Below are 72,089 nucleotides of genomic sequence, written 5' to 3' on the forward strand. Positions count from 1 at the left end.
GTTTGTTATCCAGGGCCTCATGGAAGATCAACTTTTGTTGAATGAGCTACCCTGGTGAAATATGAAAAAATAAATAAATAAATAACACCCTTATGGTTTCACGTTGGGATTCACTGGAATATAAAAAATAAGTTATGTAAGAAAATGAAAAAAGTTAGAGTTCTAAAAGGCCTATCTGAAATCGCTCTTACTATATGTTTGTTTTTGTCGTTGTTTCTTTTTTCCCAATCTTAGCCTAATATAATGATTTCGATCAAGATTACAGTCTTCAGCCTGAAAGTCTTTCACACAAGCTTAGGAGCAATTATTGATATTGTATATCATTGGTATGTAATGTGAGCGTCTTACCAGACTTCCTGTATGAGGGTAGGTACAGGCAGGGAGCTCGAAGCTCCTGGGTTCAAATTAACTAACATTGCAAGAACATTTAAAGGTGCTGATGCCGAAAGTTTTGAAAAACCTTGGAAATACATGTATGTGTATTTCTTAGTTTGCATTAAAAAGTGAGCGAAGTTTAATATTGCGCATTTGAGATAGAGCTTTAATCTTTTTTGACGTATCTTAAAAACAATGTTCAGATTATGATTGGGTCGCAAACGTTATCGCAAAAGTTGTCACCCATTCTATGCAGGGCCCAATTGCACGAAACATCATGTCACATACGGTATCTTCCATGGAAACCTCGATTTTATTTTTGCTGATGACCATGGTTATCGTAGTTATCAATATCTATTTCCTTTATCTGTATGGTTATTTGTTAAAAAGAAATTGTGGAAATGGGAGAATAAAGACTGAATTGAAACTGAAATCGATAACTGTAAATTTACCACTAAATTTTGTGGTAGGTTTTATGCATTGGAGCCTATATAGAACCTATATGGAGAGGTCGGAAGATGGAGGAGGAAAGGAAAGAGGAGTAGAAAAAAGAAGGAGGATAAAATTGGAGAAATAATGTATGTCTAGAGCCATCTCGGAAACGTTTGTCTATCATCTCCAAGAAAAACCAATGAATCCCATTCCTGATATATTTCATCCTTCGAGCATCATACATGAAATCAAAAGGTTTTGGTACTCTATTCATTGACAACTCCTTAATCCACCTTTCTGTATTCGACTATTCATTCCTTCTACATTCGACTATCAATTCCGAGTGCGAACTGACAGATAATCCGGCTGTTAGTCTGTTGGTCGGGGACGCTCAGATAAGATTCATCGATGTACATTACCCAATCTGCTCATATTTCATGTCACTTCAGCAGGGCGTTATTCAAACATCCTGTTACTCGATCTATTGTTGGATTGATGACTAGTTATTCTACATTTCTGTGAAAACAAATCTTTGATTCACCATTATAATGTTTCATTATATCCCTTTTGACTTTTCCATGTCGAGTCTTCTGCCAAAAGCTATCAAAAGTACTCAGGAATCGTTGTTGGAATAGCATTTTTATCTTGGGTATACGCTCTACATGTATCGCTTATTGCAAGGTTACTAATCTTACAATTAACGATTCGGTAAGTAAGTTTGTCTCATTATTCATGGTAATTAAGTTTTCTCATTATTCATTTATAGGACCTATTAATTTCTAATACAAACTAAACACAATGAGTAAAAAATGGTTGATATCATTGACTTCGATTAATTTGTTAAAAATTACACTTTTCCCGAAATGCTATTTTTTCATGATTGTAAATTTGTCAATAATAGGAATGTACACAAACATGGAAGTATTCTTCTTTACCAGTCATTTTGACGTTACCTTGACAGTGTTTTGATGATTTTTAAGGATCTTGTTGAATTACTTCCCAAAGCGAGCTGTTGCTTACCTAGTCTTTTTTTCATTTGCTCCTCCCCTCCTCTGCTCCTATCCTAAACACAATGAGTAAAAAATGGTTGATATCATTGACTTCGATTAATTTGTTAAAAATTACACTTTTCCCGAAATGCTATTTTTCATGATTGTAAATTTGTCAATAATAGGAATGTACACAAACATGGAAGTATTCTTCTTTACCAGTCATTTTAACGTTACCTTGACAGTGTTTTGATGATTTTTAAGGATCTTGTTGAATTACTTCCCAAAGCGAGCTGTTGCTTACCTAGTCCTTTTTTCATTTGCTCCTCCCCTCCTCTGCTCCTATTCTCTCCCCTATCCCCCCTCTCCCCCTCCCCCTCTCCCCACCCCTCTCTCTTTCTCTCTTTCTATATATCACTCTTTGTTTCACCTTCATACTTCTAGCATTATTAGCAGAACTCGACTTTCTTTGTTCCGAACGAATCAACCGCGGCGTACCAAGATCATGAAGATGGCGCCATTTCATCTGTTCTTTCTTATCACCATTCCTTTGTCGTCAGTAGCAGCGAGTGAAACTGTAAACCTTGATACTATATATAGTTTGATAAATCACACGTCGGGCCTTTTGGGGAAGATGGTGTGTATGAATCCTGTGTCTTCGATGTGTATACAGTATAGACAAAATGGTATTTATCAATTATCCACTTTACATAAATTTATTTGTCACTATAATGTACGTACAGCCCATCGGTGCCATGGGGGGGGGGGGGGGGGTATGTTTCACAACTACATGTATAGTGAAGATGTTTCGCCTTACCTTGCCTTTAATACGCAGCAATGATAATGAAACACAAAGGGAAATATATATCAAGATAAGCAGCGATTTGTAGCTTCCGAGTAGTTTTAATATTTTATGTCTTTTGGACGAATCTAATGGAGAAACTGCATCTGATTCTCTTTCTATTCTTTGCATGTCAACGGGTGCATTTCTAAAGTAAGATATACATGAAGTTTGTCTGTCTGAAACAACTCGGATGCCGGGAGCCTAAGATGATAATTGCTCTTTTGACATTTTCTATACAGCTTGTTTTTCCTTTGTCAGAGATTAATTAGATGATGCGCTCGAGTATTTTCCCCTTTTTGATGGATAAGGATGAAGGAAAATACTGATTATTACAATTGTTATATTTAATTGTTACTTTGATTTCGCAATATTATAACAATCGGGCACAAATCAAATGAACATGATGAAACGATTGTTTGCTTATATTAGGCATGCAATGTATTATACAAACATGCTTTTCAATCCCAGCAGATAAATCAGACATTATTTTGTTCTGACCTATACATAAACATTTCTTTATTTGTCATGGCAAAAACATGACACAATGAAGCAATAATTATCACCACCTCAGACGACCCTAAATCAATAATAGTTTAAACTGAATATTTTTTTTATCAAAATGATCCAAAATGACTGAAATTATATAGTTTGCTTGCTTTCATGTTTTTTGTCATAATATGAAAATTCGAATTTATGATGATTATGGATTACCCTCGGATTAACCTTGTAATCACACAGGTCAGATTAGAAGTAATCCACTGGCCCGTCGATGGATGGAAGTCATTAATGAAGTAGAAGTGGAGGTTCGAAATCGTAATGGTCTAGCTTTATGGAACTACGTCACCAACCTAACAGAATATAATTTTGAGGTTTGATGAAAATTCCCCTTAATATTGAATATATTGAATATACCTATATCTTTTAAAAGAATTATTCACTGAAAGACGAACCAAACTCATGCATTATAACAATTATAAGTTTCTGAATCGACAAAAATCCAGGAAAAATTATCCTAAAGCATGTTTCTTCAACTGGAATGATCACAAGGTTAAACAAATTCATAACTTCCTGTAACTTAAAAATGTTTGCTTCTTTGATTTCGTGCCACTCATTTTTAAAAAGTCTATGTTTTCACTTTGAAATCAAAATCTTCCCATTAGAAATTCAAATTTAAAAATATAGAATGTTTTTTTCCTCATTTCCTATCATTTCTTTTTAAAATTCGTTCCAATCTTCTTCACTCTCATATTAAAAAAAAGGAAAAACGCGGCGTTGAAAGAGCAACTGTTGCATTAACATCCGTGGCTCTGGAGCAGACTAAATCCATTAATGTAGATCAACCTGGATTGGATCCTCAAATAAAACGATTATACAACTTTTATGGGTCTGATCTATTCACCTTCAATAATCCAAGTCAACTCAGGTATGTGGTTCGCGCTCGCAGATTATTGATTTTGATAATAAAAGAAATGTTTTTAGAATGCCAAGATTCTAGGTCTAAATCTCAAAAACACGCGCACAGTCATGTTTAGTTTTTTATGTAAAACGTGCTTGAATATCCAGTTTCATATCAGAATATAAAACAATTCTTCTCGCGCTTCGCGCTCGCACTATCGATGTACTAGGAAGATACCCAATTATTCATCCTCTTCATAATTTGCAAAACATGAATATAGATGGTCCCGTTTTTAGGTCTTAATCTCATTTTTCCCGCTCGCATTAATTGTTTAGTTATATACCTATCCTGTACAAAAGTGCTTAGAATGTCAAATTTTTAGGTCAGAATGGCAAAAATTTTCAGCTCGCGCTCCGCGCTAGCATTATTTGATTGTTAAAATATGTATCATTTTTCTGGGTAACTGCAAACAGTCCTTAGAAGTCCTTAAACAGAATGCTACTTTTCAAGATTTTCAAGCCATCAAGGGTCGTTCTAGCACTGAGGTGTATACAGTTATCATGGGTTTCTTAATGTTTAGGCCTACTTTAGTGACAAAATAAGAAAGAAATGACATAAATATGTTTGGTAACCACATGATAAGGGTCTTTTATGGCACAAATGCAACATATCAAAGCGTGTAGAACTTATGGTGGTTTTGGAGTAGTCCTACGCACGAAGAAAGTTAACGATTGGACCACTGGTGGATCCAGGGGGGGGGGGGGGGGCAAAGCCGGCTCGTGCCCCCCCCCCCTTTGAGAAGCAGAATCAAAATTTGTAATGTAAAAATGCCGTTAAAACAGAAATGTGCCCCCCCCCCCCTTTGGAAGTGAAGACCTGTTTTTTTTTTTTTTTTTTTTTTTTGCTTATCAAATTTTTTTTCGGGGACGAGATGTCCTCAATTTTCCCCCTCTTTTGGAAAATCTTGGATCCGCCCCTGGATTGGACCAAATTTGACGTCTTTATCGTTTTTCCGTATAAGATTAACGGATAGGTCTGTAAGTTTGGGGCTTTTGATCAAACTTGATGACCTCGGCGACGAAACCCGATTAGGTTAGTGTTCGTGGCCATTGCAAATTTCACGGTGTTGAAGCCATGGAAACCATTATCTTGAGTACTTGAGATCAACGGTACATTGTCTATTTTTCCCCGTTTTATTTGATACGTCGTTATAATATCATTTATTTTAACACAGATATTATGGCTTCATACGAGATGAAATGAGAAGAATATATCACAATGGCAAGGTTTGTGCTGGTCGCACCTTTCTCGGTAGGCCTCAGACAAGCCACCGTTGTCTACAAATAGAACCGGATCTAACAGATCTCATGGCGATGTCACGTGATGCCAATGAGTTGCTATGGGCGTGGAAAGGCTGGCGAGATGCAGTTGGTAGACCAATGAGAGACCTTTATCCAATATATGTGAATCTATCCAACGTAGCTGCTGTGAATAAAGGTATGAAACACTTTGAATGTCAGCCCGTAGGATATATACTTTTGTCACTTTTTCATTTTGCATTTTGGCCATGTATGATCGAATTCTGAAGTTCATTGACTATCCCTGTGTAATTGAATAATCAATGTATTTAAAGGAGAATGAAACTCTTGGAGCAAGTTAGCTTTTGTGAAAGCAGAAAAATAAAAAAATAAGATCAACAAAAGTTTGAGTAAAATAGGACTAGCAATAAAAGAGTTATGAGCATTTGAATGTCGAGATCACTAATGCTATGGAGATCCTCCCATTGGCAATGCGACCAAGATCTGTGATGTCACACACGTACAACTCTCCCATTTGGACACTGAAAATATACCCCAAAACATTTCTTTTTGCTCATTCTAATCATATGACAAACGATTCATCAGTGATATAATGTTGTGAAACCTCTGTACTTGTCATCTCATAAAGAGAACACCTCACCTTGTGATAGACTCTATAAAAGTGAGAATATAAGTGAAATAAATACTAAAGTAATGAGGGAGTTGTACGTGTGTGATATCACAGATCTTGGTCGCATTGCCGATGGGAGGATCTACATGGCACTAGTGATCTCAATATTCAAATGCTCATAACTTTCTTATATTCATTCAATCTTCCTCAAACTTTCAACAATGTGTTCCTTTGATTTTTCTCTTTGATATGGATTCAGCTGGTTTCAAGGGTTTCATTCTCCTTTAATATTCATGTCAGTTTTATAGGTTATCCCATAACTTTATCACATTTATGTGCACTGCAAGTTACGCTTAATTATCTGTAGATGTCAAATCATCTGTTGTTTTTTTGCATTTACAGAGGCGATGTAGAAAAGGGATTGTGTTAACCACGGCCCCTCTTTCCCCCCTATTTCCTCCCTCTTACTCGTTTCTGTTCCATTCCTTTTCAAGTTATCAATTCTATCCACCGGGTACATCAATATGGTGGCCCTGAAGGGACATCGCAAATATAGACCACGAAATTCACGGCGTCGTGAATTTCGTCGCCAATTTCGTCGTGAATTCGTTTGCTTGCCTGGGCGGTATGCGGGTTGAAACCAATTCGTCCACTGCATGGTCGATCTACATTCATTTAGTCTAATGCAATTCTGTCCATTAACTTTTCGCCTAACAACCATATGGTCCAATAACCATTTGGTCCGGTCATCACTTCCTCTAATCACCAGTTCGTCTATGACCATTTCGTCTCATAACTAGTTGGTCTAATATCAATTTTATTTTTCCTTAATTTCGCCCAATTAACACTTAGTTCAATTAGACCAAATGGCATATGGAATAAATGGCAATTGGACCAACTTGGTTATTAAACAAAATGGCAGTTAGACCATGTGGATAGTGGACGAACTGATGGTAGACCAAAATGATAGCAGACGAGTTGGCATTAGACCAATTGAAAATAAACAATTGAAACGACAGAACGATGTCCACTGCTATCCATATGCATAGGCGGATCCCCTATTGGCGGAGCAAAAAAAAGGAAAAGGGGAAGAAAGAAATAAAAAAAAGTAGGGAAAAGAAAGGAGAAAAAAAAGAAGAGGAGGAAGACGAGTTAAAAAAATAAGATGAGGGGAAGACATGGAAATAAAAAGAATTTTTCATGTCACTATATAAAATTTTCGCTTGCGCTTCGCGCTCGCATTGCCTGTTAGGTGTTCCAGGGGCGGATCCAGCCTTGCCAATAGGGGGGGGGGCGGAATTATTTTTCAGCCATATTTTCCCCGATCGGCCGCTCGAAGATTATTTTTGGTTTCTGTGAAGGGGTGGTCTTCTTAGCTTTATTCTTATAAATCAACATAAATATATAATATCATAATCCTTATTTATAAAATGTGAGCGCGAAGCGCGAGCTAAATTTTTTTGGCAATCTTATGTATTTTTTCCTATAATTTAAACATTCTGGGCAATGTTTGTTTTCCTAAAAAAGGGGTGTATGCAAATAAATAATTACTACTAACGCGAAGCGCGAGCAGAAATGAACTGGTGAAATAGGTACCTGTAAGACTACATGCAGTTAGTCATGAAGATGTTATATATTTTAAAAATCAAATAATGCGAGCGCGATGCGCGAGCTGATTTTTTTTTACATTTTTACTTAAAAATTGAAATTCTAAGGACTTTTTGTAACTTAAACAGAATAGGTATATAATAAATAATTGATGCGAGCGCGAAGCGCGAGCTGAAAATTTTTGACATTTCTACATAAAGAATGGAAAATTTTAATCAATTTTTGTAATCGTGAACAGGATAGCTATATAACTAAACAATTGATGCGAGTGCGAAGCGCGAGCGGAAAAAAATACCTAAATACGGGACACTCTATTCATGTTTTGTAAATTTGGAATGATGCAAGCACAAAGTGCGAGCAAAAAATTGTTTATATTGTGATCTGAAACTGGATAATGATTTAAATAGAGAACAAGTTGAAAATCTGAATAAACATGCGCGCGCGTGTTTCATATTTAGACCTAGTATCTAGGTATTCTAAATACATCTTTTATCATGAAAATCAAAGCGAGCGCGAAGCGCGAGCTTAAACTAGTTGATATTCCGATCTGAAAAAAAGAGTCAATTTCAGCTCTCTATTTCAAGCACTTTGTAAGATAATTGTAAAGTGGATATGGATCGCACAGAGCGGATTTTTTTCATTATAATTACTTTGAGTTTTGACATAGGACCGGTACATCCTTAGGACATGTAGGACATGTCATCATATGAAAATGATGAATGTCTTCCTATTCCTCTTGCTAAGCGCGAGATGAAACAAAAGGGACAATTCAATTATTAAATTAATATCTTATTCATTAATGCCTAATGAGGGCGTGAAGTCTGATGATATTATGGCCTGAAAACTGGACATTTCATGCACTTTTGTAATTATAAATAGGATGCATCAGTTAATATATTTTAACAATTAATGCGAGCGCAAATTGCGAGCCTAAATCTTTGCATTGTCATGAAAAGGGGATTGTATAATCAATATTGAGACATACGATCAAAATGCGAGCGTGTAGCGCTAGCTGATACGTTTTGACAATCAGACCTCAAAAGGGATATTTTGAAAACTTTAATGGAATACACGAAAATAATAGGTACCTGATAAATCGAAATTTGCGGGAGCGCAGCGCGAGCGGAAAATGTTAATATTCAGACCATAAAAGTGTCATATTTACACAGCACTTTTTAAAAATAAATTTGTAAATCACGCAAAATAATGAAAGTTTGATTTTCGAGATGAAATATGTTTTGTATATTGACTTCCAAACTTTATATTTAAACTCCATATTGAACAAGATATGAAAATCACCTAACAGGCAATGTGAGCGCGAAGCGCGAGCGAAAATTTTATATAGTGACATGAAATATTTTTTTTATTTCCATGTCTTCCCCTCATCTTACTTTATTCACTCGTCTCCTCCTCTACTTTTTTTCTACTCTCTTTTCCCTCCTTTTTTTTCTTTCTTTCCTTTTTTTTGCTCCGCCAATAGGGGGGGGGGGGGGCGGGCCCCTCGGCCCTCCCCCCTGGATCCGCCTATGCATATGGATAGCAGTGGACATCGTTCTGTCGTTTCAATGTTTTTTTTTTAATTGGTCTTATACCAACTCGTCTGCTTTCATTTGGTCTACCATCAGTTCGTCCACTATCCACATGGTCTAACTGCCATTTTGTCTAATAACCAAGTTGGTCCAATTGCCATTTATTCCATATGCCATTTGGTCTAATTGAACTAAGTGTTAATTGGGCGAAATTAAGGAAAATAGAATTGATATTAGACCAACTAGTTGTGAGACGAAATGGTCATAGACGAACCGGTGGTTATAGACGAAGTGATGACTGGACCAAATGGTTATTGGACCATAATGGTTGTTAGGCGAAAAGTTCATGGACAGAATTGCATTAGACTAAATGAATGTAGATCGACCATGCAGTGGAGGAATTAGCAGCAGACGAATTGGTTTCAACCCGCATACCGCCCAGGCAAGCAAAACAAATTCACGACGAATTTGGCCGACGAAATTCACGACGTCGTGAATTTCGTCGTGAATAATTCGCGACGAAATTCACGATGTCGTGAATATTCGCGATTTGGTCTATTTGCGATGTCCCTTCAGGGCCACCATACATCAATGCCCTCAGCATCAACAAACCTTCTCTTAATTGAGATAAGGTATGTTATTACTTTCATTTTCTATCTTACTGAATAAAAAAAAAATACTTGAGAAATTTACATTTATCTTTCATCATTGTGTTTAGGTTTTTCAAACGAAGGGGAATCATGGCTGCATAGATACGAAGACCCTGATTTTGTTGATGATATCGACTCTCTTTGGGAGTCTATAAAGCCGCTGTATTTACAAGTGCACGCTTACGTCAGGCGAAGACTCGTTGATTATTATGGATCAGATGTTGTAGATCCACATGGACCAATTCCTGCCCATCTCCTTGGTGAGACAATATTTCTATGATAGCAATAATAATATTCCTTTCAACGTAAATCAATTTATAAAACCAAGGGTCTTCCGACGAGGCCTAGGATATACAAATTATATTCTGCTTAGACTAATCTTATAAACCTTGCTTCGCAATGATATAAGATACCTGTATAATTTACAGGAAAAATTGTAATTATCACAGGGAACATGTGGGCACAGGAATGGAATAATATCTACGACATCGTGGAACCATATCCGGGTCATGGGGCAATTGATGTCACCATTGAAATGAAAGATCTCGGATGGACAGCAGAAAACATGTTCACTGTTGCTAATCAGTAAGTCGATTATGTTAAAAATTCTAACTGACAGAAGACATGAAGTTGTGAACTATCGTATTGTAATTATATGAGAACTAACTAATTTAAATCTAATTCAGTCCAATTACAGTCAGTTCCAGATAAATCAGTCGATGGCTAAGTTGAATCAACTTATGGAACCGAAACCATAGGAATCTGGTCCGGATTTTTTTTAAATAAAAAATATAATGTTTTCATTATTTGAAATTTCACTTGTACAATTTTAGTGTATAAGTGAAATTTCAAATTACTGCTTATTATGTACATAAAATCTTGTTATCGCATTTACAGTTGTACCATCAATAATATTCAAGATAAAATAATTTTTGTGTGTGTATGTATGCAAATTGAGTACCTGCCCAAATATTTATGAGGCTTCTGTTATTATGTTATATCTCAGTCGTATTAGATCTAAATCATTTTATTTCAAATTGGAAGTTAAAAAAACGGATATGATCCTTTTATATAGGTTCTTTACATCACTTGGGCTTGAATCAATGCCAAGGAGTTTCTGGGCTAAGTCTATGATGGTTAAACCAAGAAATCGTGAAGTATCATGCCATGGAAGCTCTCTTGATTTCTACAAAAATAAAGATGTGAGGTGAGAAATGATGATTATAGAATTGCACAGAATACGCTCATTCACTAATGGTTCAAATAAGTTAGGTTTATATCTTGGAAACGAATTCCTGTTTGTTTAAATTCAGTCACTGGCATACAGATGGGGGGGGGGGCTTTGATAACTTTGCCCCCCCCCCCGGTTAAACGATCAAAAATGAAAACGAAAAAAAAAAACATGAAGAGGGTAGGAAGGGATAGGGTAAATTATGATATCATTTTTTTTCAGTATACAATGGTATATGTCAAATGTATCATGAATGTAGATTTTCATTTTCTTTAAGGCAAACATTTTCGCTCGGTATCTTTGCTCACTCGCGAATTTTTAGATATTTTTGACCATATACGCCATGTTGTGCTCTTCAATTTTGTTGAGTGGGGGGCTCATTATACTACTGAAATCAGTTAAAACCTCTTCATTATTCCCATGTAGAGGTGGTCATCCCCATTATTGATTTCGATTTCTTTGTCGAGCTAGACCGGCGAGGTTCAAAATAGGCTTAATTGATCAATATGGCACATCCCCAGTGGATACTTAGCATATTCAGGGGGGCGTTTCATCAACATTTTTGTCCGACAAGTTGTCAGATCTGACATCTTTCCTTGATTTTGATTTGATGAGAGGCACTGTTACTATGGTAACTGTCGGATAAAACAGGACTTGTCGGATAAAACATCCCACAAGTCCTTTCATGAAACGCTCCCCAGATATATATCTATTCAGTATTATACCGCTTTATTAACACCCTATTAAACATTGCTTTGTGTTTGTACTTTTGTTATTCGCATATCCCTATACCAAGGATCAAGATGTGCACAGAAGTTAACATGCAGGATCTCTTCACTGTCCATCATGAGATGGGACATTGCCAATACTACCTGCAGTACAGGAATCAACATGCCCTCTTCCGTGATGGAGCCAACCCTGGTTTCCACGAGGCAGTAGGGGATACTGTTTCTTTGTCGGTGATTACACCAAGCTATCTGCACCGAATTGGTCTCCTCGAACAGTCTCTATCCAATCACACAGGTATCTTCTTCACCATTGCCTGATCGTCATAACTGTTGATTGATTCATTTTCGATTCCAGGATGTCATTGCCAAAATACTGTGATGGTTTCTTATCGCTTAACTGCTTGTTTAGATGTTGCGAAGCTCCTCACTTGTGTATGCACGACACATTCCCTTAAAAACATTAGTTATGCCTCTCAAAGGGGGGGGGGGGGGGGGGGGGTCACGAGCCGGATGTGCCCCTACCTGGACCTGCCACTGTCTGAGACGATAGCCCTATCATATATTTCAAAATGAAATGATAAGGGGAAGCTGATATTTAAATAAGAATTATTTACTGAAAAGAAAGGTTACTGTTTAAATAGATGTCTTTGTACAACTCATTTTTTTTTTCGTTTCGACGCAGAATCCAGTATCAACTTTCTAATGAAGGTGGCGCTATTCAAACTGGTATTTCTACCGTATGGACTGCTTGTGGATAAATGGCGATGGCAGGCTTTTAAAGGCGAAATACAACCCAATGAATACAACCAAGCCTGGTGGAACCTAAGGTATCGAACGTTCCCGAAATGAAAGTTTCGAAATCTTGAAATACTATGGGTTTTGTTTTGCTTTGTTCGATTATTGGTTTGTTTTGTTTGGTCGCTTTTGTTGTCTGTTTCTTTCTACTTTTTTTTTTTTTTTTTTGGGGGGGGGATTCTATTCCACTCTTTTCACACTTAATGGTCCGGGCTGAAAATATTTATATCTTAATACATAGAATAGAATTCACTGAGCAAAATGCCGAAAATTTCATCAAAGTCGGATAACAAATAATAAAGTTATTAAAGTTTAAATTTTAGCAATATTTTGTGAAAACAGTCATGAATATTCATTAGGTGGGCTGATGATGTCACATCCCCACTTTCCGTTTTCTTATGTTTTTACATAAAATCATTTGTTTTTAATTATTTCATACTAGTGTGAATAATGTCTCCTTTATAATAAAATAACCTGCGGCAATAAATATCTAATGCACTAAATCAGTTGTCAATCCAATTTTTCTAGTTCTTGGAGGAAAAAATTTGAATAAACCTAATTTCATATAATGAAATACAAAAGAACAAGTGGGGATGTGACATCATCAGCCCACCTAATGAATATTCATGACGACTGTTTTCACAAAATATTGCTAAACTTTAAAATTCAATAACTTTGTTATTTGTTATCCGATTTTGATGAAATTTTCGGCATTTTGCTCAGTGAATTCTATTCTATGTATTAAGATATAAATACTTTCAGCCCGGACCATCCCTTTAATTTGCCTGTTTCATATGTGTTAATTATAATTTTGACTCGATTTTTCCTTTGGGTTGTCATTTTTGTGAGTGTGTTTTATCCCCATGGCTATGCTATGAAAGTGACATATCATTTAACCCTTCAAGAAGTGAATTTTCACGTCAAATTGCTAGGAAATACACTTATTATATACCAATTTCGACTTGAGAAATATCGTACACTTGTCATGCATGACTTGTGATGAACCTGTCAGCAAAAAATATTCATTTCTCTTCCCTAATTGCCCGCAAATATTTGACATTACAATAATGTATGCGTATTTTGTAAGTTTATGATACTTTTATACACAGGAAACAATACCAAGGTATTCAGGCACCAATACCACGCAGTCCTGACGACTTTGACCCAGGGGCGAAGTTTCACGTAGCAACGGGTACACCGTACGTCAGGTAGGTTGGTCGCATAGGTTGGTTTTGGTTATCGGCATGAACTTATCCAGTGGCATACAAAAGGGGGGCTTTTGGGCGCTTGCCCCCCCCCCAAAAAAAAAAAAAAAAAAAAAAGTCAAGAGAGGGTAAAGTATTATGTTATTTTCTGGATAGTATGCCAAAATCTATCACAAAATTTGATTTTTTGAAATGAAAATTGAAAATGTATTCTCGCTTGCATCACTCATTCGCAATTTGTTTGAAATAAATTTTGCCCAATACACCCCTAAAAAATTTGGGCTAATTTTGCCACTGTTTTCTGTCTATAGTTGACTTTGTTCAAATCACATTTCAACTTCTAACTATACAATTAAATTGAGTTACTTTCAGTAATTTTATAGAGACTTATTATTTCATAGATCAGAATTATTTCAGATTTCATCTTGTAGCAAAACCAATAATTCGAATTTATATCATGAAAATTACTACCGCAAAGTTTTGATGGGATGCATATTGTCAAGTGGTTAAAGAAAATAAACAATCACGTGACAGCCAGAAGCCTTCCAAGTTTTCCCAACATGAACATGATATTTCTGAAGTTTCGCAAAGTCTCGGTCTAACTATAAATAGGTTCATTCCATTGAAACGTTCTTCCAGTACGTTCGTATTAATGATGAATGTCTATGTAACTTTACTTTATTTAAATGAATAAACAAACTGAAAATGATTCCGCATTCTTAAGAGACACAATATTCTATTATAGGGTTCTGTTTGAGGATTAAAACAATAAACTTAGAAGGAAAATGATAATGGCCCGTATCAAATCATCTATATGTATGCTCTTGTTGATTAATAGGCAGGTATGACAACAATATTAAACAGTAGATCTTCGAGCGAGTTGTTTTTGGACTCAGCATGATCATCAGCATGATCAGGACAATAAATATTTTGGATAGTTGACCATGCATTAAAGCACAGGATTAAACTTATTTTCCCAGAAGCCCGTTAACCATTACCATAATGAGAATCAATATATGCTAAACCTCAGAGGATATACCCAGCGATTTCACCATTGTCAACGACCGAAAGAAGATTGTTCAGGTATTGGTCGGTAAAGCAAGATTGAATATCTTCAAACTCATTAGAAAATTACTGGATATATTTGACAAATTTATATTCGATAAATTTGGCATGTGATTAAACTCAGTGACATTCGATCCTCTATGTCCAGGTAACACGATTATCTTCTATCCCGTGGAATGATTTCTGATATGATTCAAGTGGTCAGATATGGCTATCTATTATGAAATGAATATACAGGAGAGTGAAGCGTATGCACATTATCATACTTTAATATTATGACAGCATTATTGACGTTGAATGTTCACTTGTTTATCAAACAGTTGTTTGGTATGTTTACTGGCTACAATGTTGTGTGTGTTTCTTTCTTACTTTCTTTCTAGATATTTCGTTAGTTTCGTTATTCAGTTCCAATTCCACAAGGCACTGTGCGACGCTAAAAGAGACCAGGGCCCATTACATCTATGCAACATATATAATTCTAAAGAAGCTGGCCGAAAATTTAGGTATAACTTTTCAAAATTGTATGGAAAAATATTAAGAAAAAAACGCACATTCTAACATTAATTTTGTGTGGTCTCCTTTGACATGTTTGCTGTTGTTTTCCATAATTTCTGCTATAAACAATGGGATGATTCTTGGCGTTTGGAATTTACATAAAATCAGTCTGCAGTGAGTTCTCATGATGCTGGAAAGTTAGCTAAATATCACAATTAGAAGCAATAAAAACACATAAAATCTTGTTTTCGAAATTGTGTCCATTCGTTTTCAAACTGTCCTATCCTTGAACTCGGTGGCTTTTTCATATTTTTTGTTATTTCTTAAAATTTTGGATCAAGAATACAATCATGTATTATTTTCATTCGTTCTAATAATGTTAACAAGGCAGCCTTGTTCAAGGTGCCGGGCATACCGTGGCCGGGAATTGAACCCCGGACCTTTCTTGCCATCAGGTAACTGAGACCTCTCGGGCCCTTACTGAACTGATGTTGAACTATCTTTTCATTCTTCTAGGTCTATGCTGAAGATGGGTGCCAGTAAACCTTGGCATGACGCTATGGAGGTCATGACTGGCCAACGCAAAATGGATGCCCAACCTCTCCTAGATTATTTTCAGCCTCTTACCGAGTGGCTGCGGAATGAAAACCAGGGGAAATTTGTTGGATGGACCTGAAAGTCATAGGGCTGGTTTGTTTTAGTTTGCATTCTATAAAATACTGAACTTATGGATTAGGTTTTGGGCTGTTATCATAGTTCTTTCTTCACGTGGCATATCCAGAATGAGAAGCCCTTATTTGAAGGAGACTCGGAAAATACAAATACATCTTTTAATGGGTTTTGGAATGCACAACCACGGAATCTGCTCAACAAAGCATCAATATACGAAGTTCTAAAACACTTGATGATGATGCATTGTAACACTGTGTACAGAAGATAACAATACGTCATATTTATACTCTTTCCTAACGTCTATCAAAGATGGCGCTCTTAATTAATTATTAGCATACTGTCAGATTGCCACCTCAATAACTTCATCCAGGAAGACAACATTGACAAGGTGGATAAAGTGATTAGTCAGATTCAATGACCAGGCAGGTGTTTCATGAAGTTGTTTGTAAACTTGCACATGAAGGGAATTTTAAGTGCCAGCTCAGATACTTATTACCAAAATATTTTCAATTGTAGATTGTTAAAAATATAATTAAGACTTTCACTTAACGATATTTCACAATTTCGACATTGATGTTAATAGTTTGGATGACTGAGGACTATCTACTCCTGAACGATAACAAGATGAAAGCCCTGCATCTGTCCTCCCATCGAAGATAATACCCCTGAACTACGTCCGATTCAAATGCAAATTTCCATATACATCCCTCTAAAACGGTGGCTAACTTGGGTATTTTGTTTGATAAAAACCTTTCAATGCGTCCCCATGTCAACAGTACACTCTTAAAAATGTTGGGCAACATACGGTCCACACAACAATTGGTTAAAACTTTATCCAATTCTGGGTAGTTTTACACCAATAATGTGTGCTTTGGGTGAAAACTACACAGTATTGGTGTAAAACTACCCAGAATTGGATAAAGTTTTAACCAATTGTTGTGTGGACCGTATGTTGCCCAACATTTTTAAGAGTGTATATGTCATTCGCCCTAAGAAAAATTGTTAAAATTCGTAAATATCTCTCTAAGTCATCTACTGAAGTCCACATTCATGCAATTATTAGTTCACTTCTTGACGGTTGCAATAGCCTGCTCCATGGAATTCCAGAAAACGATATTTCAAAGCTGCAGATAATTCAAAACTCGGCAGCCCGTCTAGTTTCCCTCACTAATAACACAACCATGTGGTAAATTGCCTATTCGTCCACTGCCAACTCGTCCTCTCACCTCATGGTCTACCTTCATTTAGTCTAATTCCATTTCGCCCATCAACATTTCGTCTAAAACCCATTTGGTCCAATAACCATATGGTCCAATCATCACTTCGTCTAATCACCATTTCGTTTATTACCATTTCGTCTAATAACCATTTGGTCTAATACCCATTTTCTTTTCATTCATTGTGCACAATTAACACTTTAGTTTAATTAGACCAAATGGTATATGGACTAAATGGCTATTGGACCAACTGGTTATTAGACGGAATGGCATTATACTAAATGAAAGTAGACCATGTGGTGAGTAGACAAACTGATGATAGACCAAATGGTAGTAAACGAGTTGGCAATTGGACGAATTGGCATTAGACGAATTGGAAATAAACCAACCACATAACACCAATTCTTAAACAATTGCACTGGTTCCCCATCAAATTTCGTATACAATTCAACATTATTCTCCTAACATTCAAATTTCTTCATGGATATGCTCCAAAATGTATCTCTGAATTAATCCTGGCATACACTCTCTGTAGGTTCTTTCGTCCTGCAAACCAAAATTTCTTAACTGTCAAAAAGCAATAACTAATTTTTTGGTGAAAGGTCCTTTTCAAGTTCTGCCCCACGTCTTTGGAATATTCTTCCAGCTTACCTTCGTTGTATCCCCTATATCACATTGTTCAGATCAAATTTAAAGACTTATCTCATGAAAAAAACATACTCAACATAGCTCCATGTACAGTGTCCTCGATATTTTTATTTTTTTGTTATAAAATTTATAATTCTCCCTTTTCTGTATATTTCATATGTTCTACATTGTAAAGCGCTTTGATATGGATCTCATGAAATGCGCTATATAAGAGTAATTTATTATTAACATTATTTTTATTCACGCGCTTTAATTTATCTTGTGCAATTTACATATTTAATTAAGAATGTAACAAGTTAGTTCAGAGTTGGCTTGCCATAATTTTCTAAAAGGCACATGAACTTTAAGATTTTCCTTTGCTTATTATGCACAATTCTTATAGGATTAGTGTTCATTCAGGTATTCATAATTTTAGGCCACTTTTAAGATCAGAGTCGCACACTCCATAAACCTTTTTTCTTCTAAATATTAAATGTGCTCTTATATTAATATTGAAAACAAATCTCGGGGATATTTACAAATAAAAGATGCATGTAGCAAAGACAATATACCGATAATTATTATCATAAATAACTATCACTTTATTCTATATACGAGAAAAATAATTATCAAGTAGATTTTTTTTTCTTCATATCTTGATGATATTCGTATATACCAACATGGAGATGAAATTAATCTAAAATCAACTCAAAATAAAACCATTGCATTAAATGAATATATGATATAATTATGTAGGGAATAAATAATATTGGTTAGCATGTGAAACTCTCAAACTGTTCGTAAAAATGAAATTTCGTATAAAACGAATGGGGATTTTTTTTTAACCAACAGTTGGTATATGTACCTATAGTAACCACACTGAAAGATTGATAATAGGTTGGTTAAATCGTGAGACTTTGAATTATGTTTTAAAAGGCAATGCAACAGCTTTCCAAATAGTGGGATTTGTTGGAAAAACTTAAATCAAGACAACTGTGTATCCCCAAAATTGGACATAGGAAGACATAACTAGGTTATAACAATCTAAAACATTTCTATAAAACCATTACTTACAAAATAATTTCACATAAGTGACAAAAATCTCTATAGTGATTCTTATTCGCCATAATTATTTCAATGTTTTTTTTCTCATAATTATCAACCAGATTATTTCATCACATGCGTTATTGTAAACGATTCCAAAATCCATAATCAAATTTGTCTTTTTATCGTTGAGATATTTGGGCGTAACCAACCCATATTCAATTTCACGATTTGGATACAAATACCTAGACTCTTTCATTCTGTGAATAATTTTTTGATATATTTGGTTTTATTACATGTAAATATTTATGAAAATTCTAAAACCTGGCTTTATTATCAGTAAATGATATTATTTCAAAGCGAACATTTTTACACGGATAGAATATTTCACAGCACATCTACCTTTCTAACTAAAATGCTCTTGAGGCATGGATGTCTGTTTTCTACACGTTTCATTGGGTTTCAAATACAATAGAATTGCTAATGAGCCAAGTCATAATTGAATGTATTTCATCTCTGGAAATACCATGCATCAACAAAGTGGTATAAGTACAAACAATGAAACTTGATGACAGAACACATAAGGTACTGCTTTTCTAGCATTGTAATTCCAGAAAATAATAGTTCATTACAATTGGTGCATTAGTAGTGATGATTACATGTTTACTCTAATAGTAATATAAATATTATATGAATTAAATTTAAATCTAAATATAATTCCTTGTACTTTCATGACATCTACGAGTAAAATGTATGGAAAGAGTCGAATATAGTCATGGTAATGAAAGAGGTTTAAAGGTACGCGCGCTCCCCTTACGAAAGGCTGATGAGGTAACACGGGGAATCTTCACTTCATAATTTGACCAAACTTGTGGCTAGGCTCAGAGAACTCGCTAACTGTTAGGTGCGTGGTCACAACCAAGAATCTACTTAATTACATGAAGATTGCAAGTTCATTATCAATTCATATCCCGTGAACATCAAATGTTATTTATGCATTCAAGTATTTGGCTGAACGGTTGCGTACACGTCATGCCCTTGAAACACATCTCTAATCGTTGTCTTTCTGCTAATTGAAATGGAGCCCATCCACCTGTATACGCTCACCTTTCTCTAGTTTAATTGTTGTCAAAGTGCTAATTGCTTGATCGCCTGACCTCAAAGTTTGCTGGTGGGGGAACATGCACAGTCGGAATAGACGAAGATTTTGTTTAGATTTCATATCTAATCAATTGAACAGGTGAAAGTATCATAATAAGATTACAAAATCATGAAAATATTTTCCTAAAAGTGTCTTGGGCAACATTGCACTCTAGAACCACACCCGTTGTTTATTTTCAGGTAGTTTTCATGATCATTATTTTCATATTTTAATTTAGCAATGATCTCATCTATATAAGAATAGATGATGTGCTATTTTGCGAATGACCCTCTTTCTCTCAACCTTTCTGGCAAGACTTTACAAATGTCCAGTTTTTGTGTGAATCACACACCTGTAGTTTTAGTGAAATTTGCTCACTAATCAACTTTTTCGCTAGTATATTATTTATTTGTTCGCTATTCTAAAAGAGAAAAAGGGAAGGATAAAAGATGTTAAACACAATTATCTCAAGAATATGCACCCCTTTATGACAAATAAATGTCCATATACCGTTCGTCCATAGAATTAGGTAGAAATATCAACGAGTCTATATCATTACCCATGCCTGAATTAGTCCAAATTAATGTACTCTGAAAGAGCTTTTTGGGTCATTAAAATCCCCGATAGATTTTCTTTCAAATCACCCAATTATGATTTCACTTTCCAAATTCCTTTTTCTTTCGGTACACATGTTTTTGTTTTTTTTAATTACAACCAGGACCCTTATCCCCTAAAATGAGCGTGAATCATGTTTGAAAATATTGGCATGAGTAACGTATCAAAGAACATAAGTAATGAATGAATCGAAAACAATCATCAATCATGGTCAATGAATGACAAGAAAACATGTCTATTATTGGGTTCCAAAACGTATTGCTATCCCTATCCCTACTCCCTCCCAAATAAAAAGAGGGTTTGTTGAAGAGTATTATCCATGATTCAATTATTTCCTTTGTCGACGGAAGATCCTAAGTTCATTTCCCCATCCGATCAGCTGCCCATCATTTTCTTTTTCCAACCATTCCATCAATGGTCTAAAATATTCCTTGATAGCTGAGGTATCCATGTTGGGAGCACCAGTAAGAACTTCCATTGCATCAGGCCATGGGCGGCTCATACCCATCTCTAACATTGATCTACAAAGAAACACAAACATGAAAGAGGAGTAAAGTGAATGAATACTGTTTATATCTGTCCATGCGTTCTGATTGAATATACTTTTAATACAGTTCTGTGCAGTAAAGTAGTATATCGACAATTTCAGAAATCTAAGTTTTTTGTGATGCGCCATTCTGTGGTTGAATACAGTAGGGCAGTATATCGACAATTTCAGAAATTTAAGTTTTTTGTGTTCGCCATTCTGTGGTTGAATACAGTAGGGCAGTATATCGACAATTTAAGAAATCTAAGTTTTTTGTGATGCGCCGTTCTTAGGAGAAAAAAATTGAGAGCGAGCCAAAAATAAACATTTTAAATTAGTGAATATTACATCTATCAGCCAGATAACAGGAGATTCGGTGAAAATTATGCTTTATAAAAATACAATATGAATGATTAAAACAATAGAGATGTAAACTTGGTGCTACTCCTACCAGTATGCCTGTGACTGGAAATGTAGGGAGGAAGATGTGAATGCGAAAAAATGTGTGCTAAGCGAACATTAAAAAAAAAGACCCGTGTTAGATTAGTGTAACACGACATTAACTTAGTGGTGCTGAAAAACATCCTTTAATGTAAATCTGTTAAATTTTCCCAAATGATGCAGTTCAGGGAAAAGTTTTTGCTCATGTTGAACTGCTGAAGTTAAAATCAACTTGCCGCCTCCCCCCCCCCCCCACAAAAAATAATGAACATTAAAAAATAAGAATGAATATGAATAACGGTAATTTGATGTAACAAAAAAACAATAAATCCAATTCAGCATTAACTCGTTAATGTAATATTTAATAGTAGTGCCTGTTGCTGTTAATGTTACACCATAATGACATTCCACCAGTTCGGTGTTGGACGTTAATTTAAGCACCTGAATTTTTGGAGTGAAAGAAGATAGGAGACAGTAAATGAGGACAAGTATAGGAAAAACTTACTTTAGTTTAGTTCCTGCTTCCTTTGAGTTATAGACATTACATAGATGAAGGGGACCTTGGTTGTTTGCTGCTTTACAAAGAGCCTCGTGAAATTGAAACTGGATGAGGAAACTCACAAAATATCTGAAAAAATATATAATTGATAAAGAATGCTTATTCATCGTGAGGAATAATGAGTCAATAACAATACAAATTCAGAGGTAAATCATAAAACACGAAAATAACGCAAGACTTTCTCAAAATCACCCGAATGAACAAAACAATGTTTGATCACTACTCTCTTCAAAATTATTAGAGCAATAAACATAAACACATGATTGGTAAACCTTCGATTTCGGCTGATTCTTTTAAGTTTAATACATAATTAAATTTAGAGCAACACAAGATATAAATATACCAACCTGATATAAGGCGTTCCCGAAGGTATATGGTATTTGGCACCGGGGTCAAAATCACTGGTAGTCCTCTTTACAGGTGGGACCAGCCCCTGATATTCCTCCCTGTAAAGGAAAAATACAAACATTTGAAATATGGTTTGAATGGTAGTAGAAGTAGTAGTAGTATTGGTAGTAGTAGTAGTAGTAGTGGTAGTAGTAGTAGTAGTAGTAGTAGTAGTAGCAGTAGTATTGGTAGTAGTAGAAGTAGTAGTAGTAGTAGTAGTAGTACTAGTAGTAGTATAGTAGTAGTAGTAGCAGTAGTATTGGTAGTAGTATAATAAGTAGTAGTAGTAGTAGTAATAGTAGTAGTGGTAGTAGTGGTAGTAGTAGTAGTAGTAGTAGTAGTAGTAGTAGTAGTAGTAGTAGTAGTAGTAGTAGTAGTAGTAGTAGTAGTAGTAGTAGCATTAGTAGTCGTCGTCGTCGTCGTAGTAGTAGTAGTCGTTGTCGTCGTAGTGGTAGTCGTCGTCGTAATAGTCGTAGTAGTAGTAGAAGTAGTAGTAGTAGTAGTAGTAGTAGTAGTAGTAGAAGTAGTAGTAGTAGAAGTAGTAGCAGTAGTAACAGTAGTAGTAGAAGTTAAGTAGTAAGTGTAAATGTTGTAGATCATTAATTATCAGTGATGAATATCAAAACCATCAAAATGTTTAGTATCAGGTCATTTGTCCCCTTGTTTGGTTAGTAGTGCCTCTTTCTTACCTAAGTTGCCACCATTTATCATTATATTCTTCTGGTGTTATCTCCCCTCGAAACACCTGCCACCTCCATTTATCAATCAGCAATCCAAACGGCAAGAAGGCTATCTTGTTGAGAGCTACCTCCATCAAATAGTTGATTTCTTGGCCTACAACATACACAATGGCAATAAAAATCATTGTTTTCGTTTATTCTGATCAAAGTGTTACTCAAAGTGTCAGACCACTAATATTTGACAAATATATTTATGTTCATTCCCATCCCACTTGAAGCACATGGGGGGGGGGGGGGGTTACATGATCCACATTACTCGTAATACAAAGCACAATCCATGACCATGTGACTCACACAAAGAACCGATTAGCATTTTTTTAATGAAAATATCAATAAGAGAGAGAATAAATAACGTATAGTATATAAGCTATGGTATATGCAACATATGGAGGCCCATCAAGGTTAGCAAAATCACGTTTCATATATGTGGGTCTATTATTAAATCGCAATTATATTTTCCATAAATTTGTTTATAGTGTTGGGGATAAATCTTGAAGTATTTATTTAAACAAAAACACCCATGCAATTTATTATCAAGTTAAACGAGTCCTTGTTCTCAATAAATAATAACGGGTATAATAACATGTTTTTAATTCCACTTACTTTTATCGATTTTGTTGGAATCTAGTAGACCTATCTGGTTAAGATAGTCAGGGGTAACGACAGAGAGGGCTATAGTATCTCCTACCGCCTCATGAAAGCCAGGGTTAGCACCCCCTCTTAGGATCTCAGGTTGTTTGTTGTATTGAAGGTAGTATTCACAGTGACCCATCTCATGGTGTACGGTGTTTAAATCCTCCATGTTTACTTCGGTGCACATTTTAATCCTATTAACATGATAGAGTTTTAAAACTATGATGATCATGATGACGATTTAGGGTGAAGGTGATTATGATAATGATGACGAGGATGATGCTTCATGATGATGATGATGATGGTGGTGATTGAAATGACGAAAATGATGATGGTGAAAATAATCGGGGTGGTAGTGCATGGTGGTGATGGTGGTGGTGATGATGATGATGATGATGGTAATGATGGTAATGATGGTGATGATGATGATGATGGTAATGATGGTGATGATGATGATGGTGATGATGATGATGATGATGATGATGGTGGTGGTGATGATGATGATGATGATGATGATGATGATGATGATGATGATGATGATGGTGATGATGATGATGATGATGATGGTGGTGGTGATGATGATGATGCTAATGATGATGGTGGTGGTGATGATGATGATGATGATGATGATGATGATGGTGATGATGATGATGATGATGATGGTGGTGGTGATGATGATGATGATGATGATGGTGATGATGATGATGGTGATGATGATGATGGTGGTGGTGATGATGATGATGCTAATGATGATGGTGGTGGTGATGATGATGATGATGATGATGATGATGGTGATGATGATGATGATGATGATGGTGGTGGTGATGATGATGATGATGATGATGGTGATGATGATGATGGTGAAGATGATGATGGTGATGATGGTGGTGATGATGATGATGACGATGATGATGATGGTGATGATGATGATGATGATGATGATGATGATGATGGTGGTGGTGATGATGATGATGATGATGGTGGTGGTGATGATGATGATGGTGAAGATGATGATGGTGATGGTGATGATGATGATGATGATGGTGGTGGTGATGATGATGATGATGCTAATAATGATGATGATGATGATGATGGTGGTGGTGATGATGATGATGGTGAAGATGATGATGGTGATGGTGATGATGATGATGATGATGGTGGTGGTGATGATGATGATGATGATGGTGATGATGATGATGATGATGATGATGATGGTGGTGGTGATGATGATGATGATGATGATGATGGTGGTGGTGATGATGATGATGATGATGATGATGATGATGATGATGATGGTGATGATGATGATGATGATGATGATGGTGGTGATGATGATGATGCTAATGATGATGGTGGTGGTGATGATGATGATGATGATGATGATGATGATGGTGATGATGATGATGATGATGATGGTGGTGGTGATGATGATGATGATGATGATGGTGATGATGATGATGGTGAAGATGATGATGGTGATGATGGTGGTGATGATGATGATGACGATGATGATGATGGTGATGATGATGATGATGATGATGATGATGATGGTGGTGGTGATGATGATGATGATGATGGTGGTGGTGATGATGATGATGGTGAAGATGATGATGGTGATGGTGATGATGATGATGATGATGGTGGTGGTGATGATGATGATGATGCTAATAATGATGGTGATGATGATGATGATGATGATGATGATGATGATGATGATGATGGTAATGATGGTAATGATGGTGATGATGACGGTGATGATGATGGTGATGATGATGATGGTGAAGATGATGATGGTGATGATGATGATGATGATGATGGTGGTGGTGATGATGATGATGATGCTAATGATGATGGTGATGATGATGATGATGATGATGATGATGAAGATGATGATGATTATGATGATGATGATGATAATGATCACACACAAAACAGGGAAAAGTACAAGTATTATTACGATTATTGTGATAGTTAGAATTCACATTGTCAATATATAATTTTTACTATTTTCGATAAGAACGATTATATAATTCAATTTTACCTGACATCTCTGTACTCTGCGAAATCATGAGCTGATCCATGACACACAACCTCCCTATCTTTAGGTTTCTCAAACATAGACTTCGTCCAGAATGTTGGTGGCATCTCATAAAGACCAAGAGACTTGAAAAACCTGAAATTTCATTGAGAATACTTGTGTAATTTGATATTGATCTTGACACGGAGATGGTCCGTTGCCTGAACAAAATCATTAACTTCTATTTTAATAATTTTGTTTAAAGATATTCCTTGAGTGAGGGGTTTTCCAACAAGCACTATGAGGTAGAACAATTTAGGAGATATTCTTACATTTTTTATACATGCAAACAAACATTATTAGTTCCTATCAACGACAGAGTCGTTAATAAAAATTTTCCTTTAGCAAGTTTGGCTAAATACAGGGTAGAGATGGATAGATGATTTACCTGTTTGCAACTTGAAACATTTTTAGAACGGTCCATCCTTCTTCTTTCATTTTATCGGTGACATCTATAGTTCCCTTGTTGGGGAAAGGCTCCACGATGTCGTAAATGTTATTCCATTGCTGTGCCCACATATTACCTACAGAAAAGGAATATTTATTCCATTTCGGTTTTATCAGGAATTTACAGTTGCTTATAACAAAAAAGACAAAAAATGGGAGAAAACAACATTCCAATTATATTACTAAGTAACCATGTCCCAGGAAACCTTGCATGTGAATCTGACAATTAAAATAAACAACCCCAAACATTATCATGACTTGTTTTATATAAAACTTGCATTAATAAATTTTACGAAATAAATGAAGATAATGGAGCAGTGGTGTAACTAAAAAAAAATGCCCCCCCCCCCAAGAAAAAGGTGTAAACAGCGGTGATTTGCACGAAATTTCTTCGAATATACTATACTAAATTAGTATTTTCGCTGCCCTTTTAAAACTCAGCAGTTCACTCCCCCTCTTCCTTTGAAAAAAAGTCTCTTACGTAATCGTATAGGGATGCACCATATACGTACCAAGTAAATGAGCTGGAATGGGGGCGCGCACGTCTACCTTATCATCTCCGTACTTTCCCGCCAACTTTCTCCTTACGTAAGAATGAAGCTGGAGGTACATTGGTTTGACTTCTTGCCAGAGTTCATCGACCTCTTCCTCAAATGTGGGGTCTTCGTACTTTTCGAGGAGGACATCGGTATAGGTATCATAACCTACATAAGAAATAAGGGTCTGTTGTAGTTAATAGTTATACTCATTGAAACCAACAAATAAGATAAATGGATTTTTTTTTTTAATGAGAGTGTTATCAAATACAAACTGAAAAGATAAAACTTTCAATCGCAAACAGTTTAGTTAGACAGTAATTATGCAAAATTTCATCTGCAGATTTATATTTGTTGTGTTTTTAATAAATGAAAAATAGGACAAAACTATGTTTAATTATCATATCGTATTATGACGTATAAGCCAACCAGTTAAAAATAATTTCTTCCAAAACGGGCCTGTTTCCCTCATTCTGTTCATGGCAAATTGTATTGAATCCATTAGTAATTCACTGTAAATTTGAAGGCGGCGAGCTGTCCATTTCCCTGTTTATTTTTGTTTTATTTTGGCTAAAAAATAATTAATCAGCCGCATGGTCGTGCGCAGTTGACCCCCCTCCCCTAAAAAAAAATTGAAAACTTACATTTTTGACTGATATTTGTCACAAAATTCACCAAAAGCATGCACGAAATCCTTCAATTTCTCTTTACAAAATGCAAAATCGACTAAATGACAAGCTCGGTCGCTTCACTCCCTCGCTTTCGAGTTTTTGCATAAAAAATAACGCGCGTCCTGCCCTGCTCCCCTCCCCCCGCCCCCTGCAAAAAAATAATAAAAATCTGCGTACAGCATGATCGACCATGAGGGAAACAGAATTCCGCTGATCATACATTGGCTCATATACCTCCTGAATTTGCCGCTTCGTTCTTCAATTCAACGTAGGTTGGATAGAGCTTCCCGATCTTAGGACCTACTGCATCTCTCCATCCGACCCAAACCCGGAGAAGTTCGTCATAATCCCGATTTTTGGCCAATATGTTTTCTAGATCCGGCTCCAATGCGAGGCATCCCTCAGTCTTTCCTGCTGGCTGGTCGGATGGACATACTTTTCCGACGCTGTATATTGTCTGCATCTTATTCGTAGTCATTTGCAGTAATCTGAATAGTGTAAAATATTGGTGTTTATAGACACCGTTAATGTCTTTTTAACATTCAATATTTGGCAACTGATAATAAACCAAACATTGGTGAAAAATAAACAGGTAATAATTGCAGAACTACACACCGGCTCGGTAACATGGACTAAGATGAAAATATAGAATTATGAAGGTGGTTACCGGTTTAAACAAAATAAACTTAAACAATCCAAATAACGTGACGAATTTGACAAGTTATTACATATCAGGAATTTCACCCTCTTTTATCAATATAAATGTACATATTCACCGCACAAGTACTAGTACTACCATGACTAACAAAGGTATCAAAAACTTAAACTTAAGTTTGGCTTTGAGCTCGGCGGTCACCTTACAAAAAGTGAATGCTCATACCTTCTTTTACGTCCATCTCGAAGCTCGCTGCCCCTCAGAGCGAATTTGAGCATTCTTTTGCTCCTGCCATCAAGTTTATCTTGAATGATTCTTCTTGCTTCATCTTTCATCTCCAAACCATAGTTTCCAGACAGCATTGAAACATTGGACAAAAACTGATACAAAGAAAAGATACAATATTTTGCTACTAACATTTTCCAACTGAAATCAGCATTGTAGCCTCGGACTGTGTCTGCAGTATTATTCATTTCATTATTGTATAATACATTTTTGGGTATGGTCTCTGGTTCAGATGCTCGACATTAGGGAGCCTTAGATTTCTCATATATGATTGGGAGATAATCAGCCAGGGCCCTGCACGATTTGTTTACAGGGGATGCTGATGTAAATTTGACAAGCAAAACAAAATGGGTTTCTCTAAAACATGAAGGTCATTATGGTCCCGAGAAATTTGACAAGCAGTTTTTTCTTTAAGTTTCGCTACAAAATGTATGTGCTTTTTGGTTATACATGTATTGATCAATTTTGCCACACCTACCAGAATTCCAGGGGGTGCTGCCTTTGGAAAATAACACACACAACATCCCCATGAAAATATTGGAGGTGCTTCAGCATCCTCAGCACCCCCGCTTCCCAGGGCCTTGTGATCAGCCTCACTGCGCATGAATAGGAGGGGAGCAGAGCGATAAGGGAGAGACGATTCTGGGTCATGCTGGGACAAAAGGTTGTCAAAATTCATGTTTCATAATTGACCCAGGAGCGAACTTTTTCTCCTACGACTTTTTCGTCTCCTTTTATATCCAGACCACAGATATCACGTTCAATCGGGTTGCAAGTCTTGTATCCTAAAAGGGTCTCGCCTCAATTTTAAACAAACAAAAGAGATAATTGGTAATACATGGTGTAATGATGTATTATTTGATTCCTATACAGTCCTCCCTCATTCACCAGCCTCAACAAGACGGCACAAGGAGTACGCGTTTTAAGGAAAGTAAGATAATTGCATATTTTATTTATTTGTTATTTGACTTGAGTTTAGAATGTAAAATTGGGATATAAAAAATAACAGTAAGCGCCTACATGAACTGCGTGGTTTTCCACAAAACAAGTTTATTTCGATTTATGAGGAAATGCATTGGTATCAATGAAATGCCATTAATAATTCATGAAAGAAATAAATTGAGAGTCTCACCTTGACCATAAATTCATGGAATTAAAAACAGACGCTGTCTGTATAGGAATAATCCCCATTTTACACATGCAGATATTTATAGGTGACTCATTTTAGACACTATCTTGCAAATAACATCATCCATGTAATTGCATCGTGAAATTTAGATTATCTGGAAAATAACAAAATGCTGATGATGTTGCATTCAAGGATATGAAACCCATATCATAATGAATGATGGATAGAGGATTCTCCAAAAACAACATGAACAAAATGACATGTACACCCGTTTGAAACTTGATTTTAAAGTATTATTAGGATTATAGGCCCCACCGTGGAAATTAAAATTCTATATATATAGAAAGTAATTTGTGTTTTAACGGAAGAATACCAAGATTATACCACCCTTTCCTTAAATCAAATTAATCAAGCGAATATTTTATACAACTACGTTGTAGGATTATGATGAAAAGGGGTATAACGAATCATCCATAGTTTAGTGACTACGTTTATAATGCATTTCTTTAAGTGATCTTTGTATTTCTCGCAATAAAAACGAAATGAAATGAGATATCCTATATTTTCTCTTTCGATATATTTGTCCTTTGTTTATACCTCAACAATCGTATTCCTGGAGAGATAAAAAATCGGAATAAACATGTCAAATTCAGATATACGGGCGAAACAAGGTCAGCGTTATGAGTGACAAAAGAAGGAGAAACGGGGAGAAATCATATATTTTAGAAAGGTATCTATAGGCCTATACACGATGATAGTTGATACGAATTGTGTATACATACATAACGATCGCTGCAGACGCAAATTTGATTTGATTTGTGATAAATTGCATTTATTCATTGCGTGGATTACACCCACCTCATTTTATGTGAGGTAAGCAACGAATAAAACCTTCAATATATTCATATCGTAAAATATCATAGACTGAAGGAGGGACAGAACGTAGGAAGTGTTTACGCTTCTTTTCGCCATCTCTAATCAGAATTGCATTGTATGGCGGGGGATTTTGAACATTCTTTTTTCGATGTTTTGGGGGTATTCAAAGAAAACGTCGTCTCCCAGCAGATTAATCTCATGCAGGGAAGTGGATTGGTTTCTGGATTATCATTCAAGTTAGTCATCTTCTTTTTGTTCGTTGAGGAGAACGTCAAAGATCCAGTTGCTCTTTCCACCTCACAAAAAACACGAGGGTGGACAGATGCCTAGAGCATAGTTTATCCACAACCTATTTGGTCATACTTATTAGAACATCATGATGTCATAAATCTTAATAATAGATAATACCTCATATTTCATCTTAAATGACGATACTGTCGCAATGCCTTCTTTAATCATAGCCCTAACCGTCGATTTAAGATATGATTTAATATATTATACATGTAATATCACATTGAATGCACACATATTTCAATATTATAGTTAATAACAATCTGAAAGCAGCTTGAAAGGTTTCCGGAATATAGATATATGCACATTATTTTGACTGTACGTATTGTAGTATTCAATGACATTTATGCCAGAGAAGTTACAGCAGCTTCATGGAAGCTATTATGCGATAAGGGTCGACTTGACGATGAAAAATGGAATTAAGATTTAAGGTTCTGCGGAAAGGCTTTTGAGGGGAGCTGACAGCATAATGTTTCGGGAAGAAATACCTAAAGACCCACTTTTATTAGTCTTTCAATGTTCTTTAATTTTTCATTCACATTTATGTGTATGTTTTGTTTATATTGTAGATTATTTATATGTATATAATGCGCTTTGTACCTTTCCAAGAAAAGGCGCTGTAGAAATGTTATTATTAATATTATTATTATGTCGGTAAAATATTAACTTTTAAATAACACGTTATCCTTCTAACAATGATGGTAGATAATAAAATATGTATTCTCTTTCTATTGCGGGGCCAAATTCTAATTTCATTTTAGGTAAGCAGTGCGTGCAAATTTAACGAAGAATTTACCACTAAAAAATTCACCTAAAAAGATTGATCAATCTCAATTCATCGAATCTAACAAAAAAGGACACTGTGCATATAGTTTTCAGGTATTCATGTCTATTATATCCAATAATTTAGTCGAATTAATGCATTTTAATACACATGAAGAGAATAAATGATTCGTAAATAGCACCTTTTTTAACGTTAATGTTTTTTTGTTTTACTTTATTTAGCGATGTGTGGTAATATCGATGACTTATTTTGGATGCTGCTAAGGTTCATCTCTATTCTACAATTTCCTGGTAAAACTCACTTCAGTGTTGTATTTGGTAATATTCGTGACATAATTCCATGAAGCGAGAGCAGCAAAGTGTGATGTCTCCGCCATGGTGAAATTTAGGACATCCAACCATTCATTGATAACGGCTGGATCATCCACAGTACCTGAAACATTGAAATGGATACAATAGTTGTTTTTCTATCTTTTTAAATGTTCGGTAATTAATTTTATTCAAGTGCACAAAATAAATAGTTGTTGGTAGACTCAATACCTCCTTTCTTTCATGAATTCCGTTTGAAATTTAGAACATCAACGTCATTCTCCAATTCAATTTTCAAAAATAGGGAATCGGACCATTTTTTTACCATTCCATAGTTGTTCAGCCATTAATTTACACCAATTCATTGAAATGTGAACGAGAAAGGTAACAGGAGTCTGTTTGTTTAAATCAATAACCTTTCTTGTTTCCATGACGGCTGCCAAAGATTAATATTTCAACTTTTCTCTGGCATTGTATAAGAAGCAAGACAGACCAACGATATTGGTGTGATAAATGTGTAGCACAAGACATGATAATTCGAAGTATCCACCTGTACATGTAGTTTGGTACAGCGTATATAAATAGGACTAATGATTATCTATTTGCATTTCATCACTGTTTGATATTTGGAGATAAACAAAAAGTTCATAAATTGTTTATGTTTATTTCTATATTTATATTTCCACACACAGGTTAACTTAGATCATTTGACTTGTTTAAAAGCTAATCATCCGTAAATGTAAATACAAAAACACTTTGAATTCTCGTTAGTCGTTATAACCACTACCACTATGGAAAATAAAATATGGCTGTCGCGGTATACTTTTTTTTTCTCACGTCATTATTTTCTAAAAATATTTAATACTAATACTATGTGTTTTCCAAACCGACACTTACCATACATGACATAATCGACACAATTTGGACATAGCAGACAAAGTTCTGAATTCTCGTCCAAACATGCCATACGTCCAATAAGTCCTCTCGTTTTTTCGACGAACTGGTCAAGTTTGTGAAGATCAAGTTGAAGATAGCACGTCACATTGGTGATAAAGAGTACTGAAGCGAGAACAGCGTATATGGTCCATCGGATGGACGCCATTTTGTACACGTTCCTGTAACACAAACATGAATTGAAAACAGAAAATTATGTAATGAGGTATAATGACTGAAATCAAAATTTTGCATTATTTCTGGATTAAGGAATATCCTGTACCTTTACTCCCCATCTCACTCAATCACTTTCTCCCTCTCCTCCTCCACCGCCCCTCCTTCTCTCTCTCTCTCTCTCTCTCAATACTCACCTATATAGGCGGATCCAAGGAGCTCAGGGGTCGCCGCCCCCCCCCCTATTGGCGGCGCAACAAAAATAAGGGGAAGGAAAAACAGGGGGAAAGGGAAAAGAGAGGAGAAAAGAGAAGAGAAAAAGGGAGGAAAACGAGTAAATAACAAAAGGTAAGGGGAAGACTTGAAAAAAAAAACTTTTCATGTCGTTAAATACATTTTTTCGCTAGCGCTTCGCGCTCGCATTGTCCCACATCATATGTTAAGTGCGATCCATATCCATTTCATAGTTTTTTCCTACATAATGCTCGAAATAGCCCTTAAAATTATCTTTTTTCATATCGGAATATAAACAAATAGCTTGCGCTTCGCGCTTGCATTATTGATTTAGGAAGGTACACTTCATTTTCATAATGAAAAATTGTGTTTAGAATGACCAGATTATAGGTCTAACTCTAAAAAAAAAAATAAAGAAAGGAAAGAAAGAAAGAAAAACAGATCGCACACGCATGAGTATTGAGACACGTGGGTGATCGTCAACGGCTAGTACTCAAGTTACCGTGCGCGAGGTTTACCGTGATTTCGACATCGACAGCGCATCGATAGAACTTGATGAGCTTAAGTTTACGATACGAACGAGCATAATATTGGAAAGAGCCATGGAACATGCAGCTAAAAAGAAAAAAATAGTAAGCAAACACAAATTTATTACCAGGTACCAGCATCTGCTCAGATTCGATATAAAAAAAGCAAACAAAAACTTAGAATTTACTCATGATATGATAAATGAAAAAAAATCACTCCAATTCGTTCTTACATCATACAGTAACCAAGAACATCTTTACTCGTCCGGCGCGCTTTCAAAAATCATGATGCAATTTGTCACGCACGAATATAATTGTTTTTCGTATAGGGGTATGTGGCAAGTGCAATGCAAAGAAAATGGTTGGTAAATATAAAATAATTTTACCATATTTCCATTTCCTCTAATTGTCTTTTTCAAAGCACTGAAATAATGGTGTCCGGCAATAGGATACACTGCCATACGCATCTTGTTCATGATCACAAACATTGCTCACAATGTTCAGTTTTCGCGGTCGCATTATTTAATCAGGGCATATACAAAAATATATTGTTTGCAAGAATAAAGCTACGAAGTAACTGTTACGACTACCCCTTTAAAGTAACCAACAAATTTCAGCTTTAAGATGCCGACTTGGGAAAATATGGATGAAAATATGTTTGCAGACCCCCTATTGGCGGAAGCTGGATCTGCCCCTGCATCTGTTTCCCCTCTCTGTTTGTTAGTAGTATTATTAGTGTAAGAAGAAATACAAGTGAAATATAGTCTATGCGCATGTCACCGACAAAAACTTGTAGCCTTTCAAACTGAAAATAAAGCATAAACTTTATTTTGATTTAGAAGAGTGCTAAATTATGGTGTCTACGACGTATTTCCGGGTGAACTTTGTTCTTTCAACAGTGTTCAAGTGTTAAGATGTTTAATGTGTTTACCCTACCTCGATGTTTTTGTACTCATAGGCGATGTCAAGTTCAGTTTACATCTAATAAAATGTTAATTACGCTCGTGTGGTGAAAGTTAATTAGCGTCTGCATTTTGAAAACACAGTGCGTATTCGTCTTGACAAATTGGAGTTAACGTGAAGATGAGAAATTATCGTATTATATTGATGATGGAGTTGTGTCGTGAAGACCCGAGCTCATATGAAATACAACAACGGTATATACGGACGATATCAACATGTTAAAGTACCTTGACTTTTTATAGAATTACTGAGAAAATTAATTAATTTCAATGGTCTGTGCACGCAAATGTAATGGAATACTTTTGATGAGAGATGAATTGCCTAAATGCCCTCAACAAAAATAAATGAAAGAATTAAAAATATAAATAAATATATAAATAAATAAAGGCTTTAGATCTCAAAAAGGAGCCGATTTCTCATCTCTATGACACTTCGACGATTCAAAATAAATCAAAGAGAAAAGTTGAAACGAAAATATATATATCTAATAATGGATATTGTTTAGTATCGATGACTCTCTTAGATTTGATTTAAAAAATGAGAACCCCTCGGTAGACCAGCAGCACCATGATTGATGCTGCTGAGTAGGGCCATCCTCCCTTTTTCATTTGTCAATTTCACATGTATTGTTTTATATGTACTGTTAGTTAATTATTAAAACATATTTATTCAGGTACAAACGATCAGCATAAAACTGTTTTTCATCAATGACCTGATGAAAACATAAAGAACAACATAAATCATCATATCATACATGAAATTATTTTGCTTGTAACGGAAACAAAAATCAATTCAATTAAACAATGCTCATTTAATCATGAGTCTAAAATATTCATATCTATAAAAGAGTTTGAGTGTTTGTGTGGAGTCAATACTTTGTAAAACGGAAGAAATTTAAGAAGTAAGGTATTGAAACTGACACGACCCTGAGGATCACACCCTGATACGTTAAGGCAAAAAGGTCTTTCAAATCAGTTTCTTATTGATTAATCTTTGTTGAAGACGTGAAAGAGAACGGTGCCACAAATAATGTAAGTAGGACGTTCTTTCCTCGATGATATAAACATGTGATAGCTTGTAAAAAAGTATGACACTAATGAACTTTTATTTTTAACTTGGCCTATTATTCATCATTTTCTTTTTTTTTTGCTTCAAAGGTCTTATAATCATCGATGTTACATGTATGCTACATGAACATAATATTTTTTTTTTTTTTTTTTTTGGTTGGGGTGGGTAGTTATCTGACAATACTGTCAACTTTCCTTAAACCATTTGACACCATAAAAAAAGAATAATGTTCACATTTTCCAAATGTATATTCTAACCCAATGGTTTTACCGTATATGGAACGCTACTCACGCTATGAGGCCTATTATACGAATTCTACTTTATAGTCGCGGGCTACACAGATTAAATTACTGGAAATCGAACCAACGGCCTCCTGATTTAAAGGCAAGATTTAGAACATCTCTACTCATATTATGTACAACCACATTTCTTGAAGAGACCAACATAATGGTCGCACTTAATTTAGTACTATGTCATTATCACATTCACTGCAGGTGGGGCATGTGTGAAGTCAATTCCAGAGACAAATTATAACTACTCATACGCAAGGCCAGTAAAGCGTCGCAAAATGATATGATCTCCATCTTAGAAACATATAAGCAAGACCCAGACAACAACGCCTCCATCTTGACATGCATGTAATAATGATGATAGCATTCACCCTCTCATTTTGGCCAAAAAGAATCGCAGTGTAAGAGCGTAGCACATAATAATTTTATGAATGATTATTATGTTTACAATTATATAATTAAAATTGCTTTATAAAACTAAAATGTGACTTGAATGTGCTTGAATGAAAGTGGTCTAATAATACTATTCAACAAACTTTATCATCATAGCATCATGAAGAACAATATTACCAACGTGTTTATAACTAAAAAGTGACCACATTAGACCATGCATGTGTTGTATGGAAGCTTGAAGGAAAGTGGTTTAATAATTATTTCCAAAGCTGTACACCATTCATATGTTAAAACGTAATAATTCATTGAGCTATTAATTCAAACTTCCACAAATTGCCAACACACGTTTCTAGGATTAATTAAAAAGTAAGATATACTGCAATCAGAATTTGTTTGTTGTCATTTATAGCTGATTCTATCTAAATTATGCTGTGTGAATATCATATTACCTGAAGTATATTCTATTGCCCCTCTCCCTATCTCTATTTCTATCTCTCTCCCTTTGTTTCTCTATCTCTATTTTTTTTTTGCTCTCTCTCTCATCCCCCTTCTGTGTAAATTGTCCATTTCCCTTCATAAACAAATTTTATACTCTGCTCAACAGGGGAATAAGTCTGTGAATCATTCGTGATGACGTCCAATAAAATCGATTTATATCTAGTTTTTGTATTTAATCTATAAAATCACATTTGTAAGGTATCCTACATACCGCAAATCATCACAGAATATAAACACATTGAAAAAGAAATCGAAAACGGTAACCCCATTTTTGTATTTTTTTTTAGCTTTACAGGTATCTAAACAAAATGTAAGACTTACTTAACGAGCTTTGCAAAAAATCGTTGCTATGGCAACTGCGGGGGCACAAAAATAATTGGATAGTGCAGTGAATCCTTAATGTGCAAAGGTGGTGACTCTCCTCTACACAGAGCCTTCTTTTCAACGTCCTATCCGATGGACGAGATGTTCCACCTTAAAATAGCTATACTTCGGAGTGTTGTTTTAGTAATTCAAATTTGAACTAGAAGGTTCTCCGAAAAGCAGTCACTTTCCAAGCTCTGTAAGTGTTAAATTAGCACTTCATTTTATAGAGTGTAGAGTCTTTTGAGAAGGACAAGTAAATACACGACTCAATAAAAATGGATGACTTGGGAGCGACACCTTTTTTAGCTTTTCAAATTTATCTCATTGAAACAATGATAATTATATTTATACTTGTTTATTTAACACAATAAGTTTCGCCAATGAAAATGGACCAGTTTCCTGGGCATGCAAACAAATTCACACTAGCGCACACTGACTGACACCGTGAATGCACCCATATATGGAATCAATTCAATGTATATTTCACTTGAAAAAAATATGTTTATCTTCATGCACATCTGAGGTCGGAAGAAGATTCTTGTCTGAGAGCGACAATTCTACAATAAAAAAAAGGGGAAAAACTTGGATATGTTTTGTGACAACCTGAACGCCCGATCTCTATTTACACAAAACTTTTGCGTTTATTCATGTGACAAGTCATGATGGTGATTATGGACAATGATCAATGCTACCCAATCGCAAGAAATCAACCTACGCTCGATGGCTTTGCTTGGTGTAAACGGGGACCGAGCCTGACATTTCTGGACCTTGGTTTCCTTCAAGCAGCACTGATTAAGCCTGGTTTTTCCACAAGACTTCTTCCACTTCAAACAAATACTTGGCATGATACTGACATGATACCTCCAGTATCTATTCATTATGATAATCGATGGCAGGGTCGTGTATGCAATTTTTAAAACAATTTTATCGTCACACTTGGGCTATTAAATGAAATGGAAGAAAGAAGAAGGAAAAGATCAAACATGGATCTGGGATATATTCACAACCTTGTATTATAGTGTGATGGTATCAAAATCGATGTGAACTGCAGCGGAAAGACACCCGTTATTAATATTGGATTGACAAAGACGATGGATTAAATTATCATAATATTGCTTTTTAAAACAAGCTTTTCAATATTTATTAATCGTCGCCCATATTCTTCTTATCTTCCACCCTCCCCCTCTCTCTCTCCCGCCATTTCTATTCTCACCCTTCCCCACCCTCAGCTTCATTTTCGCCTCTCCCACTTACTTTCCTTTTATTATTCTTTCATTTATCTATCTTTTAACCTCACTGTCATTCTTTCTTCTCAGTTATATCATATGAAGTCTTAAAAGAAACATAGTCACAGTCGTCAAGAGCATTGAAATAAATTATCAGGATTGTCATTATGCATTTGCAGATTATATCAAAGACCTACCCTCGTGGTACTGCATTGAATGATATCAACAATATTCAGATGTGTCAGAAAGGAAATGTATATTTCCAAAGACATTTCAATCCAAATATTAAATAGAGAGAGCGAGTCGTGCATTTTTAAATCCATTGCAAATAGGTGTAGACTTACATTTTATAATGAAAGAATATTATCTCCGTATCTGATCTGTCAAGGCATGACGGATGAACTAATTCAGTGGTGCTATCAGGTAAGAATTATAGGGGGCTAAGTCTAGGATACGGAACACTGAATTAGAAAATTTGTCAGTAAGCAAAGCGAGCGAGCCGAAATCTAACTATTCTTTGTAAAAACTTCATAACCATTTAGGTTTTATGAAACAGAAATTCATAATTTCAAATCTCGAAAATTCAAAATCTTAGCCTTTGGTTGATTTTTTGGTGATGATACCTTAAGATATACAGTGCGTCCCAGAAAAAACGAAACCGAGATTTAGCGATGATTTATCATAACTTAATCATAAATAAAATAGACAAATGACCTACCAATGTAAAGCTTAGAATCTCCTCTTTCATCTGATATTACTTAGATAATTCCTCATTCACGCATGAGTGAGCAAAAACAATTTGAAGAAAGGATACCAAAAACTCATTTGGCGGGGGGTATCTGAATTTCAAAGAGAAAATCACATGACTGAAAAGTTCAATATCTGCTCTTTTATTTGATACCTTAATCACAGAAAATGGTCAAGAAGTAAAAAAGTTATGATCCCTCGAAACAATGCTTGTATTTCCATAATTTCATTAAATAAACGTGTTTTCACTGGCTTCCCACAGAAGCTATCGCACGGTAACAAAAGACTTAATGCATGGCTGATCGTCAACAAAACGGAATGTCGAGAGAGTTTGAACGCTAGCCTGTAAAACCTCTTCATTTTATGAAATTATTGAAATTCAAGCCTTATTTCAAATAACCAGAACTTTGTTATTTCTTGACCATTTTCTGTAATTGAGGTATCAAATTAAAGAGCAGATATTGAACTTTTTAGTCATGTGGTTTTCTTTTTAAAACCCAGATACGGCCCGCCAAATGAGTTTTTGGTATCCTTTCTTCAAATTGTTTTTGCTCACTCATGCATGAATGAGGAATTATCTAAGTAATACCAGATGAAAGAAGAGATTCTAAGCTTTAAAATGGTAGGTCATATGTCTATTGTATTTGTGATTAAGTTATGATAAATCATCGATAAATCTCGGTTTCGTTTTTTGTGGGACGCACTGTATAGTCAAAGTTCAATGACTCCAAATGACTTTTCACCTTAGTATTTCAATTTCAATTTGCATTTATTTCATTCTCGGTAAAAAAAAATATAAGTCAATAAAGATATGAGAAACTATTGAAAAGCAAGAGTAAATATGAAAATGAAATGGGGAATTGCAAAAATATAGCAAAGAGGCCTTGTATAGCGCATTTAACTTAAAAACTTTGAACTCTAAACTTAGTTATGTTGACGCCTCCGCGCCGCGCCCGCCGCGACCACCGTGGCCACCGCCGGCGAAACGGAGCCTATAGGCTTCTGCTACGAAGGAGAACCTATACATACATTGTAGGTTCTGATGTTGAATAGAAATAACAATTCATTTTTTCCTAGAGAATATGAATGGCGATTTCGGTACCTGCAGATGCTATTTGATACATGAGTAATCAATTCAGAATAAATAAAATTCATAATTCCAAATGACTGTCAAAATCCAATATGGACGCATAATGAACAATCACTTATTATGTCATAATGCTCAATATGGGCATGATGTATGTGATACTCGAGATAAAGTGGTTTATTTGTCATGAAAACATGCTAAACGAACCCCATCAATATTTTTTTTTTAAATCAAAGATATTGGGGTTCCCAGGCCCTCAATCTTTTCAAAGTAATACTAGAGTTTCGATTTTGGTATCATATTGAATGTGATAAGGTTGAAAAAAAAAATCTTGGTGTAACTATTGATTATAAATTAAATTTGAAATTTCATATACAGGATACAGGGAAGAAATATCATAGGATATTAGTATTATATTCATATTCGACCAAATCATATGTTACGAATGTTGTACTCCATACATGTACTTGTTTTGCCTTATATATAGTCTGGAAAAGTACGTTTCAGTCTAACGTAAACAAACTGGTCACAAACCAAAATAGATCCATGGTTGTAGCAAACCCTATATAAATAGATCAAAATTAAGCATACTATAATACTCTGGGCTAAAGCTGCTCACTTTAAGTTATAGCAGCAATATATATACCTAATGCCTGTCCATTTTTTTATACAAAGGGGACTTTATATAAATACAATTAAACGCTCCTTTCCGTTGATGCATTTGGCAAGTAACATAATATTCGATTATGGGTCAATAATTTGGAACAAATTATCTAATGTGCATCATCTTCAAATTGTTTTCAGACAAGACTAAAGAAAAAGTTTCATAGATCATAGATTATGCCCTGTCCCTAGATTGAGGAATTTCTAATTCGGTATGCTGTGATTAGCTGACGATTTATTAAATTTGCCATAATAAATAAAGCTGATATTTGGGCAAAGAAATTATCGTTGTACATTTCATAGGACATAATTATGAGGTCCAAATGAGAATTAATTTGCTTATATTCAGATCCAAGTCTTTTAAAATTTGGATTGGATTCTTTTTTTTTTTGGGGGGGGGGGGGTTACCAACACTGTAGAAAATACCGTATTTCTACGGGAAGACACGTAACTTTCCTAGCCCACTTATACAGAGGAAAGAAAATAACAAAAGACCCAATTAGACGGTGAAAATAATGTAAACCTCCAAATATTTTACGGTAAGCATGACAGTTATTAAATACTAACAGTGGAAAGTCGCCAGGAATTTAGTACCATTAAAGAAATAAGCTAAATTTTTAGATTAGACTTCTGGTCATAACCATGATGATCCTTTGGATGATTTGTCACGGCTTTAATTGTTTATAAAGAGGATTTTGCTATCTGTTAAGACACCGACAATTATCATTCTACTCCCCTTCTACTAGAATGACAGAGTGAAGTAGTTTACGTGGTATTGAAAAATCAGCATCATCATGAATACAGATACAAAATTGCAAAACTTATGAACTATGAATTTTCTTACACAAACACTTCTGCCAGTGTCAGTGATTTTCTGACTTCTTAATGACTATAATACTAGTATATAACAACATTACATATATATAATGCGACAAACTTACATCAAGAGCTGCATATTAAGGTTGACTCGGTTCCCTTAGTGCAAGTGTAAATCCGATACAGGATAGCTATCATTTTAAGGCATTAATGCAAGAAGTATAGTCCACAGTGGTTTACCAGAACAACATTGTACAGTTTAGTCTGCAATGCATAGTTAACTGTATACTACCAATGCATTCACATTCAATAATAGGTATTGTATATGCCCTCAGAATCAGTGCCTCTGAAAGACCATTTCAATAGCTGTCTTCATGCTTGACTAGACTAGACGGGTTCACACGAACATCCTCTATTATTTTGGGGAGAAGATTGAGAATCTATAATTAAACTTTATTGCAATAACAAGTTACCTTTTTATGGATTTTCATGAAAAAAATGCCATATCCATACATTATTGCTACTACAAGATACGTTGTGTAACTGAAGTTATATGCCTGTAATGTGGGGGCGTCGTGGTCTAGTGGTCCTGACTCTCGTCTTTTAACCTGAGAGACGATTCCCAGATATTGCGTGATTTCCTTCAGCAAGAAATATACACACATTGTGCTGCACTCAACCTAGGTGAGGTGATTTGGTACCTGGCAGGAAGAAATCCTCGAATGCTTGAGCGCCCGTAGGCAGCACAGCTAAAGCAGTGTTGCGTAAATTTCGTAATGATAACAGTATTGTAATACGCACTTGAGTATACTCTATGATAATTATCTACATAATAAATGTAATAATAAATAATAAAGTAATAAATGCAAGATTACGGTTATAATTACTATGGATAATTGAAAAAAAATATTCGTTCAAAATGCAAGCAGTTAGGCCTATGTGCAACGCGTTTATCATCATGATATAGTTATGAAGAAATAAATAGACATCGCATGAATAGACAATTTCGAAACTGTGACCTATTAGAAAAAATCAATTTATAAAATTTAGGTCAACATTAATGTCATATAGTGGACTATGACGGCGAATAACCCCAGTTTCCATGGAATGTCGATTGCGATTGCGAAATAGAAATGCACTCATTTTGTTTTAAGCCAAAACATTCCAACCAAAGCACAAACGAACAGCATTAAAAAATAGGCTTATTCTGTTTCTTTTTCTGTTTATGGTAACTCCCGTGGGAACTCGGCAGGACAGCATTTTGCTGGTAAACGCCAAGCTGGTATATAACTAATTACCTAGGAAACATTTTACGTCTATGTTAATCAGTCATAGTGGCTGACATTATAGACGACATATATCACTCTCGGGCCTTTTTATCAAAGTGGAGACAATAGCAGAGTTGGGATTCGAACTCACAACCTTGCAATTATGAGTCCAATGCTCTAACCACTGGCCACACGACCTAAGCTTAATAACCTTGCTAAAATGTCGTAATTGTGTGCTTTTGGGGCAACAGTGTTAATAGGATATTTTAAATAATGTCCTACATGGAATGTTATCATTTATACCACAATTTTTACATGTTTGTCAATTTTTTTAATACAAATATATATGGATAATGCCTTTTAAACAACTCGTCTTCTCGCCATGGTTTCACTTCCCATTGTCTGACAGTACATTATAACAAATACAAAAAAATACGTCCCGAGATTACATTAAATCGATGTAATTATACTCATTGTCTGATTGTCTAATACCGTAGTGCGAATAAATTATGAGAGTTCTATATTTCCAACGCCTCCGTTAAGGACAAGGTATCAATAATGATGTCGTGTTTTTTTTAATATTCAGGGAATTTTGATTTGGCGGTATGGGAGATTTTTTAGGCTTGGAAATTTTTTAGGAGGATGAAAGCAATTATGTTTTTTATCGTTATCTGATGGCATTTGTAGCAATCACTGTCTTATTAAGAATTCTGAAATTCATTCCTTAATGGCTTAATAATGACTTTTAATCTAGTTACGATACACCTTCTTACAATGACACAAAACACACGAAACATTCACACACACCTTCCAAACGAAATCATGTCTTTAATTATAATTTGTTCAATTTCTGAATCATCCTACTTGATATTTTTACATAAACCTACATCTTTGTTTTGGTTTGATATTGTCCGTCACGAAGCCATACATGTTGAAGCAAAAGACAGAATATAAAGGTCGGATCGGAAATTGTTCAAAGAGAGACCGTGTCTACTAATTAGTTTCTTATTAATTAATCTTTGTTGAAGACGTGAAAGAGAACGGTGCCACAAATAATGTAAGTTAAACGTTCTTTTTTCGATGATATAAACATGTTATAGCTTGTAAAAATATATGACACTAATGAGATTTTATTTTTAACTTGGCCTGTAATTCATCATTTCAATTTTTTTTGCTTCCAAAGGTCTTATAATCATCGATGTTGTGCTACATGAACATAATATTTAAACTGTTTCATACCGTTCATTTTTAATTTTTAATTTTTTGGTCAGGTGGGTAGTTATCTAACAATACTGTCAACTTTCCTTGAACCATTTGACACCATAAAAGAGAATAATGTTCACATTTTTTACCGTATATGGAACGCTACTCATGCTATGAGGCCTATCATACGAAATCTACTATAGTCGCGGGCTAAACATGGCATTTTAATTTGTCGGTAAGGGAGATTTTTTAGGCTTGGAAAAAAATTTAGGAGGATGAAAGTAATTTTTTTCGGTGTCAGGATAGCATTTGTAGCAATCATTGTGTTATTATGAATTCTGAAATTCTTTCGTTAATGGCTTAATAATGACTTTTAATATATTTACGATACACCTCCTCACAATGACACAAAACATACGAAACATTCACACACTCCCTCCAAATGAATAATGTCTTTAATTATATTTTGTTCTATTTCTGAGTTCATTGTTGGATATATCTCCCTTCTCTGTCTCCCTCGACCCCCTCCCTCTCCCTTTTCCTCTCTCTCTCCCTCTTATTCCCTTATTTTTTCCGAGAGTTGTTTAAGCTGAAAATTAAGAACGAAGTAAAAGTAGAAAGAATTACAGATGCATGTAACGCGTTTCATACGTTTGCGATTATTGACAAAAATACATAATTCAATTTAATATGTTCATTATGTACCTTAGTTAAGCCGCAGTAGGGTTTTTGTTTCAAGCTGTGATCTCTTCCCCATTGTATCTTCTATGAATAATTCTAGGAATCTATGGAATGTATAGGCCCACTCAAAATTGTAGAAAATTAAATAGTTTCATATCAAGTGTTTAAAGTCACCACCACACATTATGCTTAAGATTTAATCAAAGCATTATAACATAAAAAACAACAAGAACAAAACATCAAAAGGGGATATTGGCTCACATTATCATTTTTTTTCAAATAATGTAGTTATGGAAATATGTCTTTCAGACAAATCGACCTAGATTGCAGAATTCATGAACACTAAGTAATAATGCCTTTTAGACCTGTCAATGTAAATATGAGGGCCAAAAAAATACGATTGAAAAAAAAGGCGATGCAAAAGATTATATGGAGTTTAATGTAGTTTGTTGGAACAAAGATCATGAAATGTCATTTCATATCTTCAAATAATTGGTATATTATATTGTCAGCCCCTAGAGAAGAATGTTCTTTTGATTAATTTGAAATACTTCAACGACCTACCTATACTTTCCCGAATTATATTCAATGTGGGGGATGAAACAACACCGAGCCTTTACAAAAAGGCAGTACGGAAACTTAAAGTTAATAAATGGAATCTAATTCTTCACTGATGTAATTTCATGTAATCCTGAGGGGTTCAGATGTCTATCATCTCTCACAACTAAAACTAAACTTGAGACAGATTAAACATGTATATCATGAACCAAGATAGCTACAATCACTATATACAAGATGAATAGTGGCGTAAACAGCTTGGAGGCATTCATCTATACAATTACCTACGTCCTGTATCTCTCGAACTCTCAGAGATGAATGAATAAGATAATATTCATCTTGTTGAAAGATATCCATCTCACCTGAGCTTACAATTCGCTTCTTTATTTTGTCTGCCATTTCCCGCCAAATATAGGCTCCTATTCACAGCCCAATCTCTACACTGAATCTCTTTTCTGAAAACATGATTGCGTATTCGACAAGATATGATGATATATAATCAAATATACAATCTATGCCTTAAAGGCTGAAACAACTACATACAGTAAATATAGGGATGGGCGGAAATCCCAGGGGGGACGCGTCCCCCTACCCAAAATAGTAGGGGGGACACAGTATCAAATGTCCCCTACTATTTTTGGTATTTTATGATGGAAAGAAATGCCTCATTCAAAATCGAAATAAAACATGTATTTTGGACGAGATGACCTTAGTTTTGGGGTGATAACCTTTTTTTCCCTTTTTCTTTCGCTTGTCAAATTTATTATCTTGACCGAACTGACCTTACACTTGGGGTGATAACCTTTCTTTTTTTTTTGCTTGTCAAATTGTCCAGCCCCTGGTCCCCCTACCTTTGGGAAGAGATTTCCGCCATACGTTCAACTTTGCACCTTTAAAGGTGCAGACCAGGGGCCTATTTCATAAAGAGTTGCTATCATGGCAAGTTGCTATCATAGCAACTCTGGTAGAATAGCAGCTTTTGCTTGCTATGCCAGCAACTTGCTATGCTAGCAACTTTGCATTTCATAAAAGCACATTCGCTGGAAAGTCAGCTTGACTTTCCAGCTAATTATTTGAATAGTCATGTACGAGGCTGATTAGGGGGAAATCCCCTTTCTCTCCAGTTTTTTGTTTTCAATTCAAGTCATAAGTTTAGGTAGAAAGCACTGGCGGATCCAGGGGGGGGGGCACAGCCGGCCCGTGCCCCCCCCCCCCACCATTGAGAAGTAAAATTAGAAGAAAAAAAATTGAAAGAGAATATTATTATTTTGTTTTTGCTTATTAATTTTTTCGGGAGCGAAATTATTATTTAGCAGCTGCAAACAGGGTCTGCAGCATAAGACTAGCAGTTGAAGCAGAGTGATGGCTCTATGGCGATAGTTTGCAATTCTAGAAGAGAGTAAGAAGAAAATATCAATTTGTCACAGAATAGCATAGCATTGTTTCTCCATTGTGTAAGTTTTCAGAGAATTGATTTAATTTAGCCCTATGCCAGGGAAAAAATTATTTTAAAAAGGGGGAAAATGTATCATTATTGCCGGTCGAAATTTCACCTTCAACAAAGTTTTTACCGTACAATTTTCATCCCAGTCCCACACTTGACTATTTGTGTCGGTAATGCAAGGTTGTATCAACAACAAGGCAGGCGCAGGCCACTGCTGGTGCAGTGCTATTAAAAATCACCCTGAAGCAAGTAAATTTGTAGGCTCTAATTATGCATGAAACATCGAAAATGACCTTAAAAGATTATTTTTGTTCATAATGGAAATATTTTAAGTTATCGGTTTCAACGGCGAATGACCATTCAGTATTTCAGTACCGTAAACTAAACGGATTCCACAATGCCAATGCAATGGCCACGACTTTTTTTTGTTGAGAAAGTCAGAAACAGAAAAAAAAGATTTTATCATTTTTTTAATGGCCTAGGACTTTTTTAATTTAGGCTTTAAATTAAACACTTCCACATAATAGATCTACCTTCCTCTATTTTTTCCTACAAGAAAAAAAATCCTCTCCATTTGTCTTTTTTTTTAAAGTCTGTCTATAACTTCCCTTTTTCGGAATAATTTTTTTACATTTTTTTTTTGGTAGGTAGGACAAAAAAAAAGAAACTGCATTTCTACTAGAAAACGTTCCCTTAATATATTCTTTATTCATGTTATTAGCATTATTAACGCATACATTCGTAATTCCGAAGCTTCGTTATTCCAATGGTTCGCATATTCCGAAGGTTCGTAATTCCCAAAGTTCGTAAGTCCGAAAACGAAATAAGGTTCGTTATTCCGAAGGTTCGTTAGTCCGAAAACAAAGTGAGGTTTGTAATTCCGAAGGTTTGTTAATCCGAAAACAAAATGAGGTTCTTGATTCCGAAAACGTAATGATTAACAAACCTTATTTCGTTTTCAGACTAACGAACCATTGGAACATCGAACCTTATTTCGTTTTCAGATTATCGAACCTTCGGAATAACGCCACAAATGTTCGGATTAACGAACCCTTCTACGTTTTCGGATTGACGAACATCGAGGTATAGGCAATTTACGTGTTTCGGAATTACGAACCTTCGAAATATAGAACCTTCGGAATTACGAAGTGTAACCATTATTAATTATCACAGAAATTGCTCTAAATATCTCTTGTAAGAGCCCTTTGGGCATGCCTGAGCACAACGTACGCCATTCTTAACAATGAAAAAACCCTTTACAGTGTCAACTTGACGCTCCCCTATGACCAGCGTCAAATATTTAAACCTATTTGACGCTCCAGTAACCATACTTGACGCTCCAGTAAAAAAGTATGAAATGCGCTGCAGCGTCAAATATTAAATTTGACGCTGCAAGTGAAAATTTGACGCTGTTTTGGGACTTGACGCTGACGCTGTACCTTTATGAAATGGGCCCCAGATGTCACACTTGGCGCACCTTTAAGGTGCAACTTTGTTCTTTTTGGAAAGTTGCAACTTTGCACTCTCTGAAAGGTGCAAATTAGGGAAAGAGTTCGATAATACCCCTCACCTGTCTTAGCTCCATGCCCTCTGAGTCAGCAAAAAATAACAAAAGATTGTCGAGACTTCATGCTTGTTAACTTCAGATTTTTCTATGGATTTTTAAGTGTTGCTTACCTCGCTTGGGACTCAAACTAACCTCGTTAATAGGCCAGTCAGTATAGGCAGGTCCCAAAAAAGTGGCTTCTTTCATCAAAGTGATATTCATGACTAGAGAGGTTTTGCATAAATGAGTTTGATGCGGACCAAAAACACCTCTTTAAATTCGGTCATTGCTGCTCTAAATATATATCAGATTTCATGATATTGGTATCATTTAAAGAAGAAGAATCATTCTTTAGTACATGTGAATAAATTTATTCAAATATTTTGTAATTGTAGGTGAGACTTTTGATCTAGAACATGCTACAAAATAGTTATTTTCACATGACAAAAGTTGTTATATTTACACTTTATTTTAATTTGTTAGAGCCCAAATGATTTGTGGATCATGATAAAGCTGAATATCTATGCTTTAAAATAGTAGAGGTTTCAAAGCAAGAATTGGTTTAATCGGGTCAAGATCACACTTTTCATTAGCCCAGAATACTGCACTCCGATTGGTCAAAGAGACCACACACTCAACGATTCCAGTGCTGGGTTCACGGCAAGGTAATCTCATATAAAATTACACGCGCTTGTTGTTCTGAAGCCTTATCCAGCCAATCAGAACTCTAGATTTCATGCTACTTCAAAATTTTAGAAATCTCGTCTTGTACCTTGGAAAAGTGTGATCTTGACCCGATTAAAAAAGTGCCGCATATTAAGAATAGCATTGTGAGAAAGTACAGAAATTTTGCTTTGTGGTGATATAGATATCTTTGAGGCTCAAAATAAAAAGTCTTGCACAATTTGTAAAAGAAAATAGAAGAAGAAAATTTAGTTTTCATGCACATTTTCAGGCCTGAAATTCACTTATTTATCAAAATATTTTATACAAAGTAAATGACCAGTATGGAAGAGGAACATTTACTCTGTCCAATTGTGCAAAGATATTTAATTTGACTTGAGGATAAAGTAGGTAAAACGAGATTAAGCAGGAAGGAGGATTCAGCCACGAAAGAATTTGGATGAATCTGGCCTATGCAAGAAGCGCTGATATAAAAAAAATAAAATAGCGACGACATGCCGATAGCTTGACTAGTCTAGACTTACATACCCTTTACTGACTAGATAAACCGATGTGATAATGGAAAATTACACGCACTCGATCCTGCTCGAAAATTTGACGGAATAAAGCCATATTTTTGGTATGTATTTCCACTCTCTCATCATAATTATGTTCTACATTAGGGCTATATATATTATTTTGAACCTTCTCCATATTTTCATTTTCAATTTTAGCGGGGGTATTATGGAACTCTTCCCCAAATTAGCACATATGAGGTGCAGAATGTCACCCAATGCTTATTTGCATCAAGAAAGGTACAATATTAAACCTTAAAGGTACTCCCATTGTGACATATGGGTCCCGTATCATAAAGGACTTGCAACTGTTGTAACTTTTCTAATATGGCAACTACCATGGTAACCTTGATTATGATTGGCTGCTGGGCCCTGTTACCATGGTAGTTGCCATTATGGCAAAGTTACAACAGTTGCAAGTCCTTTATAGGTGCACCTCATAGGTGCTAATTTGGGGAAGAGTTCCATAATACCCCCGCCAAAATTGAAAATGAAAATATGGAGAAGGTTTAAAATAATACATATATAGCCCTAATGTAGAACATAATTATGATGAGAGAGTGGAAATACATACCAAAAATATGGCTTTATTCCGTCAAAATTTCGAGCAGGATCGAGTGCGTGTAATTTTCCATTATCACATCGGTTTATTTAGTCAGTAAAGGGTCTGTAAGTCAAGACTAGTCGAGCTATCGGCATGTCGTCGCTATTTTTTTATATCAGCGCTTCTCGCATAGGCCAGATTCATCCAATTTCTCTCGTGGCTGAATCCTCCTTCCTGCTAAATCTCGTAAATCGTGAGATTTTCTTTCTTTAAGAATTTACCTACTTTATCCTCATGAAACAGTCCTCTGGTTTGCACTTTAAGGGTGCAAAGTTAAACATAAGACTTCTGCGCTGCACATAATCAGGGTCAGTGATTTCTAACTCTACCTATAATTCTGCAATAAATAATTGGCACAAAAATGAAAGATATAGTGGATCGTGTGTATGGGGTAACACACCTATAATTGCAACGTTTGTTTCCCCGTTAATAAGGATTTACAAAAAGCTTATTGAAACAGTTACCAAAATTACTATCTTTGCCAAATGACCTGATTCCCCAAATAAAACTTAATGCTTAGACTTTTTTTTACAATTACTTTTACCGAAACAGTAATGACAAACGTAACATATTCATAATATTCGAATTATGCAATTATTTTGTTCTTTCACATACCCCTCAACACGTAGGATTTCTACGTGGATTCTTCCCTATACGACATTATTTAGGAGCAATTTCGGAAATAAAAATTTAGTTTTACAGTCATTGCACTATACAAGACGCACACTCTTATACACATGCAAACAAGAAAAGAGTTTTTCATTGCCAAGCAGGTTCAACTTTTGATAAGGCTGAAGTATGACAGGAACCTAGACTATACGCGAGGTTCAAACTTGCATCCAACCATCCGCTGCGGGTCTGCGCAGGCGCGGTGGCGAGTGAAAGAACTATGCTCGAATACTCGCTCTGTACTTTTCCCCGCAAAGTTGCACCTTTCTTGCACCCCTATTTCTTAGTGTGTATAAGAATATGTTTTTATTAAGGTTTACATGTATGTGATTTTGTTTTTAGGTTCTTTTTATACTTTTCTGAATAACGAAAGGGATGAAAGTTGGCCTTACCCTATCTTTTTTTTTTTTTTTTTTTTCTTGAATTCATATTGTACAGTATCCCCAAATGCCCCTCCTCGACATCTTAAAACAATGGTGACGATCAAGGTGGATACCCTCCCTCTGAAATCTTGAATTTTGTAAGCAATCAACGGCAGTGGCTCTCCGTGTCACCACTTCCTGCCATGCCAAGAAAACTCTCAACTTGGGAATAATGATTACAGATACATGTATGAAGAACAAAGCCATAAAAAACAACATAATATTTATGATGATGATAAGGAGGAGGAGGATAAAATAAACCATGATCATACTATTTTGTCTCACTACTTTATTTATTTTCCAAGTCCTCGCTTCATCATTTCATTTTTTACGCTTGATTTTGATCATAAACTTTATTTACCTCACACTTATACACCGATTACAATCAATCGGAAGTGCAAGCTGAATAACTAAATCGGATTTGAGGTATTTTCCCCTTCAAAATTGTTTGTCATGAATTTTTGGAAAGATGTAGGGTCTGACAAAATAATAAACGAGGCTTTTGCACCAGTCTTTCCAAACTCTGGCATCATTTGCAATACGAGATCATTTCTAGATAAGAATCAAGATGAAGGGGGTATCAAACTCCTGGAACGTGGTACAATAGAGATGGTTTATCCGATAAGATACCTATCTTATGATTATTCTTGAGTTTATTCCAAAGATTCTCATTCCCCATGCATCTTCATGATCAGATACCATCTATGCTCCTGCTTATATGTAAATGAAATTTGGATACGGTACAATTGCGTGAAGTGAGAAATAAAAAAAAACAGAGGTAACTACGGTGTGTTATAAAGCTCTAGGCTTGCTGTGCGTGGTATTATCATGATAAAGTAACTGTTCATGAGATCATAAACATTTTCTTGGTTGTTAACTTTTAAAACACAAATGTACATGTTCCTCTCAGACTTCGATTATGACTTTCAAAGTTTTCCCAGATACGGTAGTACGAGTGTTCACACACAAAGGAAAATGAAAATTGAAGCACAATCCAAATTTCGATTTGAATATAGTACATTTTCCACTATCTCACAAAAAAACTAAATAGCGCGATTTTAATCGTACATTAATCTACGTAGCAAGATTATAAAAATCATAGATGGTGTCATGCATATCATTTGGTATCATATCGTTCTTGATTATTCTCTGTCTATTGTGGGATCGAAAATATCTATTCTCAAATCCCAAGGGGATTCAAGCCCACACGGCGCTCAGCAAATAATAGCGATTATTCTGAGAAAAAAAAACAAAGAACAATTTCGATTTGAATCGCAAGAGCTATATACAATATATTCAGGTCCCTAAGCAAAAAAAAAATTATATATTACTTTTTTTAATGTGTGTGAACGCAACTAGTTTATTACCGATTTATTTGTATTAATTCAAATAACTTTTCCCTTTAGTACCATTATGGTTACTAGTCTTATACGTTGAATTTGTTGAAGAAACTTCGATCAGCAAGATATTGCTTAATTCATTAACGGCGAAACCATTTGTAGGGATGGATTTAGATAAATACACGCAAGGTAGAGTTTCGATTTATGACAGCTGCATGAACACTCTCACATGGGCTGATAAATTATGTGTCTTTGGGCTGAACAGAGACGCCTCCATTATCATGATTATGTTCATTTGTATCTCACAACATATCATTCATTATTTCTTTGTGCATGCTATATACTTGGTTCCATTTATATGCACAATCGAGGAACCTAAATGTCCAGGTTGGTTTTACGTATTGTCTCCCTATACACTAACTTGTGTCATATTTGGTTTAATAATTTATTCAAGCTTGTATTTACAAAGAGCTTGAAATAAAACAGTAGTATTAGAAGTAGTAGTAGTAGTAGTAGTAGTAGTAGTAGTAGTAGTAGTAGTAGTAGTAGTAGTAGTAGTAGTAGTAGTAGTAGTAGTGGTGGTGGTGGTGGTGGTGGAAGAATAGATAATAATAGATTGAGTAGTAGCAATAACAACATCTTAATTATTTTTGCTATCATTATAATCATGATTACCTGGTGTAATTATTAAGATTACCATAATAGAACCTCAATTTTTTCATAAACTCATATCATATCAATGCTACAGTTTCCCGACAAATATTACCTTTCCGAGAATTAATTTGTCTGAGAAGGGATAATGGATCGAAATTGATTTTCCTCATTTATCATTTGAAGCTAAAGTTTAAATTGTTCAGCAGGTGACGAAGGTTTTCGTTTTTTCTCTTTTTATATATTTAAATGCGAAAAAATAAATGAACTTCCTCCGACTTTGGGAGAGGCAGGTGTTAGGAAATTCGTAGTTTGTGCATGAAATTCAAAGACGATTAACGCCACTTCCGAGCAGCTATTCATTTTGAAGAGTTACTCGCCCTGTAATAATGATGAAAGAATTATTACGGATAAGGAATAAAACTGCCTAAATTGAACAGTGTAATATATTGAAAACAACGAAATTATTATTCAGTGCTTTGGATTCTATGAAGCAGAAATTCAACGCACGCGTCTTTGTTGGCTTTGCACAAATCTAATCTACCATGTAGGCCTATTTATCATCAAATAAGAAAGCATCAATATATCAATCCTTTCATATGGATTTGCAATATCCATAATTTAAAACCTTTACACATTTTCTTCGATAGCTAGATGCAATTTAAAAACTTTTTGTTTTGTTTCTTTTTAACAATACTTTGAATCCTAAATATTAGCCATGGTCATCAGCCAAATTGCTGTGAATGTTAATGGTAAGCCTATGTATGATACGTCATAAGGCTCATTTCATTTGAAAATAATAAATTTCTTTATTATTATACTCCGTTGATTTAAAACTATTTCGATTATATTGCCTCTCGTAGACAACGTGTATCGTTGCATACATTTTTCTTTATGGGTAAATTCATTTATTAGAAAATTAATTCATTTAACATTAAAAGGAAAAAAAAATCATTTATGGATACCAAATGTTAGAAAAGATTTATTTATCTCTCTCTCTCTCTCTCTCTCTCTCTCTCTATTTATATATATATATATATATCAATTATTTATGAGTTTAGTAGTATTCCAATATACATGTATGAATTCTAATAATGTGTGGCATTAGGAAGGGTAACCCTTTAAGAGCATGTGTATAATGTTATTAGTTCAGCATCTTTTCATGCTCAAAATATAAAACTTGATTAAATCTTCCCTGAATAATATGAAGGTGCAACACAATTGCTGGTTATATCATTCCATCGAAAAAATAAAAATTGACTAAGTTATTTCGTTGATTTTCTGTGATAATGTATCAGAGGTAAAATTAATCATCTAATTAGCAAAGCGATATACAGGACAACTTCATAAGGCAAAATTATTATTATTTTTTTATTTTGGAGTTTTTATATATTTCCTTTGATTTCTGCTTATTCCGATTTAATATAGATTATTGACATTGCAACTCTTAAATGTTTTTTTTCAAAACTCACAATCGATTTTTTTTTCTTGTAAGCGTGGCAAATGTTTACCAATACACAAACATTAAGTGCCCAAAGGGTCAACGCTTAATGACCATTCCTCGATATTCATATCAGACATAGTCATACGCTGGCAAATATCAAATTTCCATGCCATGCTCAGCAATTCCTCCTGTGAATTATTCGAGAAAAGCTAAATTCGAATGAATGGAGCTACTTCTAATAACTATTCCAATCATGAAGATAAACTTGGTATAATTGATGTTGTTAATGATAATCAGAGCACGTCTGAATCGCAAAATCATTAGCTTCGGGCCATTGACCCCATCATAGAAAACATGTCGACTTGGATGGCTCACGCTGTCACCAGGGAATTGTTCCTACATTCTTTCCCAATCTTGACTGTCATGATAAAGGTAAAGATCAATGCTTGAGACTAGGTTCATGATCAGTAAATGTAGGATTAACTCTCGTTTTAATAGACAGGCAGCAAAATAGTAAGTATTCGACATGCTCGAGGGGAGAGGAGAATTTTGAACTGTTACAAACCAAATCATTTTATCATTTTTTTAAGAATAACAAAGGACTGCAGATAAATAAAACTTATTAAATGTCTATCAAAAATCTTAAGCCTTCTCTGCAGAGCCAAAAACTGTCATTGTGAACAGTATGCAAGCTTGAATTTATTTCATCAAGGTAAATCTTATACAGAAGTATGAGAATTTCTATTCATGTAAACCACAAGTCTTTACACTTTTTTTTCAACAAAAATTTGGCAATCGCATTCAAGCTTGTACTTTTTGCTTTTTTTTCTTTTGCTCAAGGAAGTCACTCACGTCTTCTACTATCTGTTTTCCCCTTAACTTTCTTCTCCCCTATTTCCAGTTTCCTTTGAAATGTAAACTTGACACTTAATATGCGTGTATTATTTCCCCAGACTCGGTCTGGTCAACAGAGCATTTGTGAGAACGGTTTACACAAACCGTCACCACTGTCCTAAATCACGAGTCGGACAAATCAAATTAAGAGTTTTGATTCCCATGCCGCTGATTTTCACCTTTCCATGTAGGTTGACACATCCTACTTGTCCTCACTTGGTAATCACAGGAGAGGTAATAAAATGAAACAATCAAGGTGAGCATCAACCAGCTCGGGGAACAGTATTCGGAGGGTAATTTGGACAGAAGCCTGCAGAGACGACTAGTTCCACTTGATAAGTATTGAACTTGAAACGTGACACCTACACAAAGAATCACATAATATCGTTTTCGGTCCACTTTTAGGTGTGCTGGTAGCATTTTCATCTAAGAAAAATATATGTGCTTTCGTGGAATCCTTTTGTAGATTTGGATGAAGTATAAAACAGGACCGTGTACATGGTATAGCAACTTGAAAAAAATCCACATGCCCTTTCTGGCATTTTGCGGGGAATTGAAATTGGATCAATGTATAGTAGTGGCGGTACTAGTAGAAGTCGTCGTCAAAGTGTGATAGTAGTGATGGTAGTAGTAGTAGTAGCAGTAGTAATAGTAGCACTAGTAGAAGTAGTAGTAGTTGTAGGAGGAGGAGTGGAAGTAGTAGAAGTATAGTAGTAGTCGTAGTAGTAGTAGTAGTAGTAGTAGTAGTAGTAGTAGTAGTAGTAGTAGTAGTAGTAGTAGTAGTAGTAGTAGTAGTGGTAGTGGCATAGTAGTAGTAGTAGTAGTAGTAGTAGTAGTGGTAGTGGCATAGTAGTAGTAGTAGTAGTAGTAGTAGCAGTAGCAGTAATGGTAGCAGTAGTGGTAGCAGTAGCAGCAGTGGCAGTAGCAGCAGTGGCAGTAGTAGTAGTAGTAGTAGTTGCAGGAGGAGGAGTAGAAGTAGTAAGAGAAGAAGATGAAGAAGAAGAAGACGAAGAAGAAGAATAAGGAGAAAAAAGGAAGAAGAAGAGGAAGAATTGAAATAAATTGATGTTTAACAACGGATGTACATTCTATTAGTTTGGACATTAAAATTTAGATTTATTACATTGTAAAATATTCTACACGTTGTGCAATGTTTCTGCATATTGTATCTTTATATTGTTGGAAATGGATATGAAGGAAATGAAGTAAAATGTTATAGGAATCACTATGTCATTTTCATTTTATCATCATTATTATTACTATTATCATTATTCTTTTGTAATTTGGGGGAAATGAAAAATGTACTTGAATCTTGAGATATTGCGTGGGACATCTTAAAAATTATATTTGGGACTAGACCTTGAACGTCTTAATCGAAATGATGATGATAAGTTAAACCCAAATCTCTTCAACTGTGAAATATTTATGAAAATACATGTACAAGAAAATATATTGCGCATAGATATTACATTGCAGAACCAGCCTCATACAAACCTACAACCTTACTGCTTAATACGTAATTGTTCGAGTATGGCTGGTCAAAATGAGAAAAAAATGATTGACATTATGTTATAATTACATTACAGATCCAATAAAAAATTTACAGCCTGTTATTGTAGGAAAAAGTAATTCTGATTATGTCACTGATTTTATCATCGTTAAAATTACCGTGTACTATAAGCAATCATTTTAAGTTGGTACACTCAACGATCCACGCATTTTCTCTATATGCGTGTATACAATATTGATATATATTCAGAGAAAACTTTATATTGCTTAGATTCAAAGCATATAACCTGCTGTCATTTTTGTATTTTCTTTAATTACCAAACCGACTTTTCATACGAGTAGCATAATGAGCAAACAAAAATAGAAAAAGCTGCGAGCGAGAAAAAAATAGAACTTTTAAATGCAAAAATCGTGCAATAGGTAATAGATTTTAACATCATAATACTATTTCATTTCTTTTCCGTCCTTCTTTTCTCTCTTTCTTGGTCGTGAAAATTTTAGGGGATCCATGGCCCCCAAGCCCTGCCCCCCCCCCCCCCCCGTCTGTAGACCACTGTGATATCAAACCCTTCTGAGAAAATCACAAGCTAATATAGAACTGATGTAATATTAACCAAGATTTAGGGAATGAATATGCTAAATTGTAATAATCAAAGTATTGCGATAAAATGAAATAAATGTAGAATATAAATTCACCTGTCAAAACTTTAACCGTATTCTTAATTGAATTAGAGAGTCTGTGCGTTATCAAACGCAAATGTTGAAATGACTGATATTATGTTTCCTATTGGGTTACCTTAAACCAAACAATGGAAATTAAAAATAAAATAAACTTACCAGATGGTACGACAGAGTCCTCACCACACCTTGAGAAAGCCCCCCTCACAAGTACCAATATACCCCTCAAGAGTTAGAGCTAGTCTACAAAAGTATTCACTTCGATAAATAGCGTGTTTTTATTTTCTTGTTGGAATAAGGAAGACCTATAACGACGAAATATATACGTGTCCACGCCTCACAGACAATGGTGTCTTACAGATGTTTATTAGGGAGCTTATAGTCTCGATTCATTTCCTAGTCGCGTCATAAGATAGGAGTCTACTGGGTCCGGTCCATTGATCCTAAAACCGGACAACCCCAAACACCATCCAAAGAGAGAGGAACAGAGTCTCTTTATTAACATCTATACTTCAGATAGCCTTGTGGAAGGCACGGCTTGGTAAGCGCGCGAATTATCTTTTTGACTTGACGAGCGACAATCACCGAGTGATGAGCTAATTGGATGTTGTGAATGAGATACGTGTGCGTTCACCAAAATCACGTTTTGCGATATGATATTCTGACTTGCTTGCGTGAGAACGATCGAGGTCGCAGCCTACTCTTTGCTAAGAACTGGGGGAGGAGTCAAGAATGAATAAACAATGAACACTTTTTGAGTTCCATTATCATTTCGGTTGTTTCATAACGTTCATTCCTCACCTTACTACTTTAGTCAGCAGCATGATAGGAGACTTGTGTTAAAAAATGAAATGTCAACGATTTTTCAAAAGAAAAGGTTTATGGTATATCTTTGTCGGTGCTGCTCCTGATATTTTTTATGTTTACATCCATTTCAAGGATGTTTGACCCCCCCCCCAAAAAAAAAAATAGATAAATAAAGAATGAATGAATAAAATTGAAAATAAAAATAAAAATAAAAATATACCTTCCTCCCAGTCTCGACATTTTTCTTTCGCTTTCTGTTTCCAGTTTTACTCAGTAACCATGGTAACATATAATTCGAAAGTAGGTTGATTATTTTCCGATTCAAGGACATAAAAACAAGATAAAACAAACACATTACACGTGACTTTACATGTAAAAAAATTAAATGGAGTCGGCTTGGTATCTCATATTTAATTGTGCCAGGAGCGACACCGCTTGTAAGAATCAATTTGATGTGTTGATGTTATTTCAATGATTGTTTTTTTCTGAAAATAATAATTAACCATACATCACAGTTAAAAAATATATTTGAAAGCGATCATTTATATCTTTGCGACATATCTAATAAAATGAACAATCTAACATGTTCAATGAGCTTGTTACGACAATTACAGTCAGGAATTATCTGAATTGAAAAATGAGTGGCGGATCAACAGAATCCAGAAGTAAAATTGTGTAAAATATTTATGTAAAACAAACAAGCGATAATAAAATGCGCCAATAAATTAAATGAAAAGAAATACGGGTATAGATAGTAATAATTAAGGTGCAAACGTTAAGCGTATATGATGAGCATCATCATAAGATTTATTCGTAGAATTACCCCCTCATAATTATGGGGATGCTTGTTGAAACATATCATATTAACTTTATTCTGAAATATATCCAACAATTTGGAATGGTTAAGTACACATTTTACAAACAAAGTTAATTTGATATATTTTACAATCATGCCCATAATGTATGATATATATAACTTGGCGACATTTCTATTGCTTGAAAGTCATAATAATGTTAAGTTTATGATTCATGAGTCACCACTAAGAAGGGATAAACGAGATAAAAATTTAGTTCATTTCAAAATGATTCCATCCCCTAAAAATAATTATTAATCTTTATAATAGGTGTAATCAGGACTAATGGATTTTGCCGGGGAACCTGATTGCCCCTCTTTTTGCCAGTGTTTTTTTTTTCACTCACCGGGATTTCTATTAAACGTCCCATCTAGCGTGCATTGTGCTTCCATTTCTCTTGTTTACTCTCTATCCATCATCCCCCCTTCCAACATCCATTTCTTCATGTCTTAACCTATATCAATTTTCATCAAATAAAAATCGAATTTTAATATTGAAATACAAAGTGCTTAAAGTTAAGCTACTCCTCAATAAGTAAAAATTGATAACTGCCATTATTTTTTTAATTTCTAATCAGTTGCATTCGTTGCTTTATATTATAAATCATATTTAATAGGGATTAACAAATGATTTTTTAAATTTTGTTTCGTGCAATCCCTCATACAATGGTAATCCGCTGACATTTACGCAGACAAGATTTTGTTTCCATTTGCCTTCCGAGAGCTCATGATTTTTAATAATCACAATTTATTAAATGATAAATGAGTTGCAATAAGCTTCGCTACATGGTGACTCAACTGCACTTGTGCATGCCCTTATTCTCCCCCATTCCCCCCTCTCTGTCTCTCTCTCTCTTTATCCCCTTGACTTCCCTCTATCCATATCTTGCTCTCTCTCTCTGTCTCATTCGCCTATTCTCCCTTACATGCTCACCCCTACCCCCCTTTCTCGTCATCCTCGCTTTCATCCCGACAACTAAAAGCGCGGTCCATGCTAAAAGAAGGATAAGAGCTTCACAGATCTGGTGTTAATTGTAATACACCAGTCGAATTCAACCGAGACTGATGTTGAACCTATTTCTCCGAGATCCATGGTCCCAAAGGTCCGTTTCGTCGTCTCAAATATCCCGCGAACTACCGAGGACGAAATCGTCCAACGAGAAAGAACATGAAACCGCGGTTGAGCTCCCTCTGGCACGAGGCGACATCGGGATTTACAGGTTAAAAGGGGCGACAGGAAATTGAGGGAACATCCGTTCGAATTATATGATGAAATAGTAGATACGTCTCGACGTCATTTGATTAGAAAATTTTGATATATATTGCTTGAACACAGCAGGAGTCTCCTGGTCTCTTCTATACCTTCAAAATGCTTTCCCTGTTCTCTTTTAGAACTTTTTTTTTTTTTCTTGTTTTTGTCTTTTTCTCTTCTTTATCTCCTTCATCTTTGTATTTTTCTACATTTCTTACATATCCATTATCCCTTATCATATTTATAATAACATAAGTTAGCATTCTGTCTAAAATTGAACATTATTTTATTCGTAGGTTCGATACATGACAAAAAAAACAATAATTCACATATGATTTTTTTAATAACTAAAATAAATAAATGAATAAATAATGAATGAATAAGCAAAATAGTAAATTTGAAAATACAGAACCCCAAAGCACGTATGGAACATTATGGAAGGCTTGGTTTGAAAAAGGAAAGTAATATTTACATGCATATTTTGAAGTCATTTGATTGGTAAGAAGGAAGTTAACCATGCATAAGTCTCACTCTATACGTTTATAAAAATGATTATCGAACTATAATTATGTATGCACACATTTATTTTATGTATCTATAAGGTTATCGAAATGTTTCATATTTTAAATGAAAAGAATGTAACATTATATTTTCTGTTTCCGCTTCCACGTGTGTACGCCAATAGTTAAGATTTGGATGATCAAAGTGAAAAAAATGAAGTGATTATCAGTTTCTTTAAAACGATTAAGCCTCATTCTTCCTTTCTGTAAACTCTTTTTTTCTTTTATACTTCGTGCCTTTATTTCAAATCCGGGCCTTATTATTATCCGTCTTTGTCAAAAATTGAACGTGTAATTTCATTACAAATGCTCCTCAGGCCTCTTAATATCATCGTAACAACACGGTGTAATTCAACACTACTTCCTATCTTGCTTTTCTGTTTGTACCACTAAACCAGAATAGCGGACGAACTAAAATAACATTTTCTTTCCGCACAACTCACAGATATGACAGTTATTTTTACGTCCTCGAAATATTGTGATAATCTCTTCGAAATTCATGCGGGCAACAATGAAACTCACATTTTGCAAAAGAGCGTAGTGTTTTTGGCACTGGGGCTATATACTGGTAATCTGATGCTAACCTTATGGTATATAGACAACGGGTTGGAGTGGGCGAACTAGCGAGAGAGAGAGAGAGCATAAGGCCCAAACCCGGATAAAAAAAATTGCCTGAAACCATAAATTAAATCGAATCGCTATTCTTTACACTATTCATCATCATCTTCGATCCTCCAGAAATATATCAATATATATATATATATTTATGTTTGAACACGACATACATAAATTATACCTACATTATTTCAACTAATCCCTCACGCGTTTATTCTATGTCACATGATCCGCGATACGGCTTCAATTTGGCAAAGGTTTTTGTTTCATAATTATGGATAGCTGTCGCTCATTCAAGTCTATGAACATTGTCCTTTCCATATAAACGATAGTGTAAGAATGTGTTAGTTATATTAAAATTTAATTAGGCTGTACAGACACATTTTAAACATGTTTAAAATTAGTAGATCAGAACCCGATACAAAGTAAAGGATACTTTAATCATGATCGAATGCATAGTATAGCATTCGATCCACAATATAAGCAAAGATGAACATACAAATGTTCCTTGTGATCCTATACAGGCTTTGTATCAATTTATATTATTTTTTTATTTTGACATTAATAACTTAAATTGAAAAAAAAATAGAAATAAAGACAATTTACATTTTGTATTACTATTAGGGAAAAAAATAAGATAAAAAGAAATAACTAGTTTTGGACAGAAAATTATGAATTTTCTTAATTTTCGATACGGGATGGGGAGAAGGGAGATTAAATAAAAGAAGAGGAGAAATAAGAATTCTAAAATATAAGTACGGGTATTGGAGAAGGAAAAAAGACAAGGAATAGAAAGAAGAGAAGTATAAGAGAGAGAGAGAGAGAGAAAAGTCAAAGAAAACAACGAAGAAGAACAACACAACAACAAGCAACAGCAACAACAACGCAATCAGCAATAAGAAGAAGAATGAAAAGGAAGATTAAAATGAAATATGAAATGATAAAAGAGCAGCCACAAAGAGAAGAAGAAGAGGGCGAAGATGAAAATGAAAGATATACAGGAACAACAACAAGGAGTAGAAGAAGAGGGAAAAGAAAAAAGAGCAAGAGGAAAAAAATAGTAAGAACAATAGTGATAACAATCAAACCAACAATAAGAGAATAAAGGGGGAACAAATATGCCGCATAGTGATACATAATCTTATTCATTTTTTAATGAAAACTGAAATAACAAGAGCTGCTTTCATACCTGTTTGATTCTTCCTGAAAAACTGCATCAGTGCATACTTCAGTTCTTAATATCCATTTTCTTAATTTCATTTAAATTAATATTTTCAATAAGCTTTTATCTGAGAAGGCAAAAACTAATTATGACTTATGAAATTAAAGTTAATTATTACTTATTCTGGAGCATTAAGCATACTTTACCATGGTTACCTAAAAACAATGAATTTATTAATCGATTTGACATAGTTCAAATGTAATTTTCTTTTATTTGTAAGTAACTACTACTTTCCTGATTGCAACTTCCACTCTTATTTCTGCAACAGGCCTACTTTCCTTTCCATTTGTTTCATATCGCTAAGGTCTCCTGTGATTTTGGCGTTATTCCTTCCATGGCCGAGGTGTGGTGTCTTCTTTCTTCATTTTGGGAAGTGTTTTGATTCCTGGAGCAGTGGGATGTTTCATCATTTTGAAGGCAGTTGTATTACACTGATTATCACCAGGCCTGAGCGCATTTTCCCTCAGGATCTTTGCGCTTCTCTGAACACGCCAACCCGATGAATTATTCAGGACAGAACACGCTTTAATGGACGTTTCGATGGCCCGCCAAGTGAACATGTCCAATAAAAGATTAAGTACATCATTATCATTCAATCTGATAAGTAGACAATAAGCAGTACATCAGTAAGCAACGTCTGATTTTTTTCCAAACAAAAAAGGAAGATTGAGAAAAAAAAGTTCCCTGATTGTGAATTAATATATTCTCTTTTCAAAACAGAGGAGAAGGTTGATATTTTGTCGAATTCTTTTAGTGAATGCATGTCATGGAAGGAATGCAAAATAAACTTGTTGGATATCTCGTCAAATTGATTAACAGAGTATGAATAAGTATGTCACGTATATTCGTGGGTAAGTGTATTTACACATTTATATAGAGATATGTAGAAGGGTGAGGCGTGTAGTGTGTCAGAGCGTGCATCAGTGCATTTGAGTTGTATACATATTAATCTTAGGTATTACAAAGTAACGTACCAAAATATGATATTAATTTTTCAACCGATCAATGTATCAGTTGCATTATCAATTTGACATAAGAACACTATGACAAAATCTAATTGCATATAATTATTCATGATATATGATTAATGATAGTCAACATAGTTTTTATGACACCTATTTTATTTTTTATTTATGTTATCTCTTATCGTATTTTTATTGTAGAATTTCAATCAACGTTGTAAAGCACTATGATATGAATTTTATGAAGCGGTGTTCATATAAAACGCGGAATAATACTCAGCGCTTATCATAAGTATTTAAAAAGTTTTTATCTATATTTATTGACTTGTACCATTATCTGAGGGAAGTCCTAAAAGAATTTGATATACGAGTCCATACTAACCATTCATTTTGTACAGCAGAAAAGTGCAACATTTCCTGCTGAATTTGGTTCATCTATAAAAATAAATTGTGGCGTAACCAAACAGAAGACAATAATGACAGATTTAAGTACAATGATTACGACAGACACTTTCAAAAGGCTAATAGTAATCATTCTACACAAAAAAAATCTGTAGCTTCATTGTAAATCTTTCTACATACCTCAAGATGGCGATCTTTTTTTTTTCTTTCTTTAGGCTGCCGAAATCATTTTGATTTATGGATAAAAAATAATTTTATTTCCTCCACTGTGATTCTTTATTAATCTCGGCCCCGTAACACATTGACTAAAATTATTATCAATGGTGAAAATGAAGTTTACGATTAATCGCCACCATTTGTGTAACGGAACCCTGGCCATAAATTGTCAAGATTCCATATTTTTTCTGGTTTGAGTAGTGAAGCGATCCGAGTATCCTCTTACTTTTAAATAATCACTTCGTTAAAATCGTTAAAAGGCAATTTAATCAAATTATAATATCCTAGAAATATATTTGTCATTATTGGTTGCTGACACATTGATAGAAGTAAGCATGGTAAGAGAAGAAGAAGTAGTAATAGTAGTAGTAGTCGCAATAGAAAATAGACTTCATTTGATGATTTCTTTTGCACAATGCGAATTTGCCATAAGGTTCGTCAAACCTGAAATACATTAATTAGCATTATATTTAACCGAATCTTACATAATGTACCGAAATCCAATTAAACGTGAATATAATCAACATAACAATAAGACGATAAAGGTTTCATTGATCATAACCCCCCCCCCCCACACACACACACACACACACACGTACCCACAGTCTTTTAATTTGACAATCGGGGACTCATGTATCAATACTCGCCAAATTTGGGGCGTGTTTCGGTGTCATACGCTCATAATGTATTTTAAAGACGACTCGGCGATTTAAAATGATTTATAGGTCGGCGAACAAAGCCAGGTCATGAAGGTGTTTGTAATTTGGAATGGCGAGGTTGACGAGGTGATACGTCACAATGGTGCGCCAGACGGTATTGTTTATGCGCACAATGACAATAATTTATACTGGGCGCAAGGAGCGCCCATATTTTGGCGCGCGCGCCTAGGCGAAGGCGCGAAAAATCCTTCATTTTAGTCTTGGCTTTCAACGGAGATGAACGTCCAAAATATTCGCTTGTAATTTTTCTACAAAGTACAACGAGATCTACAAGAATTTTTGTTGAAACCATCATCGATCGGGAATCATCTTAATTTTGCTTAATGCAGCTGTAAATGCTGTCCGAATTACTTGAGGATTCTCTATTCCTTGCCTGGCCTAACGATTAACCGTCTGCTTTGAACCGAGTTTTATACGACGGTACCGTACGAGGAGCTACGCTACGTGTTGTCGCTATAACTTAAGTATAACACTAGCAGTAGGTACTTAGCAGTAGCACTAGCAGTAGCAGATCGGCTGGGTCCTAGAACTTTTTGGTTTCAGCAACGATGAGAAATTGACTCGAGATGGAATTCCGTTCAACGACGTACGGTCGACTGGGATTCATCATGATTATGAGTATTGAATGTTACGGTAGTCAGAGCCCGAGTCAGAGGTCCTACTACTACTAGCTCCCGAGACCGAGTATGATGCGAAGCCTGTGGCTGGGCCGAGGCAACGGTCTGGATTAGCAGACGGAAAGGGGTCGGTACCAGACAATTTACAAGTTCCAGTCTCTGCAAGACCTAGCCTATCCGGTGAGTACGGAAGCAGGAATAGATCTAGGCTAGACTCAGTCTCAGTCTGGATTAGTGTTAGGCCTAGCAAAAATAGTACTACTAAAGTACTAGGCTAGTAGTAGTAGGCCTAGGCCTAACTTAATTAAGCCTATTGTTAATGTTAGTTAGCCTAGGCTTGTTGAATGATCGAGGCCTGCTACAGAGTACAGTGCTAGTACAAGTAGTACTAGTAGTACTAGTATCGGGGTGATTTGTAACTTGTGGAGTTTTCTTAGTTTAGACTAGCGCAGGTAGGCCTGCCTAGGCCTTAGTCTGAGATTTAAAAAAAAAAAAAATCAGGTTCTTATTGGTCAGAAGTCGATTAGTTACGCTCTGAGTCTGACACAAAGCTCTTCCATAGTTTCAATTTCATGGCCCTTCAATACCCCCCCCCCCGGTTTTTACGTTAGCACGCGAAGATCCCATTCCCATGTGCTAGGCAAATCAAATGCCTAACTTTAGGCCCTAGTAAATTTAGTCAGGCAAACAGGGGGGGGGGGGTCTATTTGCCATGATTTGGCTTGCTAACGCAATTGGGGATTTACATATAGGCCTAGCCTAGGACCAAATGTCAAGCCATAGATCCTAGACATAACTTGGACTTGGCCTGGAATTAGTTTTAAACTTGGTCCAAGACCAAGTGTTTTAATTACGATCATGATGGAAAAGGGAGGGGTTAGCTTCAAAATTTAAGCACAAGCCTAGCCTGGCCTAGACCTGGTCCTACTTGACTACTTTGTTTTGGTGTCTGAACCAGGTGTGTAATGATGGAGATTGGAGGTTTTGAGAATGAGTTCAACAATTATAACGTTGGTTACCGTATAGCGTATATATAGGCGTAGGCCCTAGTGCATCTGCATGACTAGATCTAGGCCTATGGACGGGTATGATATAGCCTAGGCCCTACGGTTGTAATATATAATTTCGAAGCCGGTGGTTTGGATTTGACCCAGTGAATGCCAACATTGCGGTTCTAAAAATTCGGCTAGTATCGATAATATGTATATACGATGGAAAATCAAAAGGAAATTGTAGTCTATATTGGCGCTAACACTAACAGCTTATTTTAAGGCCTAGTTATGGTCTAGGCTAAGATCTATTTAGGACCATGATTAATTTTAAGCCACCGTATTTGAAAAATGGTGAGAATAATAGAGGGTCTACTAGTGATTGGCGAAAAGTTTAAACTTTTCGGTATTATTGATAAATAATTGAGTGGGAAATGTCACTTTGTTATAAATTTACAAGTAGTCTACTGCTTGCACTGCAGCAGTGCATGGTGACACCACAGAGTGAAAGTTGAAACTAGGCTCGGCCTAACGTTAGATCTACATGTACTTACAGTAGACGCGGTTTTACATGTATGTTTGAGGATAGACCCTATTATCAGATGGTTGAGTTAGGCCTATATTAAAGTAGTATTTGACCTCTATGACGTTTTCTGGATTATGGGCCAGCGAGAGCTGTGACTGTTCTTGGTCGCAAAATTATGTGGATAGACCGGTAGTGGTAATAATTATAGATTCTACTCAGCTTTCAAATGTTATTGTTGAATCAGTCATTATTTCGGAAAGTGGCAGATGATGCTTATCATTATGATTATGCGATTAGCATTTTGTAATAATACACTTTGATAATCATTATAAATATAAATACCTCCACTTGCACCAAGCAGTTCTGTTTAAACATGTACGCCTTGAAAGGAGGTTGGTTTTGGGAATTCACTTTGCATGAATTAAATGCCGATGCTTGGTAGAACTGTGAGCTCGAAGTTTCGAGGAAACATGGCACATGTAAAAGTAAACTTACCATGCACATGATAAAATGTGGATGTAATTTCGAATTAGCTTGGAATCCTCAATTTAGTTTAGATTGAAGTCAAGGGGTTCAACGAGCAGTTGTTATAATAGTATGGGCCTCCTAACAAGGAACCTTGATTTTTTTTAAATGATTTTGTATGGTTTATATCTTGTGGAAATGAAAGAATATAAATGCTTAGGCCCTATTGGAATTGAATTACTTGTTTTTATATAACGCTTTATCAACCTCTAACCGCTCAAAGCGCTTCAGAATTGAACCTTACACCTCATGGTTCAAGATATATATCAAATAGGCCTATTTGGCTGATCAATGATTTGAACTGAGATAATATCGATAGTATCATTTAAAATAATGATAATATATTATAGATTTGGTATACATGATCAAGGCGGCAAATAAAATAATAAATAATGATGATGAGCTTATAATTATGAGCTAATTTCTTGAAGGCATTCAGTAGAAATTGATGTAGTCGATTGACATGGGCCTGTGTTGCATGGGCCTGTGTTGGAAAGTGTCTGAAATCTTGTACCATACTGTAATTTCCCCTTTTGTTGCTTCGGGGGACACAATATACGGATGCCTTAATAATGCAATAAGCCATATAGGTATACTGGCCAATCAAACGAAATTTACCGATTGCTCAATCAGAAACCAGGTTCCAAAAAGTATATCTTCTTCTTGGAATTGGACAGCGTGTGAAATATTCGTGCTGGTGGCCCGTTGATTATGAAAATGTATCTAATGGGCTGGATGCAGTAATTTGGCTTGATTATTTCTGCAGTGGTGTAGAGGTAAAACCGAATACTGAAATAAGAATAATAAATAATAAAAATGATAAGAGAAGTTATAGTCTAAAATGGAACAGATTATTTGAAGCTTATTGAATCTGGTTTTGAAATATTGTCGAAGTTGCAACACGCACATATATGCAGATGATATTGCATCGCTGGTTGGGGTTATACTGTAAGGAATTTGAAAATAGCAGTTATAAATGAAACATAAGGAGCAGGACTAATGATTACTCTGTGAAGGCGGTTTCAGATGTTTCGGGAAGCTGCTCGTTTCGTATAAAGCTAAAAATTTAAAGTACGCGTATATTGGAAGCTATGATAAAGAGGGCGAAGGATATACATGTATATATTTTATTTGTTATTTCTGAATAAATGGTACAACTCCATAGGCATTTAGGGGGTTCAATTGAGCCCCCCCCCCCCAATACTGGTGAGGATTGTAATCTTCCAAATTGTTTAATATGCTTTTCACTAGTGCTTGTGTGTTTGCAGTAGATGAAGAAATGTTCATAACCTCTGTTATATACGTCCTTCGGTTTTCGGGCCTACAAGAGTGATAAATCGAAAAGGATAGCAGAGGGACAGACCCGTTTTGGTACTAGATATAGAATTTGGTGTTCTGCCCAGGCTTTTTCTTCTTTTCTTTTGCAGTGCCGGATCTTTGGATGAAAGGGATTCAAGTGGGCTACTGCGAGGCAAGGTAGGCTGGCAGGAAAGTCTGATGACAATTAGACGGTAGACCTACTATAGTATGATCTAGAACGCTCCAAGTCTGGCTGCCAAAGAGTTCCCCTTTGGTTGGATCTATTTCCTGACCAGTTAGCTTAGAGTCCATAGTAAAGGATGTCATTTTGGGGCGTTAATACGCTCTTATAATAAATAGAACTGAACTGGGTATTGTTGCCAGCAATGACTCTAATTGGAGCAGTGGTCAACGTCTTCATCTTCATAGAACTAATTTACCGACAAGGTGGTTTTGATACGTATTCCAAGGAATAGAGGTTTTTCTTCAGTCAAAAAACTGGTGAACAAACATTTTAGCCTTCAAGCAACAGGGAAAGATCATATTTGAAACATCATGATACAGTGGGCTGTCTTGAAGGATAAGTTCATATAATATGAGGATGAATTCGTCATTATTTCAGTTTCAGACTTTTTATGAGGTCCCCCATATTGTTCAACTTGAACATGTTGAACATATGAAGAAAGCCCTTTGTACGTATGCTTTTGCCAACAAGAATGGAGCATATTGTTCAGGATAAGCATATATGAATGTATCAATGTATAAGCCACTTCAAATTTTATTCATTATCGTTTGAAGGACTACTTGTTCGGATGTTATTTAATTTTTGAAATAAATAATTATTTCATGGATGTGGTGAGGATGATAAAACAATAAAAAGGCAGTCATGCTTTACGTTGATATGTGAAAACATTATCGAAATGATTCATCCCGGGTAAAGTTCCAGTTTATGTTAACTGGTTCTTAGTTTAACAGCATATTTAATTGAGGAGTGTTGCTCTAACCGAGTAGTCCTGATCGGGAAGGTTTCATATTCAAATTAGTTTTAGTGCCTTCAATTATCATGATTATACTCCATGTTTTATATGGGGTTATTCTGTGGATGTTACGCAAGCTTTCAGTTTTTATTTTATCTCATTTCAACAGAACAATTTACAAAATCCATTATAACTCAGGAATGGTATAATTATGTATTTGTTGGAATTAAGTGTGAGGTGACTAACTAAATGCTGTGGTTGGATTTTAATTGATCGATTGTCTACAATTGAATTATATTTGTGTATAGGGTTAAATCATGCACTGTTATAAATGGCAAATGGGGCAACAAGAAAATGGCAGTACCTCAGTGCGGCATGCATTGCCGGTTTAGCAATGTTGGGATGCTTCTATGTGTTAACTATATGGTCAAACTGATGGCGGTCGGCCATCAAATTAGTTTTAGTGCCTTCAGTTATCATGGTTACACCCCATTATCCAATGGGGTTATTTTGTGGATGTTACTCAAGTTTTCAGTTTCAGATTTTATTTTATCTCATTTCCAACAGAACAGTATACAAAATCCATAAAAATACAATTATAACTCAGGAATGGTATGATATGTATTTGTTGGAATTAAGTGTGAGGTGACTACGATAGCTAAATGCTACCTAAATGCTAAATGCTAAATGTTGGATTTTATTGATCGATTGTCCACAATTGAATTATTTGTGTGCATAGGGTTAAATCATGCACTGTTATAAATGTATGGCAAATTGGGCAACAAGAAAGAGGCAGTACCTCAGTGCGGCATGCATTGCTAGTTTAGCAATGTTGGGATGCTAGTATTTGTTAATTATATTAAGGTCAAACCGATGGCGTTCAGCCACCATTGATAACTTATAAAAATTAGTGATGCAATGAATTTCAATTTTGAAGCTTGCAATATGTTTGTATCAAAACCATAATACTTAAAATTGCATATTATCTTGTCTTCCTTCATATGTTTTGTTTAGTTTTGTGCATGGTAATCAGATCTTAATTGTGAAGGAAGTTCTGACACGGTTTATGTTTAATGTATTTCTATTGGGAGATTGTTTCCAACAATTGAATACATAGAAGTGTTTTCCATGCTCTCATTAAACTTGAGATGGATATTTGTTCATATACTTGTATTGAATATTCCTATCTGGTTTTTTAATGTCATTTCATGCTGGTTTAAAAGGGGGCTGGTATGTTGGTCAAGGATAGAAAGCAGGTATTCTAAAAAAAAAAAAAAAAAAAAAAAAAAAAAAATAATAATAATAATATCTAGAGGCAAAGAATGCAAGCCTTCAGGTAATTGTGTCATGAAAGACAGCGACGTCAAAGGTTGTACAAAGATGTATATTTTTGATTCATTTAAATTTATTGATGGAGGGCTTGGAGGCCTTCTTGATTATGCATGATAACTGATTTAGCTTGGCCAGCTAACACAAAACTGG

The 72,089-nt window shown here is 35.2% G+C and overlaps 3 protein-coding genes across 4 annotated transcripts; 1 reads left to right on the plus strand and 2 right to left on the minus strand.

Annotated features, from left to right (window-relative positions):
• The first annotated feature begins 1,249 nt into the window (after positions 1-1,249).
• LOC129257066 (angiotensin-converting enzyme-like) lies at positions 1,250-16,165 on the plus strand. Of its 2 annotated transcripts, XM_064097330.1 has the most exons (13): positions 1,250-1,515; positions 2,241-2,482; positions 3,379-3,509; positions 3,900-4,063; positions 5,271-5,533; positions 9,821-10,012; positions 10,202-10,337; positions 10,828-10,959; positions 11,780-12,006; positions 12,394-12,538; positions 13,616-13,714; positions 15,157-15,279; positions 15,788-16,165. In XM_064097330.1, the coding sequence occupies exons 2-13, from the start codon at positions 2,302-2,304 to the stop codon at positions 15,945-15,947; spliced, it is 1,953 nt and encodes a 650-aa protein (XP_063953400.1). In that variant the 5' UTR covers positions 1,250-1,515; positions 2,241-2,301; the 3' UTR covers positions 15,948-16,165. The 2 variants fall into 2 exon arrangements, with proteins under 2 accessions (XP_063953400.1, XP_063953399.1); XM_064097329.1 differs by lacking the exon at positions 15,157-15,279 and having other exon boundaries at positions 1,439-1,515; positions 15,788-16,039.
• Positions 16,166-17,896: 1,731 nt separating this feature from the next.
• Positions 17,897-42,259, minus strand: LOC129257065 (angiotensin-converting enzyme-like). The gene is made up of 13 exons (XM_054895296.2): positions 42,043-42,259; positions 32,830-33,047; positions 31,926-32,056; positions 28,485-28,639; positions 27,839-28,092; positions 26,910-27,101; positions 26,339-26,474; positions 25,915-26,046; positions 23,844-24,067; positions 23,190-23,334; positions 22,461-22,559; positions 22,060-22,182; positions 17,897-21,108 (listed from the first exon to the last, which is right to left on the minus strand). Exons 1-13 carry the CDS (start codon positions 42,054-42,056, stop codon positions 20,916-20,918), a joined length of 2,016 nt encoding a protein of 671 aa, XP_054751271.2. The 5' UTR covers positions 42,057-42,259; the 3' UTR covers positions 17,897-20,915.
• Positions 24,102-25,769, minus strand: LOC135153713 (uncharacterized protein DDB_G0271670-like; the record flags this gene model as incomplete). Its single annotated transcript, XM_064097816.1, has 1 exon — positions 24,102-25,769. A coding segment is annotated over one exon (1,668 nt), but the record flags the coding sequence as incomplete, so codon positions are not given.
• Positions 42,260-72,089: the final 29,830 nt, after the last annotated feature.

The sequence above is a fragment of the Lytechinus pictus genome, chromosome 3 (assembly GCF_037042905.1).
Source record: "Lytechinus pictus isolate F3 Inbred chromosome 3, Lp3.0, whole genome shotgun sequence".
Taxonomy (NCBI): domain Eukaryota; kingdom Metazoa; phylum Echinodermata; class Echinoidea; order Temnopleuroida; family Toxopneustidae; genus Lytechinus; species Lytechinus pictus.

Coding starts and splice junctions, on each gene's coding strand:
- LOC129257066 (XM_064097330.1), top strand. CDS start 2,302: ATGAAGATGGCGCCATTTCATCTGTTCTTTCTTATCACCATTCCTTTG. Junction 10,960..11,779: donor TACAAAAATAAAGATGTGAG/GTGAGAAATGAT, acceptor CCCTATACCAAG/GATCAAGATGTGCACAGAAG. Junction 12,539..13,615: donor CAAGCCTGGTGGAACCTAAG/GTATCGAACGTT, acceptor TTTTATACACAG/GAAACAATACCAAGGTATTC.
- LOC129257065 (XM_054895296.2), bottom strand. Junction 27,102..27,838: donor CGAAGCGGCAAATTCAGGAG/GTATATGAGCCA, acceptor TTTCTTATGTAG/GTTATGATACCTATACCGAT. Junction 22,560..23,189: donor GATAAATGGTGGCAACTTAG/GTAAGAAAGAGG, acceptor TTTCCTTTACAG/GGAGGAATATCAGGGGCTGG.